General features: G+C 39.0%; 2 protein-coding genes across 4 annotated transcripts in view; one reads left to right on the forward strand and one right to left on the reverse strand.

Moving 5' to 3' along the window:
- Window positions 1-14,791: 14,791 nt before the first annotated feature.
- On the forward strand, window positions 14,792-36,843 carry LOC131237710 (histone chaperone ASF1B-like). The gene is made up of 3 exons (XM_058235631.1): window positions 14,792-15,197; window positions 34,973-35,088; window positions 36,238-36,843. The coding sequence occupies exons 1-3, from the start codon at window positions 15,089-15,091 to the stop codon at window positions 36,580-36,582; spliced, it is 570 nt and encodes a 189-aa protein (XP_058091614.1). The 5' UTR covers window positions 14,792-15,088; the 3' UTR covers window positions 36,583-36,843.
- Window positions 36,844-64,906: 28,063 nt separating this feature from the next.
- The window catches only part of LOC131237714 (protein DETOXIFICATION 16-like), an 8,477-nt gene continuing 1,294 nt past the window's right edge, over window positions 64,907-72,089 (reverse strand). Inside the window, exons 2-9 of one of the 3 annotated variants that reach the window (XM_058235645.1) lie at window positions 69,915-70,022; window positions 69,478-69,752; window positions 68,538-68,624; window positions 68,351-68,407; window positions 67,994-68,232; window positions 67,304-67,422; window positions 66,154-66,240; window positions 64,907-65,186 (exon numbers count right to left, since the gene is read on the reverse strand). In XM_058235645.1, the coding sequence (XP_058091628.1) occupies window positions 65,133-65,186; window positions 66,154-66,240; window positions 67,304-67,422; window positions 67,994-68,232; window positions 68,351-68,407; window positions 68,538-68,624; window positions 69,478-69,752; window positions 69,915-70,022 (1,026 nt within the window). In that variant the 3' untranslated portion in view covers window positions 64,907-65,132. Of the gene's footprint in view, window positions 65,187-66,153; window positions 66,241-67,303; window positions 67,423-67,993; window positions 68,233-68,350; window positions 68,408-68,537; window positions 68,625-69,477; window positions 70,023-72,089 lie in introns of all 3 variants that reach the window. The other 2 variants (XM_058235643.1, XM_058235644.1) reach the window with 2 other exon arrangements.

Below are 72,089 nucleotides of genomic sequence, written 5' to 3' on the forward strand. Positions count from 1 at the left end.
CTAACAAGATGAAACAAGATAACACTCTTCTCCATCACTGTCATCTGACTTCTATAAGTTTCATCAGGAGTTTCAATTTATTGTTGAGTTTTCTCTACAGGATCACTACTATAAGTTTGATCTCAATATTCTTAATCTCTAGGGAGAGCATATTCTTAAAGAATTATACATTTATATATTCCTTGATCACATTAGATTTTAATTATAAGAGTTTGTAGGCTTTATTGTTTTTGTGCATAACCCATAAAGTTGCACTCAACAACTTTAAGACCTAACTTGGTTCTTTTAGGATAAATTATTTTGCAATATGCGAGACACCCCTACATTTTAAGATATTATGAATTTGATTTTCTTCATTTTTATATCTCATATGGAGAGGTCTTGGTCTTCTTAGACGAAATCCTATTTAGGATATGACACGTTACTAATAGTACTTATCTCCATAAATAAAATGACAACTTTACTTGTAATAGCATTAAGTTGACTATTTTTACTGAGGCTTTATTTTTTCTCTTGGCCACACCATTTTGTTGTAGTGTGTAAGGTATTGTGCACTGACGAATTATGTTATAATCTTTATAATAGATATAAAATTTATTAGAGAAGTATTTTCCTCCTCGGTCACTATAGATAATCTTTATTTTTCCATCCAGTTGATTTTCTATATCGGATTTGTAGATATTAAACACATTAAATGCCATATCTTTTGATCTCAGTAGGTACACACACATATTTAGAGTAATTGTCTGTGAATATTATGAAGTACGTTTTATCTCATTGGGTAATAATGTCATTTAACTTGCATATGTTAATATACACTATGTCCAACATTTTAGATGATCTCTCAATACAAAGGAACAAATTCTTAGTCATATTTCATGATATGCATACTTCACATTTATCATTTTCACTCTCATTTTATGTGATTAAACCATTCTTAGTCATGTGTCTTGTGGTACTATAGTGTTAATCTACTATGCTACAAGGATACATACTCAATCATATATGTAGAATAATTATTTTTATTGAACAAAATCTTAATAATTCCATTGCAAATATACTATTTTCTAATAAAATATTCATTATTAGACAAGATCAACTTGTCAAATTCATTACAACCATGATCTCGGGTTTGCCCATAAGATCCCCTAAAGCTAAGTTTCTTCTCATGTCTAGGACATGCAGGACAATGATTATGATTACCTTTTTTTCAGATGTAAACACAAGTTCCATGGTTCATTTGCCGACGACCTTCGACTAACCTTCATTCCCCATGTAGACCTCTTGACCATTGATCACATCTTCATATGTCCTGAAGGCAAATATGTAATGTTATATATGGACTATGGCAGTTGTATTGTATTACCAACTGCGGGCTTTTCCCTAAATCACGTTCACTTCATTGATCATTGCGACTATGTCATCTTCCACTACACTAGCCTCTTTCGTTGGCCTCTTGTGTTCCCCACAAACTCAAGCGAAATACCCTGTCTTTCCGTAGACAGTGTAAGGCTCGTATCCTAGACTGTACCATTTTGTAGGCTTCCGCGATCCTCCCGGTTAAATTTCGACGATCCGCGACGCGTATATAGCATTTACTCGTGACCCTAAGTCGCATCCTGTATATCAAAGTCGGCTCGACCCGAGACTTGTACCTTAACAACCACACCGTCGCCGCGGTTCCAATGCCGCATCTCGTGCGCCAATGCGATCCCTGGCCAGGAGATATGGACCCGTGTTTATTTCGAAAAAAATGCCCGCGTTGTAAATTTTGAAAGAATCTCTACCACTCATCACATCAATCAATCAAATCAAGCAAGTACACAACTCATCTCTCTCTTACATAAGCCCTACCTAGAGCTAGGCATAAATGACTGATCCGGTAGATCCGACCGATCGGATCCGATCCGCCCATTCCGAAATGATATCCACTGCTAGGCCCTACAATGATGTTTATTTGTCATCCAACCTGTTCATGAGATCATACAAACATGGATGAACGTAAAACACAAATGTAAGCTTAGATCTAAAACTTCTGTGGCCCCAAGAAATTTTTGACGGTAGACGTTCAATTCAACTGTTTCCTGTAGTGTAGTCCATTTGAACATTGTATATACTTCATTTTTTGGCTCAATCCCTAAAATTATATGGGAAAATGGATTGACGGAGTGGATAAAATACATAAATTATGGTGGACCTCATAGAGTCTACTCAATAAGGTAAGCATAGTGAGTTACTACGCAATCCGCGTCCTAGCTGCTGTTGGGAGCACTGACGCTCCTCGAGCTCTGAGTTGTACGAACAGTTCAAAGTAGATCAAAGTTACATGGCCCTACAGTGATGTATTTATTATATCTACATCATTCATCTATTTTTAGAGATCATTTTAGAACATTATCCAAAAAATGAATCATATCCAAAGATCATCTGGACCACACCACAAATAGCAGTAGAGATAATGATTTTCACCATTAAACAATTCGCAGGCCCACCATAACGTTTATTTTCCATCTAATCTATTCATATGGTCACAAAGACTTGAATTAAGAGGCGAAACAAATTTCAAATTGATCCAAAACTACTATGAAGTTGTGACCCCAAAAAGGCTTTCAATGGTAGACGTCCAATCCCTTCAGTGTGGTCCACTTGATAGTTAGATCTACCTTATTTTTCATCTCAAGCCTTAAAACAAGCTCGCCAAGTGGATGGATGGTTTGGATGTAACACATCCCTCATGATCAGATGCACAAAACTTGTTAACGTGACCTGTCAATGCAGCAATAGCCTTTCGTGCACGGCACGTTACAGCTGCACGCCGTGTATAGCACGTCAATGCAGCTGTAACACCTCAAACTCCAAGTTGTACGAACAGCTCAAATGGGGAACGGAGTGGTCGGTGGTCTGTGGGCCCCAACATGATGTATGTGTTTCATCCATGCCATCCATCTATTTTTCCAGGTCATTTTATGGTGTGAGATAAAAAATGAGGTATATCCAAATCTCAAGTGGAACACATTCCAGGAAACAGTGTTGAATGAGCGTTGACCATTAAAAAACTTTTGGGGGCCATAAAAGTTTTGGATCAATCTGATCTTTATTTTTTCCATTCATCTGGACCTTTATGACCTCATCAACAGATTGGATTTCAAATAAATAGTACATTGGGCCTTAGCAGGATTTTAATTGTGGATATCCAATCACTATTGTTTTCCTGTGGTGTGGTCCACCTGAGATTATATCCCTCTCATATTTTGGGTCAAGCGCTAAAATGATCTTTAAAAATGGATGAACGGAATGGATTAAAAACACACATCATGGTGGGTCCCACAGAGCACCGACCACCAGCCACAAGGCTGGTGGTAGGGGAGTAGCCAATCCATTTTCGCTCAAATGAGATTAACATTACATGGACCCCACAATGAAATATTTATTATATCCATACCGTTTATCCATTTTTCATGATCATTTTAGAGCATTTAGAAAAAAAAAACAAATCATATCTAAAGCTCAAATGGACCACACCGAAAATAGCAGCGAGGATAATGATTTTCACCATTAAAAAAGTCGATTCGAATCGTACCCAACCCGATCTGACTCGGTTTCCCTGACTGAGTCAGACTCGGTTCGAGTCAGGCCAACCGTGTGTTGGATCGGTTCAAGTTCTATGTCCCAGACCCGGAACCGGATTGGATCGGATTCGGATCAACCTAGCTACATTTCGGACCGAATCGAGTTGGACCCAATCCGATCCGACTCAGTTCGATGCCCAGCTCTAGCCCTACCCAAAGTCAACTCTCTCTCTCTCTCTCTCTCTCTCTCTCTCTCCACCCATCCCTCTCTTATCCAAAATTCAACCAAGCCCATACCCTCCATGTCATTTTCTTACAACATCCATTCCTCCCATCCCATCTCTCTTACATCTCTACCCATTCCCCAAGCAACCCCAAAAGTGTGGATGTGCAAGCTTCCAAGAGAGAAAAGAGAGAACCCCAAGTGTGCCCACTCCCTACCACCCAATCTCCCATCCTAGCCATTCATACTTCATCATCCTCCATCAAAGTCAAAGCCAATGAGCTAAGGAAGTTAATGGAACAAGAAGAAGTGCAATCGGTGGGTGTTCATAGCATTAGATTTTGATTTTTATGTAGGGCCCACATGGTTTGGGACCCATCATGATGTATGCATGTACATGGAGGAGCTCTTAGTGGCAGAGCTCCTCCCTTCTTAGCCATTTCTCTCTCTCTCTTTATCTCTCTTTCCCATCTAGTGGTTCACCTTGATGCATGATATTATCCACACCGTCCATCATCCGAATGGTGGAAATCCCACCTTAATGTATGTTTTGTATATCAGCACCATCCATCTGGATGGGTTGTGTGGGGCCTACCATGATGGAGATGTTATATCCTCACTGTCCAATCTCTGGACGGTGGGAAGCAGACTGGCGGGAGTCCCTCACACCAGATATGTAGCTACTGTATTACGTCAGCAGCATGATGTATGTGTTACATCTAAACCGTCCACTTGTGGACCTCATTCGTTGCACGTGTGTAGCATTCACACCGTCCATCTGCACATCCCGCGCAGCAGCACCTGCTGTTGGATCCACTTCGGCAAGTGTGGGTCGGATCATGAGGTATGGGTTTGATCCCAACCATCCACGTGGCACATGTGACCCACCTGTTATAGGAAGCAGGTTGGTCATTTTACCTGCAGCAGCTATATAGCTGTTCGTGACGTCAACAAGCCCTGGTGGGCCATGCGTATGTGGGATCCACCTCTCTGGTGTGTGAGATCCACACGTCCAATGCTGTGTGGCACCCACCATGATGTATGGGTCTTACCTGCACCGCCCAGTAGGACTGGATGGTGGGTACCCACCATGAAATATGTGTTTTATCCCAGCCGTCCATTATCTGAACGATGAGCAATCAGGCCAGAGTAGCAGCAGTAGTTGCTGCATCGACGTCAGCAAGTTCTGTGGGTCCCATCTGGACCGTGGACACCACCATGATGTATTTATTTCATCCACACCGTCCAGCGGGTGGACCACATTGCAAAAATCGGTGGACGATGAACAGCTACCATTGAAGCCGTTTTGGGGGTTAGAAGCTTTGGATCAACATGAAATTTGTTTTTCCTCCTAATTCAGTCCTTGTGACCTTATGGACAAATTGGATGGAAAATAAACGTATGATGGGCCCCGTGGATTGTTATTAGTGAAAATCATTATCTCCACTGCTATTTGTGGTATGGTCCAGATGATCTTTTGATATGATTCATTTTTTGGGAAATACTCTAAAATGATCTCTAGAATAGACGAATGGTGTAGATGGACCAACTAGGTCGGTGGGCCCATTGGTGCGACCCATGTGATGCAGCCCACTTGATGTGTATGAAGCCCATTGGTGCGACCCATGTGAAGTGGCCCACTTGATGTATATGAAGCCCATTGGTGCGACCCATGTGATGCGGCCCACTTGATGTATATCAAGCCCATTGGTGTGGCCCATGTGAAGTGCCCCACTTGATGTATATGAGAGGCCCATTGTGAGGTATTTATGGCCTTTGAACGAGGCCCATTATGATGCATATGTGCGCCCCACTTGATACATATAAAGCCCATTGCCGCAGCCCATTGATGCAGCCCACTTTGATGTATTTGTGGCCCTTAAATGAGGCCCATTATGATGTATTTGTGTCCCATTTGGCGAGGCCCATTGTGATGTATTTGTGGCCTATTTTGTGAGGCCATTGTGATGTATTTGTGGCCCATAAATGAGGCCCATTATGATGCATATGTGGCCCATTTGGCGAGGCCCATTGTGACTCCTTGGGAGCAATGTTGGTTAAATGTCCACATCGATGGGCAATGATGGTTAAATGTCTACATTGTGACCTTCCCTTAGGTTTTGTTAGGCCCATTCTCATCCTTCTCTAAGTGGGTTGACCCTAATCATTGGACCCCATTGATAATTGCATGATCCATCTATTCTTATTGGGCTAACCCAAAATGTTGGGCCCCCATTGGTTGCTAACAGGGTTGTTTATCTTATAGTCCATTTAGGACTTCTTTGGGGCCTCTAGGGCATCTAGCCGGCCATATGATAGTATGGTGAAGGAAGTCCGTTCCGGATCCTTAGGATTATAGGTAGGCCACCTAGGCCCAACCTTTATATGAGGAGAGTTCATCATCATCGTAGATGGAAGGATCTGTGCTATTAGATTTGGTATATCCACAGTTGAGGATTGATCCTCATGTTATAGACTGATGTCCATCTATGGACCCCGCCTTGTGTATCGGCCTATTATCGATGCCGATTATGAGAACGTGCTAGTATAACATCATGATACAAGCCATTGAGATGGTATGAGGCCCATTACGATTGTTTTAGGCTCATTCTCATTTCCCCTTAGTGGCTTAACCCAAAATAATGGGCCCCTATTATTATTAGTATGATCCATCTCGCCTTATTGGGCTATCCCAATTCTTTGGGTCTTCATTGATGCTAGTAGAAGTACCCAAACCTGGAAGCCCACTCTTAGGCCCATGAGTAGGCCATCTAAACCCATCCTTTTTATGAGGAAGATGAATCATCACCTCTGGCCATAGGTAGAAGAATCTGTAGTATTAGATTTGGTATATCCAATTATTGATTATGACTATATTAGTATACGCACTAAGTATGTGTTAGCATAACATTGTGATTGTATGAGGCCCATTGTGACTATGTGAGGCCCATCGTGATCGTATGGGGTCCATTGTGTGATTATATGAGGCTCATTGCAATTATATGAGGCTCATTATGATTACATGAGGCCCATTGTGATTGTATGAGGCCCACTGTGATTATGTGAGCCCCACTGTATGTGCGAGTCCCAATTGTGATGTGTGAGGCCCACCATGTGTATGTAATTGTGTGCACACCACTCGTTCATTATTACGGGCCATTGGCTGCCTTATACAGGCCCACTATGATATATGTGATTATAATCATGCTTAATATACTTTATGATACATGTGCATACGCATCATTCGCATGCTTGTTATGAGGAGTGATTGAGCATATCATATGTCATTAGGTTGATTGTTTATGGGACTCCCTGAGAGACGGAGTTACCCCACATGAGCGCACAGTACGCACAGGTTTAATGCATGACTAGATGGTATGGCTCATGTGTCTCGCATTTTGTGACATGATCAGTTGGCGTCCTAGCGACATCAGGGCTACGGCCTCCATAGGCACATCGTGGATGGCCAGATGAGACACAGGAAATATTTGGTTTGAGCATATGGGTACTTTGGATGTCCATGGGTGAAAGTCCTTAAACTCTCATGGCCAGGGGATACTCCAACGTCTAGACCGAGTAGAAGACATGAGCACCGGGTGTCAAATACCAGGAGGCCGCGCTTCCCACTGTGTCGTGGTCGGTTGGGAGGTGGTGTGACCTTACCCGCCTGAGGGTAGGGGAGGCAAAGCTAGGCTGAGTTTGACCAGCTCATAAATGGGTCTGTTATCGACGAGCAGGGACGATATTGGTAGGTAGGTAGTGAGGTCTTTTCCACCTGCTGGGCGTGCAGCTAGGGAGGCGGTAGCCAATGTGGAGTGTACTAGACCCGGTGATGATCCCATGTGGACTATTGAGCAAGAATTGTATACTCATTCATTCATTCATTCATTGTTTAAAGTGGTGGTGCGCAACTAAATCATTACGTGTATCTTCGCAATGGCCAGGATTTCGGTTGGGCGTGCGACCAATCTGAGATCAAAAGTTTACCACATTGAGTCTAGTTATCTAAATTTAGGTATGGGACTGGCTTGGATAGAAGTCCTTTGTGATGGACCCCACAACTTGCGATACTACGTACTATCATCCCGACTTCACACTCTAGTTTGGTCATTTCTTTCACACCGCATATTGCATTGCATCCTCAATATATGATATTTGGCTTACTATGTCTCCGCATTGCATAACCAATCTACATTGCTTCCTCGATATGATATTGACTTATTATGTTTTTACATCATATGGCCTAGATATGGTTGACGGTATTCGTGGACTTGTCAAGATTTGCATATTGCATTGCATACTCGACATCTGATATACTTATCCACATATTTTCGCATTACTCGATATTGTATACTTGGCACTTACCTTACGCACACACTTACACTACCCTCTAAGCTTCCTATAAGCTTGTGCATGATAGATGCGTGCAAGTGGCATTAGGTTGCAGCAGCATTAAGCTTGGAGCGTGCATTGTCTTTTGGAGCTTTGATTTTCGATATATGTATTTTCCTTTTAGACTGTATTCAAATTTTGATATTAGTGGATATGTGATGATGATGTTGCCTTTGTAACTTGGGTAAATTTGTGGTTATACTTCTTACGAGGTAAATGTACGTTGGAAAATTCTCCTCGTAGGATCCTAGGATCGGAATCTGGCATATGGGCGCTGGAAGCCGAGAATGGGGTACTACGGAGGCTGCCGGCCTCTTGTGTTCCCCACAAACTCAAGCGAAATACCCTGTCTTTCCGTAGACATAGCAGGACCCTTTGGGTTTTTCGTTCTTTTTTTTTTAAAGACTTTTTAAAATTTCCTTGATTCTTATTGAGTTACGGGGATTCGTTCTTCTCAGGGTTATTGTTATGAGATGGCCTTTTTGTTGCATTCACCTTGAACAAAGATGCACCATTAGTATCATCTTTCTTGTCTCGGTTATGAGATTTTTTCTCAATCCAGAGATACCTTTGATTTTGTTTTAAGATGAACTATTTGAATTTGTGCAGTAGTTTCTTCTTGTGATCTTTTCAGCTTGTTTGTGGCTTGACTATTACGGCCCAAACTTGGAAGGATTTAGGGAGATCAAATTTTAAGGACTTTATTTTATTTACAATCTATTGCAATTCTTGAATATGTGCTAATAAAGGGTTGTTGTCTCTCATTGTGAAATCAAAGTACTTGAAATTTAGGAATTTCTTTGTTCATTCTTCAACCTTGTACTTGAATTCCATCTCATTTCACATTTATTTGACTAAAGATGTTCAAATATATAGGTCATATAGGCAGTTGATCATGGTGTTCAAAATGTGATCACGGCATAACAATTCGTCTTCTTGGCGCTTGGTTTTAGCATGATCTGTTTCATAGTATTATTGTCAGTCGCTTCTATAAGTGGTTGCAAGTTCAGGTCCAAGATCTATAAGATCTTCAGGGCAGTAAGAAGGAACTTCAACTTGTCTTACCACTCGGTGAAGTTAGTACTATCGAACCGGTTGAGTCTAATCAGGTCCTTGTTTATCTGCTTGATTTTCGTAACACTTTTTTGGTATCCATGTTGGATTCATGCTTTAAGACTGTTGGAAATAATCTTCGAAAATAAAAATATTGGAAACTGAAAAATAAACTATCAACAGATTGATCAGAACCAGGCTTAAGCACGTATTAGATATATTGTCCTTAAAGCGTGATTCACTCACCTTTCTCTAAGATTAGAGATTGTTGGCAGGTTGTTGGTGAATTATTTATAAGATATGACAAGCCTATTTGGTCTTGCCTGCACTAAATGGTTGTCCATTTTCGGACCACTAGCATTGACCAACATCGATAGATGCTTCGCGTTAGGTCGCGAGGGAGCAACTAATGCGCATGCAAAGTGCAAAGTGCGCCACTACAACTACACTGCCCATGCCCTCACCTTTGCCCTCGCCGAATACGTAACCCCATATTTCTCTCTCTCTCTCTCTCTCTCTCTCTTCTAAGTAAATTAAGTAAACATATGAGAGTTTATAATCCTAAAAAATGTCCCATCTCTAAGTGATGTGGGACTAAATGAAAAAGGCAACTTTTCATGAATTTCAAATTATTTTTGGAGGAAAATTGAAAATTTGAATGTTTTCATTTAATTTTCAAAATTCAAAACATTCTTTGATTTAACTAAAATAAGAAATTCTCAACAAACCATCTATTGTGTGTGGCCCACCTTCATTATGGGTTGTTCATCGGGTGGGCCCATCTGTGATGTAATGAGAGATATCATAAAGAAAATAAAACAAGGTCATGTGAGAATTTTTTTAAAAAACATGTTGAGGGACAAACTTATCCCAATTAAAGTCTTAAAACATCTGCTCCAAAAAGTAAGGTTTTAAAACAAAAAGTAAAACTCTTCATGCCTAAAGACTTAGAGAGATAAAGCCTCTTTGGTCTAAATTAATGAATATAAAATTAAATTATTATTAAATAACAAATTTATTTTAAAAAAACTTATTAAAAAAATAGTAAAATGAACTCTTTATATAGAAATGCCAAAATGGTTGAATACCTTATCCTTGGCACGGTGCACGCATGAAATTTTATGCAATGTAATACTTGTGCCAAATATTTCATGTGTACATTTATTTATATTCAGGCGGCCACATGTGTGGTCGTGAATTTTTAAGTAGCTTGCGTGTATCACATGTTTCATCATATATACTTGTGACATAAATACTAGACGTGTTTTCAACCATTTCATATTCTTCATGTGTTCTCCCTCAATGTTGATATAGTACTTGTTCAAGATATAACTTACTTAGGAAAGCACATACAAAACATGCAGCACATAAGTTTTTGGGCATGTAAATGATCCCTTAAAAGATGAGTGCATGTTGGATATCATATAGCCTATGACTCTCACCAATCAAATTATAAAGGTTTGTTTGGTTTTCAAATTTCCTACATAATGCAAAGGTAAATAAGTTATCTTTAAAGTAAATAAGTCACCCTTAATTTTAAAGTATTTGTTTGGACAAGAATTGCAACTCATAAATAAAGAGTCAAATACACTTGTAATGAAATAAATAAATAAAATCTTAATCATTATAATTTTACATTATAAAATTATAAACTGTTTTAAATCGATACATGGGTAAAACCAACAATGGTAACAAATTCATTGTCACGTTAAAATGAAAATGCTTTTACCACGCAATTTCAAAAATAAATAATCACTATCCATTTCCAACCACAAACCATTCTAATTAGTAAACCCAACATGCCCCAAAGAAAAATTTACAACAAACTACCTAATTAATATATAATTTACATTTTGGTTTTTTTTTTTTTTTTTTCCTCCAAAAAAATTACTTCATTTATCAACATCATTATGATTCTACTACCACCCCTCATGGTCATTGTGTAAAACAAATGGGTTCATTGCTTGAGTGGGCCCTATCATGATGTTTATAAAAACTACACTATAATCACCAGCTGAGTCACCCCATTTTAGGCTAAGGCCAAAAAATCAATCTCATTTGTAATTCAAGTGAACCATATTATTGGAAGAAGTGTACATGGTGACGCTCACCTTTCAAATTGTTTCCATTAGTGTAGCCCACTTAAATCATAGATGGGTGTGATTTTTGAACGACAGGCTAAAATTTTTGTGTGGAGTCTAATGGCTGGAGTGAATATCATATAATTATTATGGTGGCCCATGTTAAAATAAAGGTGGTTGTCTCTCTTCCAACTGGCTCCTCTGGTGTTATCTATAAAACTCGTAATCTGATTTTATTTTATTTTTTGTTGTCTTGGGCCTAGTAGTGGACTAAATATCTAATGCATGGGATGAATCTTACATAACATTACAACAGGCCTCTGGTCAAAATAGAGAGCCACTCCCTACAATTCCTTTTTTCCTAATGACTTTCTATACATCTATAGAGGGATGTCAACACTTAAATTTTGACAGAGCCCACCGTGATATGCACGTTGAATCCACTCTGACCACTAGATGAAATTTCCAATTTAGCCCAAAGCCAAAACAATTAGATTGATTTGTGATTTAGGTGGGCCAAGCCAAAGAAAAAAGTTAGGAGAGAGGTCCACTCATGATTTTTACATGGCCCATCATTGCCTTATATACCTTTTGCAACCACGTAGTCAACCTAAATCATGTATGGTAATGAATTTTGGGCCCTTGGCTTAACATGAAGTGACACATTTAGTGGTTTGATTGGATTTTACATAAACATTACCATAGAGCCCACCCAAGGACCGACCCTTTGCTCATAAGGCAGCCTAAATTTTTTATTTTATTTTTATATCTTTAGGCCTAATGGTAGACTAAATATCTAATGGTAACAATGGATCTTACATAAACATAAAGGTAGACCTTGATCAAAATAAAGAGCCGAATCCCCTGCAATTGCCTTTTTTCATAATATTCTTAAAAAAAAAAAAAACTGTCGTTAAGGATGGAGACACTTACTTTTTGGCAAGGCCCACTGTGATCTGCATATGAAATTCACTCCAACTCCTAGATGAAAAATCCTAGTTTGAGCCCAAAGCTAGAATAATGCAGAAAGTTAGGAGAGAGAGGTCTACTCATAAAAATTAGGTTGACTTGTAATTTAAGTGGGCCACATCAAACCAGAAAGTTAGGAGACAGAGGTCCACTCATAATTTTTATAGTGCCCATCCTTGTCATATACACTTTTTATAATCATGTAGTCTACTTGAATGTGATGATTTTTGAGCTCTTGGCCTAGCACGAGATAATGCATGCTCAGTTGCTCACTTGCTAATCACTATAAAGGAAATGTAAGGGGTGGTGAAATAATTAATATAAAAATCAATGAGGTAGCTTTTAAAAAATATTTTCTCATCAGTACTTGAATGTTAATTTCATATAATTGGTTAGTTTTTTTTTTTTTTTTGTAAAATTCCCATATATAAAATGCGACCCCACATCATGAAACAACGTGTACCACCCAACAATTGAATTGACGTGTACCTGCTTGATGATTCGGTTTGATTTTGGGTCATGACTGAGCCACGCTATTACATAAACATTACCATAGAGCCCACCCAAGGACCGACCCTTTGCTCATAAGGCAGCCTAAATTTTTTATTTTATTTTTATATCTTTAGGCCTAATGGTAGACTAAATATCTAATGGTAACAATGGATCTTACATAAACATAAAGGTAGACCTTGATCAAAATAAAGAGCCGAATCCCCTGCAATTGCCTTTTTTCATAATATTCTTAAAAAAAAAAAACTGTCGTTAAGGATGGAGACACTTACTTTTTGGCAAGGCCCACTGTGATCTGCATATGAAATTCACTCCAACTCCTAGATGAAAAATCCTAGTTTGAGCCCAAAGCTAGAATAATGCAGAAAGTTAGGAGAGAGAGGTCTACTCATAAAAATTAGGTTGACTTGTAATTTAAGTGGGCCACATCAAACCAGAAAGTTAGGAGACAGAGGTCCACTCATAATTTTTATAGTGCCCATCCTTGTCATATACACTTTTTATAATCATGTAGTCTACTTGAATGTGATGATTTTTGAGCTCTTGGCCTAGCACGAGATAATGCATGCTCAGTTGCTCACTTGCTAATCACTATAAAGGAAATGTAAGGGGTGGTGAAATAATTAATATAAAAATCAATGAGGTAGCTTTTAAAAAATATTTTCTCATCAGTACTTGAATGTTAATTTCATATAATTGGTTAGTTTTTTTTTTTTTTTTGTAAAATTCCCATTTATAAAATGCGACCCCACATCATGAAACAACGTGTACCACCCAACAATTGAATTGACGTGTACCTGCTTGATGATTCGGTTTGATTTTGGGTCATGACTGAGCCACGCTATTTTGAATGGTCTGGATTTTACATAAACATTACCATAGAGCCCACCCAAGGACCGACCCTTTGCTCATAAGGCAGCCTAAATTTTTTATTTTATTTTTATATCTTTAGGCCTAATGGTAGACTAAATATCTAATGGTAACAATGGATCTTACATAAACATAAAGGTAGACCTTGATCAAAATAAAGAGCCGAATCCCCTGCAATTGCCTTTTTTCATAATATTCTTAAAAAAAAAAAACTGTCGTTAAGGATGGAGACACTTACTTTTTGGCAAGGCCCACTGTGATCTGCATATGAAATTCACTCCAACTCCTAGATGAAAAATCCTAGTTTGAGCCCAAAGCTAGAATAATGCAAAAAGTTAGGAGAGAGAGGTCTACTCATAAAAATTAGGTTGACTTGTAATTTAAGTGGGCCACATCAAACCAGAAAGTTAGGAGAGAGAGGTCCACTCATAATTTTTATAGTGCCCATCCTTGTCATATACACTTTTTATAATCATGTAGTCTACTTGAATGTGATGATTTTTGAGCTCTTGGGCTAGCACGAGATAATGCATGCTCAGTTGCTCACTTGCCTAATCACTATAAAGGAAATGTAAGGGGTGGTGAAATAATAAATATAAAAATCAATGAGGTAGCTTTTTAAAAATATTTTCTCATCAGTACTTGAATGTTAATTTCATATAATTGGTTAGTTTTTTTTTTTTTTTTTGTAAAATTCCCATATATAAAATGCGACCCCACATCATGAAACAACGTGTACCACCCAACAATTGAATTGACGTGTACCTGCTTGATGATTCGGTTTGATTTTGGGTCATGAATGAGCCACGCTATTTTGAATGGTCTGGATTTCATACAACCAAAGTGCAGTAAAATCCTTTATTATTATTATTTTTTATATTAGCGGCCAACATTCCATGTTCAGTATACACGTGCAGCCCACCCGATGGTGGCAGCACACGCTTGGTGGGGCCATCTGATGAACAGATATGACGAACAGACGTGCCACGTGGCATTACTTCCGCAAGTAGTGGGACACTCCGCAATACAATCCCTTCCTTCCGAATTCACAGCCCAAAAACAGCTCCAAAACGAGCAATCCCGCACCCTACTTTGAAAGGCCGTCTTTCCGCTCTCCTAACAAAAACTCAAAACTCCCGCCAATCTTCACCACCCGGCCTCAACCGGCTACCGCCGGTAACTACTTGCATCCCTCCGGTCGTCCGTACTGCGAAAACCTTCCAAGCCGATATATAGAAAATTCATTTTTTTTTCTCTCTCCAAAAGTTAGTTTCGTTTCTCTTCATTTATCTTTTTAACTGTTCTTCGTTACTTCCGTCGCCGTTAGGGTTAGGGTTTTTGATGAGGGTTCTGCGATCTAGGGTTTCTGCTGATCTCGATATCTCGGCAGCGGCGGCATCGACGGCATACGATCAGAGATCATGAGCGCTGTGAATATCACGAACGTCACGGTGCTGGACAACCCCGCGGCATTCCTCAAGCCTTTCCAGTTCGAGATCTCTTACGAATGCTTGATTCCTCTAAAAGACGGTACGGATTCTTCTGATCCTCCTCCGTTTGATCGGATTTCGATTCTTTCTTTTCTTCCTTTCCTGCAATGGTTCGAACATGGTGGGTTGATAGGAATTTGATTTTTTAAGTGGGACCCATGGTGTGTTCTGGATAGTTGGATGCCTTTATCTGCATTTGTTTCCTGAAGATCTTTGCTGGATTTGGAGCCAATCCCGTGTTTGAATGTCTGATTGAGTCAGATAGTGATAGTCAATGGAATTGCAATTTTACTGGAATAGGTCTCTGTTCCTAACTCTAAAGTCTTAACAGATTGCATCTTTAGCTGTTTCACATGAAATATGTGTTGTGGAAAAATGCCCGCATGTGATTAGTGTAAACACAAAAGAAAAGGGCCAAACAAAAAATAAGAGACAAGAGTCACAAAGATTTACGCGGTTTGACAATATGCTTACTTCACAGAGCGGCAACATAGAGCTTTCTTCTTCATTAGAAACAAGAGAAACAGAAATACAAGGCTTATCTCTCTCCTACCCATACAAGGAATACCCCAAAAGATGAACCAATGGAATGAAATGGAATACCTCTCTGCTTATTTCTCTCCCACCCATACAAGGAATAACTTAGAAGATGAATTAATGGAATGGAATGGAATAGAATACCTCTCTCTATACATGTTTCTCTTATTTAGAAAACACAAGAGGAGAGAGAGCAGTGGGCAAAATCCTAGAGGAACTAGGATTCACCAACACAAAACATAAGATGACAGAGAGAGACTGTTTCCTAGTAGATGTCTCCACGTCTCCACTCTAGCACCATAACAATATGCTCAACATGGCTCAAGTTAAAACAAAATGTAGATGGATTATGTTACCTCAGCCCAATGGGATGGGGTCTGTCCTCATGGTTCCATGATCAAGACTAATGATATGGTGGGCCCCACCATGGATGTGGGATGCTAAAAAAGTATCATGTGTGAGATTGTCCTAACCATTCAATTCATCATCATCTAAGCCTTATCCCAATTATTTGCGGTGTCCTAACCGTTCAATTGATGGTGTGAAAATAGGTAGCTAAAGGAAGTAACACAGTGACAATCCCCAATCAATAGGAAAGAGACCAAATATTGGATGACTAAGATCTCCAGTCTAGGAGATCTATGGGCCATGGCTGTTGACAGTGCAGCCCACAGGTCTATATTAGTTGGAGCCCAAGGATAAATACCATTTGTGTATGCTGATGATCATGTTCCTTTGCAGTGCAAGTGAATGATGAAAATGCTTTCTAAGTAGAAATCATAAGTGTTGTTTGATATTATTGCCAGGTGTCGCAACAGATTGTGTTACATGCCCAATTCAAACTAACATGAACCCATTTGGTGCTGATTATTTTCTATGAATGAGGTGGGACTGACAACAAGCTTTTCAATTTGTGAAAACGGCAGAATGGCGTAGAGAAAATATTGCCATAGATTGTGTTACATACCCAACTTAAACGAACATGAAGCCATTTTGGGGCTGATTATTCTTTATAAATGAGATGGGACTGACACAACTTTTCAAATTTCACTTTTCAATTTGTAAAGATGGTGGAAAGATTGGCTTAGAGAATTATGTGTTATATTATATAGCCTGTTGGACAGTTGGACCCACCATGCTTGTAGGTGTGGGAAGCTTTCCAAAATTTTGATTACAAAGATCAAGGTTTTCAAAATCGGTTATGAAATAGTAACGGTTGTAACAATTATGCATTACGGGGCCGAAACGACCGTGACAGCTGTTATAAAAAAAAGAACTATAATGGCCCTGTAACGGTCTGTAACGGCCCCGTAATGGTCCAAAAACATTTTTAAAAAAGGGTTGTAACAACTGTTATGGCCTGTATCGTAATGGTAACAACAGTGGCCATTATGGCCATCGTTATCATTATGGAACACCTTGTCTATTAAAGTGGTGCCATACTGGTAGTGGCTTTTCATGATGATATTATCAGTTAGCTTTGCTTTGGGGTGCTCCATTAGGAGGTCATTTGATGGCATGCCATCTTTGAGGTTTAACATTTCATTTTCCACATCGCTTTGTATGTATTTTTTACCTTTACCATCTTCTTCGGAGTTTGGATGTGGTATACTATTGTCATGTTGGATGTCTCTATTCCTTCTTTTCTTTGTCTAATTTTTAATAAAATTTTCACTATTCTTAAGAGTTTATTGTAACATTCAACCTTACATATAAAACAAAGTCTATATGCTTTGATTTTTATTTTTTGCAAAATAAGTTGCACTTAATTTTTCTTCAATAAACATTCATTCTTTTCTCTGTAGATTTAAGTGAACCACAAAGAGTATTTGTTGTATGATATTATGAACTTAGGCATGATAAATAGGAAGAAAATCTGTGATCTTGTCATGTATTTTAAGAAAGATTTCAATGCCATTACCCTTGTGCTCTTCTTCTTCTTCTTCTTCGTCTTCTTTTTATTATATATATTTAAATGAATACTATTGTGCTCAATTGATTACTTTAATATAGTTCACATTTATCTCGGTGTTAAGAACTTAATATGTATGGGTTTCATTCATTTTGAAGAAGATTGAGTGTTGTTCTTTTGACCAAAATATTCCCACAATTATTTGAGTTGGACACTAGCGATTAAAAGCCTCTACCATGCACGTTCTTGTATTCTAAAAAAGGTATTTAATAACGGTAACAACCAATGTAATGGCTAGCCGTTGATAATTATGTTACGAGCTGTAACATTCGTTACGACCCTATAACATTTTTTTTTTAATTTTAAATTTTAAATTTTAATTTTTATAATAAAGAAAAGGGGGTGAAAAATATTATAAATTTTTTAAAAAGAGAGGTTTCCAAATATGCATTCTTTTATGGTTTTAAACATGTTTATGATAGTGTAAGAGGCCATTCTTTAGTAAGAATGTTGTAGTGGGTTGTCCGATCATATTATTAAGTTGAGAGGCTTAGATCGACTTTAAAATCCTTTATTTAATTTTCTAAATGTTTAATATCAATGATACACTATAAATAAGATTTCATGAGCATGAATATAATGATGTGATGATTATATTTTTATTTTTATATAACCATTTTACCATAAATAACTGTATTGTAGTTGTATAGGTCCATAAAATGTTAACACATGAACTATGAAGTGAACTCATAAGTGATAAAGTGATGTCAAATGATGAATATAAATATAAAACCATTACTCACCATGCCATTACTCACCACTAGAAAGAAAATAGTGTTGCTTGTGGATACTCAACTTCAAATTTATAATCATCGGGCTGTGGAACGGGTGTTGCTTATTCATAATAACCAGAGTGGAAAACCATGTCAATGATAGCTAAGGACGACTGATCACGATCATCATTGTCATTAGGCATCTGTTGTGTTGAACTTGAACAAGAATAGCTAGTATCAAAGGTAGACCCATAATCATAGCCATAGTTGTATTGATATTGCTCATATTGTTGAGCTTGGGACTACGATGAAGGACTCAGATTTAGATATGGATTTATATATCTCTCATATTGTGCTCAATGTGGAACATATTTTGGAAGAGTCCAACAAGGTAGTGCCTTAGGAGCCTCCCTAAACTATTTGTAGTCATATTCATATCCATAAGTTGTTTGATGTTCTGTTGGTGCCCTGTCTCCTTCAGTGCCACTAGTTGATGGGGACATCACATTACAGATGCCATTACGCACATATTAGAGGAGGGTCTAAGCCCCAGCGTCCTTGTGGCTAGGAAAGTACCCGTTTAAGTCTTGAGGAGTCGAAGACCCCACATAACATGTAGGTTCCGTGGAGGATGTTTTTGGACCGTTGGATCGCGAGGACTTCACGATCGGACCGTTGGATGCAACTTGATCGTAGCCCGCCGTGATCGCGAAAGTCTTCAGAGTTCGCCGGATAGTCTTAGTTTCTTAGGATTATAGTGATTTTTGTTTTGAGTACTTAGTTTACTTTTTGAGATTTTATTGGTTTTATGCTTTTATAAGGGGTATTTGTAATTTATAAAGTATGGCTTTAAAAACAAACATGTTTTTCATTAATTGTCTTTTTGTAAAATACTAACTTTTAGACTATAAAGGCTTGGATGTCCAACCCTAGCCCTTTTTTTTTAAAAAATGTGAAGTTAATGAAAAAGCTTGAAGTTCTCCTCTCTCTTGTGTTTATGGAGAATATGGTGTGAAACCTCATTCGATGTGAATCCGAATGAAAACTACCTTGGTGTGAAGCCTTGTTTATCCATCTCTTCTCTCTTCTCAAGCTCCAAAGGTATTTTCTTTCATCTCTTCTCTCTTTTCCTCTCAAATCTTCTTCTCCTCTATATTTTTTCGTTTTCTTCTTAAACCCCAACCATCCCAACCTACACTCGAACAAAAAGTCCAGTCATTTGTGCGAATCCGTACGTTCGTACAACTATACGGACAATCCATACATACTATTTTGTGGACCTCACTTCAGCCATTTTCTTAGATCATTATTATTCGTTCTTTGACCAAATCCTAACTAAAACTCTAGATTCCCCTTTCAAATAAACCCAAATTTCAGATTTTCCCATTGTCCAAACCCTAACCTTAGCCCTAATTTCCACAAACCTAGAATCCTTTAGAATTCCCTTAGGACTTAGGTGATTCCCTTTAAAATAGTTTTACCCTCATGTTTTGGATGGAATTTCTTCATTCCACCGGGCTTATTTCGAATTAACATATTACTAGTACCTTTGTATGAGCATATGGTAGCCTAGGATTACATGTAATTGCTTATTTGATTAATTGTTTGGTTTATGATGAGGTTGCTAGAATTTCATACTTTTGTTGCTCATGTTTTAAACTAAAAATCTGATTTCATCTATCATCCTATATTAGAAAACCATCCTGCATCACTAATGCTCTCCTCCTCATGATGCTCCTTTGGCTGGAGGTATCATGAATTGGTACACTCATAAGTTTGGTCTTTTATGCTTTGTCGATGATCATCGGTTTTGAATTGTGTGGACGACTGTACCCCATGTGCTAAGCGGCATTAGCAGTAGGACTGTAGGACCAAGTGTGTCATCATTATCCATCTTGGCTTCGCTGCTATTCTTTTCTTCGGTTAAATCTTTACTAACCCTTTCCAAAATAGCTACACGATTTCTCGCTTGCCTGCGCGAAATGCCATGTCGTCTACGTCGACTTCCTCAATCTCCTCTTTTACTCGGTTTTCTCTTTTCTCAGATGAAGATGGAAGTGGATCATTTTATCGCAGATGTAGTCCAAATTTATTGGTCAAAAGTTTTCTTGAATCTGGTTCGCCTTCCATAATTTCAATTTCATGTTGTAATGCCTGTAGACGAGTTGATCTATTGTCTTAGCTTGCAACATTTTCCTTTGCTTTGAATGGACTAGTGCAAAACAACTCCGGTTCTTCTCGCGGTGAAAAGAAGTTGTCTGGCTCAAAACTTTTACTACTATTGTCTTGAGAGGCTTTGTATTTTCTCCAAAATGAAGCCACCATTTAGCTATATAGAAATTAAAGAAAGACATTATGTTGTGTATGCAATAATAATATTTTTAAATGCATTATTCTTCATCACTAATCAACTCATGACCAACTTCTATTGCTGTGTTTTCTCGTTTCTAGGGTATCAAACAGGGGCAATAACTAGAGAGTAGAGAGTTTCTCTGTCTAAATTGGAAATGAGAATGAAATTCATCTTTGTAGAAATAGAACATTTCCTCAAACCCACAAACACAATAATTATAGTGTTCCCATTGGAATGCATCTCCTTAGTTTCATTTCAGCGCATCCAAACATGCCCAGAAGGTCATTCCCTTTTAAGATATTTAAAGATCAAAGCTTACATGAATCTTTTCTCTATGCTAGTCCTTTGGAGCTATGTGATACTATCAAAGGTTCTTTTCATTTGAAGTATGATGATAAATTGTTTGTACATATGTATATATTGGAAATGCTAGTGTGAAAATGTTTTAAGCACAAACGTGGAGAAGATGGTTGAAAATTGGCCCAACATGGTGTGTGCACGACATCAACCTCTGTGCCCTACCATAAATATGGGACACTAAAAAAATTAGACTGATCCAATGGTTAGGTGGGTTGCACCATGGGAAACAACAAAAAGCTCAACAACATACAAATTCAAGTGGTGGGCCCCACTTAATTGTGGTATTGGGCTGATTTCGGGTGTCCTATCAACATGGTGGGGCACACTAGATGTACAACTTGGATGAAAAATGACCATATATGTACAAAGTCAAGTGGTGGGGTGCACCCAATGTTGTCAAATCGCATATGCAATCGCATGCGAACAACATATGTCGCATATGCGATCGCATATATATATATATATATGAATTTTTTTTTGAAAAAATTGTTAAAAAATAGGAAAAAGTTCCCTAATTAGTACACATGATTGGATTGGGTTATTTTACTTATTTCATTATACTTTGGGTATTTCAATAAGTTATATATTTAATTACTTATATTATATTTATATAAAATTTAACAAAACAATCAACAAGCTACATTAAGAGAGAATTAATTATTAAAAACTTCAAATATAGAAATTTTATTGATAAATGGATAACTTGAAACTACTCATAAGTTACAACTTACAACTTAATTTATAAAAAAAAAGCAAAACTTACAAAATATAAAAAATAAACATACTTGAAATAGTTGTAGAGAGATTAGAGTAAGAAAGAAAGAGGTGTAAGAGAGAACAAGTGCGAGATTTAGAGCTTTGGAGTAAAAATAGTGAAAATGAAGGGGATATGAATGCCTACTTATAGACAAAAGTGCACCAAACTAAAAATAAATAAAAAATAAAAATAAATTGACTGTTGGGAAATATGCAATTGCATTTGTAGTATGTGATTGCATATTGGTTGCATATTAAAGTATGCCATGACATACTTGCCAGATTGCATATGCCATAATGACATATGCGATTTGATCCAAAATATGCGCATATGCGATCCCATTTGACAACAATGGGTGCCACTAATATTGGAATTGGACATTTTTTAACATCAATTCATCTTAGTGGGGTGCAATCGATGTTGATTGATGCAGGACATGAAATTCAAGTATGATGTGTAAGATTTTCAGGCTTTAGATCACACTAGTTCAGAAACAATCACACAAAATTCCACGTCCCACATAACGTCAAGCACTCAATAAGGGGAATCTATGCGGGTCCAGGCCTACGCATGCTAGGGCTGGATCAAGTAAAATTATAGACCAAATAATGCTCAAAGGAGAGTAAATTCATCCACACATGCATAAAAATATTTTCCTAATCTCAGGGATTCATAGGTTCAATTCAGGGAACCTTAGAGTTAAAGAAAAGGGATAGAAATTGGGGATTTAGGACAATCTAGGGTTAGGGTTAGGAAAAGCAGGTGAGAGAGGAGTGAAAGAGAGGAGAGAGAGAACTTGTAACCAACCCGCGCATGTAGACAGTGGGTTGGGCTTGACGCACGTGTGCTAATGGCTGGCCGTACGTGTGTGGGGCCCATGAACCCAAAAAAAGCCCTCTTGGGTCTGGTCGGCTAGGGCTGAGGTTTATAATCTCCAAGTTTCAAGTTGATCCGATGTACGGTCTGGGTGTGGTGCTCCGTCGAAGTTTCAGCCCTCTTGCAGGGCCAGATTCTGAAATTCTGCTGAAGAGAGGAAAGTTGTTGTAATAAATGACAGATTTGTAGCGCAGATGATTGTGGGAGATGAGAATGAGAGCGAATCGGGATAGATGTGGCTTCACACCACGGTAATTAGCCTTTCAAAGAAGGGAGGGCTTCGCACCTAATTAGGTTTTCATAACTCGGAAAGGAGTAGGAAAACACACCAATTTTTATTAGTCTTCATTAAGAAAAAAGCCTACAAGGGTTGCTATTTATAAGAAAACCCTATACCCCTAAAACTCGCGCCATGTGCACAACCCATTACTTGGCGATGAAGTAAACATAAATAATAACTAATCAAAGTAATCTAAACCATCCATGATATTCTAAATAACATTAATAAGCAAAATCTAAAATATGATACTAATCAGACTAGTGGGCCACGATCATGAGAATCCATGATGGGCTTTATTTGACTATCGGACCCATTCCAACGAACCAAAACTTAGTCTTCTAATTAGGGGCCCCTCCCTGGACGTCGTCATCGATCCAGATTGACGGTGGGGCCCTCCTCCTCTTTGCGTACATGCGTGGGGGGGAGGGGAATGTGCATGTGCGCAAGATGTCCCCATCATTGATGACATGCACACTTTCTATGGTTGTTGTCACCCCCATCGTTCCCTATGGTATGGTCCACCGGATGGTTGGATTGTCGTATTTTTGTTACCCCAACTGCACATAAAGTGATTGAGTGTACTTGATGTACGAGACTGATTTTGTACTCATTTTCAACTGTTTGCACCACAACTTTGTTAAAAAAGTTTTCACACTAATATTTCAAAAAGAAAAGTTTTCACACTTGCATTTTTCTATATTTATGGGATTTTTATGGAAAAATGCCTCTCAACTCTCAATTAATGATTTACCAAGAGCCTTTAAGTTTCATATTTACAAAACCGTGCTTCTCCCCTTACAAATGGGGGTGAGAAGACTCTTTTGCCCCTCATCCATTTCTTAAAAGGGGAGAGCGGTTACAACAGGTTGCTCGGCCAACGAAAAATCCAAAAATGATTGTGTAAATTTTGGAAATCCTTCTCACTATACACGTGAAAGGGTTGTATTGATTGGGAGCTTCCGTCTAATTATGGTGTGTCGTAAAGGCCATTACGTAAAGGTAATGGTGGCAACTGTTACACGTTACGGGGTCATAATGGTCGTAACAGCCGTTATGTAAAAAATGACCTGTAATTGTCGTTAATAGCACGTTACATCCCCTATAAAGGCCATAATAGCCTCGTAATGGTTTATTATGGGACATAAATATTTTTCATACTTTTTAATCAACATTACGGGGCAGATATAGGTTTTTTGGTGGTTTTTTCAATAAATAAAAAAAAATAAAAGAGAGACTGTAATGGCCGTTACGGGGCCGTAATAGCCGTTATGTCCCGTATCCTAAAGGAAATGGTGGTGGCCGTTACGGAACACCTTGCATCTAATAGACTCTACAATGGATTGAAAGATTGGTATTAATAGGCATTCGACCATCCATCTAGTGGACCCTTCCATGCAGGCATGGTGTGCTGTAAATATGTATAGGTAACGGTGGCAATTGTTACACGTTACAGGGTCGTAACGGTCATAACAGCTATTATAAAAAAAAATACCTGTAACCGCTGTTAACGGCCTGTTACGCTCCTTGTAAAGGCTGTAACAGCCCCGTAATGGTTTGTTATGGTGCAAATACAGGCTTTTTAGATTTTTTTAAACGTTATGGGGCATATATAGTTTTTTTTTTCAATAAAAAAAGAGACCATAATGGGTGTTATGACCCGTATCATAAAGGTAATAGTGGTGGCTGTTATGGCCACCATTACCATTATGGAATACCTTGCATGCAAGCTTATCATAATTGTGAACGTCTCACTCATTTAAAACATCTGCCCAACAGTAGACCCTTGTATGTTAACATATACCCATGGATCGGCAATCAGGATAAAGTTCTGCTGTGTATTCTCCATGGATGGTTAAGAAGTGAATGTGGCAATCAGAAGCATTGCTTTGGCAGGCCATCACATGGAGAAGTGGACTTCAATGGTCACAGCTATAGCTGATATACGAAAGGCACGGTTCTAGTAGTTATCCCCATTGAACCATTAAAATGGCTGTGGTTCAATCATCACTCCCTCTTTTCTTGTCTGCTTTGACCTGATGGGCCCCATTGTGAATGGACCATGGATAGAAAAATAATGGGTAGGATCTTTAGTCTGCAAGATATTTCAATCTGGTCCAAGCATATAGAGGTCTACCAGATCAATGGTATGAACCAACAAACCTTAGGCCCCATTATTATCAACTTATGACTTGAGATCTTACAATGTGACTTCTTGTATGATTCTTGATCCTAAATTATGTAGCATCAAACGGCTTGTGTTGGTACAAGTGGGGCTCATGGTTCAATTATCCAAGAGCATAGATTCTTCTAAATTGGAGAATCCTAGCCTCATTTGGGTCACTTGCAATCAGATGGTTGAGAGGCATTCAATGGAAAGAGCTAAATCTTGGACGGCAAGAATTGCTCATCTTGATGATCAAATGATCCACTGATTAGATGGGTCACCTGTATGTTGAGTAAGCCTGATGGTTTTCCATTGATTACAGTGATGCAACCCACCTAATCAAGGATACAACCCTCGTTTGGGTCCTGATAATTAATATGCTTGAGTGTTTTGCTCTTGCCTTTTGTTTGGGTGTTTCTTTATTTTATTTTTAGCACTTAACCAACTCTGAACCAACTGTTTTTCACATGCACGACCAGGTTAACTCTTCCTTCTCGGGTCCACATGAAATACCCTTCTTGTTAATTTTATCCTCGTGTTCCCATACATCCATCTCAACAAGCTCATCTCTGTAAGGTTTATTCTTTCATGTTGTGATTAGGACCATCCGGTCTTTAAACAGTGTCCATGAGTGGACCCAATTGTTGCCTGAGTGATGACTGGGCTAAGATGATGGTCTGATTGTATTGGGACCCATGGACCCAATCAGACGGCCTAATGATGCGAGGTTTGGGTTGGAGAATTGGTACTAACAAACTTTGATTTGGCAACACCTAGATTATCCATTGATTGGATATTGGTGCCCATCGATCCAATCACATGCCCACATTATCTTTTACAACACAAACCGTGGAGCGTACTTTGGGGTACTGTACAATGGTACAATCCAATAAACCCATATGGTCATGTATACAGACTATAGAGAAGTGTTATTGGAACTCCTTATTTAGTATATTTGTTTATTTGGTTCCCCTATTTTATTGGAAGTTACAATAGATTGTGTTTGAGTTATTTCAGGAAAGGCTATAAGGACCTAGGTTCAAGCATCTTTCAAAAAAATAAAATAAAATACACCTAGGTTCAAGCCTTGGCATTTTGCAATTAGGAATTTGTGCATACAAGTCTATAAATAGGCACATGTATGGAATCATAGAGGCCTGCTTTTAAGTATATTGATTGGATTAATTCCTTCCACTTTGTTTCTTGTGCTATAAACTCTTTTCTAGAGGCGACTCTTCTAGAAGACCTAGGGAGATATTTCCTAGGGTTTTATGGCGAGACTCCACATATTTATTGTCTTTCATTCTATTTCTTTTGTTTCTACTACAATTGGAGTGATTGAGAAGTTTGAAGCATATACAGAATTTGATCATCTACTTGGTATGTTTTTAAATCATTATCAAGTAGGCTCATTTCCACACTAGTTGTTTCACCATGTTGTCTCTTAATTGCCCAAAATGTGGCCATGGGAAATTCCTATGGAATCCTTAGGACTTGACATTAATTCTGTTGGTCTTTAAAAAAAAACATTCTGTTGTTTGGTTTGGAGTGTAGTTTTTCATGGAAATGTTAAAAGGTCAATGGTTAAATGGCATCAAGTTTCTCTCATAACGTTGGAAATCTACATGTAACAACTACGATATGTATGTTTTTTTTTTTTTTTTTTTGAATAAAACCTTGGAAATTAAAATCGATTTTTGGACCCTCCTCTCAAACTGTGGAGATGTTAGATATCCATGGGTATTGATTCTTTTCCAAAGTTTTTCATCGTTTCTGAATAGGCCTTTTCATTAGTGTGTGGTGGCCAGACAACTTTCAGAAGGCACTTCTCCACTTCATACACCTAGTTGAGATTATATCCTAGCTTGAAAAGATTTAAACAGTGTAGCTGAATTGGTAGGGTCACTATTAGGTTCTCAAGTGAAGGCTGAAAAACGGCAGATCTGGGTAGCTTGTTGAGCAGGATTGAGAAACTCGGCAACAATCACTGTGGTTACTGGTTTTGGTAATAATAGCAATATTATTCATAAATAATGAATGCCACTATCAATCATAGAGGGTCTAGACATCATCACATCTAAAGCCTCATCCCAACTGATTGCAGTCGGATACACTAATACTGTCTTGCCATTCCACTCTATCCTGGACCATATCCTCAGTTAAACTATAGGTTGGTGCAGTTCTTAGTCCTTGTTGCACCTGGCCCAACTGTCTAGTTTCCCTCTTCTTGTTATTTATTGGTACTACTCCAAAGTTCACTCGGATGCATCCATTTCTAATGCTTCCTTCCTCATCTTGCCACTCATCCATCTCACGTTCTCATTTCAGCTCTCGTCCTATGAATGTTTGGTTGCCCAACATTCTGTCTCATAAGGCATGGCTGGTCTTATAGCTATTATATAAAATCTCCCCTTCAGGTTGATTGGGATGTGATGATCACACAAAAACTCCAGAGGCACAACTCTACTCATCCACGTAGCTCTATTTTATGAGCAACAATCTTCTCATTGTCTCCTCTCTCATGAATTACTTATCCAAGATGTTGAAAATGGTCATTTTGGGCACTTATTGGTCATCAATCTTAAGTAATTCCTCATTTCTACTCCCGTTGTTACTAAAATTGCATTCTATACTCCCTTTTCTTTGACTGATTTTAATACCTTAAGATACTAAAGTGGGTGATTGTGTGCATCCGCAGGGAATAGTCTCGCCTTCAAAAGGGGCGGGGACACCTTGTCGTCATTAAAAAAAAAATTTTAGGTACTAAAGCATCCCTCTCTAGTTGTAGCTTTAATTTTACTCTCTCCCCTGCTTCGTCAATCGAAACTATGTCATCTGCAAACAACACACACCACAAAACCTCTTCCTATAAATGTAACCACTGTAAAAAAAGAGTTAATTGCTCAATGCCGACCCCTGGTGTTGGCCTATAATAATTGGAAACTCACTTGTCCCTCCACTATTGTTCCTCACACATCTGTTATCGTTCCCTCATAAACATGTTAACTTAACGACCCCTTTCTTTCTCGTTACCTGCCAGGTTATCTTTTTAGGGACACCCCTATTGTATACTTTCTATAAGTCAATAAAGATCACGTGGAGATCTTCCCCTCCCCACGTTTCTCCATCTGCTGTCTAAGCGGGAAAATAACCTCAATGGTTGACCTTCCTGCAATAAGTCGAAACTAATTCTCAAATGCATGTCTTGTGCTTTAATATTTACTAGGATTGTCATTTGTCAATGGGCACCCAGACCTATGGGTACCCAATGGACCCTACCTGATTTAGATGCTTCTGGGTCATATTTCCTGGACCTAGTTAGGATTTGAGTCAGGTTTAGATGGAGCGTCATAGGTGCATTAATCAGCGTCCAACCATGTTGCTTCCAACAAAAATCAAATGGGTCTCGGTGGGTCAGCTCTAACATCCAGGTGGTATATTATTGTACATTAATATTGGTGATGCATGTATCGATGATATCACGATTAACTGAGTTTTTTAAGGTATGGTAGAGTATGATTTTTGGGTTATACTTCATAATTGTATGAGCAATTTGGATGGTATAGATTGTCATACAACTATCATGTGCATGTCATGGTCCATCAGGTGGACACACTGTTGATTCCCTAACCTAAAATCAGGCATGTTTATTTAACAGGTGGGCCACAGTTCATAAAACATATGGACAATTAGAAAAGGTCTGTTTTATCTATCCATTTATTCCACACACCATGGTCCACCTAATGAGTTTACTCAGTACTGGGCTGAGTTATGGGTGATAATATCTACATGTTGTGGCCCATGTTATGGACCACTCAAATTTTGCAATAGCGTCTAATGCTGGCACATGCAATGGTGTGTAGATGTCCAGGCTATACGGGTAGGGGACTTGCAAACTTGGTGCAAAGTTCCAAAAGCCCAAAATGCAGAGCCGTAGACAATTCAGTTACAAAATAAAAGAGTTGCTGACAATTCAAATTCCCAGGCTAGGCTCATAGGATGGTTCACTACCATTTTTGAAAATGATGGTGACTCATCCTCCCCACATGCAGCACTCGTGCACAGCTATCCAGGCCATCTAAATTGTGGGGCACATTTTTGGATGGGATCATGTATATAAAGTGACACTGCTGAAGAAATTCTAGCCATCCAATTGATGGCTACCAAATGGATGATTAAAAGTAAAATAGTTATGGCCTAAATTCCAAGGGAAAAATTAGATGGCTAGTATAATTTTCTCATTGTATTTTTATGCTTTATCCATTGTTGGGGTAGAGTTTTGGATGGTCTAGACCACCTAAGGTATTCCATAACGGTAACGATGGCCGTAACAGCCACCATTGTTACCTTTATGATACGGGTTGTAACAGCTGTTATGGCCCCCGTAACAGCTGTTACAGGGTCTCTCTCTCTCTCTCTCTCTCTCTCTCTCTCTCTATTGGAAAAAACCTGTATCGGCCCGGTAACGGGCCGTTACGGGGCCATTACAGCCTTTACGGGGGACGTAACGGGCCGTTACGGGGGCTGTAACGGCCTTTACGGGTCATTTTATCCATAACGGCCGTTACGACCTTTACGACCCCATAACGTGTAATGGTTGTCACCGTTACCTTTACGTAACGGCCTTTACGGCACACCATGAGACCACCGTACAGCTATGTAGTGTCCACGGTTGAAGAGTCACCACCATTTTTCGAATAGTGCATAACTATGATACGAGTCCAATGGTGCAGGGTCTCGAACTATTTCCCTCGAGTTTATTTGATACTTTGGCAGTGTGTGAAGATTGATACACATACACTTAAAATTGTTCACATCGAATATCTGGAAGCAGTCCAAACCGTGAGACCAAGCATAGATAAGCCATCTACTCAAAATCAGTTTGATCGTATGGGCTTAAAGTGTGGTGAATGGGCATTTGTTTGTTAAGACTGTTGTGTTGACTGTATTTCGTTATGGCTGCCAATTACAAGTGCACCGATCATGCAGTTATAAAACCAAACAAGTGTATATTTTAGTATATTATCGATCTAAATTAGGGCACTATATGAACAATTTAGATTTACTTATTTGTATGACGCACCCAGTTTATTATCACCTATGCATCAACCATCACAATTTGCCTAAGTATCATCACAATCTGCCAAAGTATCAAAGTTTTTCTCCTTCCAACTCAACCTTCCTCCTCCTACCTGTAGACACTCGTATTCTTGAGGCTGCTCCGGTTCTTTTTCGCCAATGCCTCACTTATATGCCCAATTGTCCTTATGTGCACTAGCTTATGGTCATATTCACTTGAAGTGAACCCGACCCAACACGAATGTGAATCTAACTCAACCTGGCCCAAACCCAACTTGAAGGGTTGCGAGATTCGTTGGGTACAATCCCAAACGGTGCTGGGTCTGGGTCTTCAAATACGGGATATGACCTGAGAGTAGTTGGGTCAATCAGTTTGGCAATGGGAACACTAGAACCTAACCTGAACCCTACCCGTTCAACCCAAATATTTTCTCGATCACTCTTATCCCAAAGTGATAAGTATAATCCATGATAGTTAGTGCAACTCTATATTATATTTATAAATAGGTACTGCATACTTTCACTCCGTTTGTTTGGCTTCTTCTTCAACTTTATTTTCAATCTTACATTCTTATTAAACAGATTTGTCAAGCAAAACAACCAGTATCTTCTATGCACTAACAAACCTCTATTAGTATATCATATGGTCCCGGGGCCTTTCAAGTCTTCCATCTTTCTCAATACTTCTTTCACTTTGACATCCTAATCCTGCGAAGGTATCTATGTCTCTGGCCTCATTTGAGTGTAAGAATCCTTTTTTTAAAAAAGAGAGGCAACAGAAAATTTATTAAAAAATTGCAAACAAGGTGGAAAAGAATACAACAAAAACAACAAAAGGAAAGAAAAACTAAAGGCCGAAAAGGGCTACAATGGCGCAAGGGACCAAATCCTTCAAGCATGAAGTCTACTCAATTATCAAGTCAACGCTTTTTGAAAGATTTGATTTGCCGGTTCTGACTTGTTTTCAAAATACCTCTTGTTTCTCTTTCCCTAGATAACCCACAAGGTAACCATGACAACCAAGTGCCAAACTGCCTTGCCTTCTTTACCAACGCCACCTTTGTCCCACGAAGCCAAAAAGGAGGAGATGGAGGCAGGCAAAAGCCAACAGATGTTAAGAGTCAATAGGAAAGTCTCCCAAATCTTCTTAGCAAAGGAGCAACAGATAAATAGATGATCCACTAACTCAGTGTCCATCATGCACGAGACATATTTGGAAGCACCATGCCTCTCTTTCAAAGGCTGTCCATGATGACATCCTATTCCTATCCACCAACCACACAAAAGCCTCCACTTTTGGGGGAGCTCCATAGTTCCAAAACTGAAAGTTATAGTTAGGGGGCGAAGGGGATGCGGATAGCTTCCTGTAAAAACAACGAACCGAGAAACAACCCGATTTGTGATCTCTCCATATCAGGGAATCTGCCTCCGAATCTCTCAAATTGAATCCTTCTATCTCTAATCTCTCGAATTGGCTGTCATTTAACTAGTTATAGAAATAGTTTCCTCACCTTTTGTTGATCTTATTGTTCTTAACTAGTAACACTGATGTAGGACAATTAACCACTTGCTCTAAAAGCTTGAACTGTTAGAGTATGACGAATTAATCTCTTTATCTCATAACCCAAGCCCCACATCTCATGGGTTTAGGACGTCGGCCGAACCCCTTCGTGGGTCTCAAATTACATGGGCTGCCCATCCCGAGTGTGTCCCCGCATCCCAAGGGCTATCCCATTCGAGCCCAGTGTGAAATGCGCATTAATCACCCCTGGTGAGGAGTCTCGAATATGAAACTTTCTCCGTGGGCCCCAAATCACATGGGTCACCCACCCTGAGTGTGCCCCTGCATCCCACAAACGATCCTACTCGAGCCCAGTGTGAAAATGCCCTTGTATTAATCACTCTCGGTGAGGAGTCTCGAACATGAGACCTCCCGCTCTGATACCAATTTGATGCAGGACAATTAATCACTTGTTCTAAAAGCTCAAACTGTTAAAGTATGGCAAATTAATCCCTTTAGCTCATAGCCCAGGCCCCATATTTCATGGGTTTAGGAACTCGGCCGAATCCCCTTTGTGGGCCCCAAATCACATGGGCCGCTTACCCCGAATGTGTCCCCGCATCCCACGGGCTACCCCACTCGAGCTCGATGTGAAATGCGCATTAATCACCCCTGGTGAGGAGTCTCGAACACGAGACCTTCCCCGTAGGCCCCAAATCACATGGGTCACCTACCCCGAGTGTACCCCTGCATCCCACAGGCAACCCCGCTCGAGCCCAGTGTGAAAATGCCCCTGCATTAAACACCCTTTGGTCATCACTCTAAACGCATCTAAGATGATCCATGTCCCTACCCTTCCTGTCTCTCATTTTTGCAAGTCTGAAGACATCTTTTTCACCTACTCTTGTCCTAATTTATTATACAAGCTATCATATTATATTCCTTAACTTGAGTCTTACGTATTACTTTCTAAGTGTTCTTTTTGGCATATCTATTTTCTTCAAAATTTTCCTTGTTTTAGTCCCTTGTTAGGCCTTGAAACATGATCTTTTCTTGCTAATAGCTTTTTGGATCTCATCATTCCACCACCAAGTTTCCTTGTATGAGTTGCTTTACTTTCTATGTAGTCCTAAGCTTCTTTTGCCACTTTCTTAATATACTTAGCTATTTCATTAAAAATATCATTAACCTCTTCCTCAACATTCTTCTTTCCTTCTTCCATCAATTTCTTACGAAATAACATTGTTTTCTCCCTTTTTAAATTCTATGACCTTGTTTTTGGATACCCATTAATTTCAATTCCTCTCCTTCATCTCTTGATGTAAACATCCATAACCAATAATCCATGTTGTGCGGTCAAACACTCTTTTGGTGTAACATTGTGTTCTTTATGTATTTAGCATTATGTCTTTGGAAGTAGAAAGTCCATCTAGCTTGTAGATGATGCACTTTTCAAAATTATTAAATGTTCATTTTTTAAGTATGTGTTTGTTAGAGTTAGATCATATGCCATGGAAAAATCAAGGATAACATCTCTTATCTGCTTTCTTTAAACAAAACCATATCCTCCATGTGCCCTATACTATCTTTTCCCACATAGCCATATGAGTCTCTTACTACAAATATTCTCTCCCCATTTTAAATTCCTTGCGTAATATGTCCATGTTCTCCCAGAATTTTCTCGTGATTTTATCCTCTAACCCTACTTGTGGCATGTGTATTAATGACATTGATTATCTCCTTTCCCAAAATTTATCACTTGTACCTACATTTTTTGGCTCCTACAATAAAATATTAGAAAGCCTCACAAACTAGTTGTATATGAGAATTTCATGCAACTAGCTGCATGTGGGGTCCACCATGGTGTGTTTTTGGCGTCCACCCATCCAATAGGGTCACCCCACCATGAAAATGAGAAACCCATCCAACAGGGTCACTCCACCATGAAAATGAGGCAGGTAGGCCACACCATTGAAAACAATATACCTCGCTCTAGACCTCCAAATTCACATTGTTCTCACCTGCTGGTCAGATTGGACTGATTTCTGTGACGTCCCATGATCATGATGAGGAGACACTACTGCATGGGATGTATGCTAGACAACACCTTGTTGGATTCCACATATAGCTGTTTTTTGCATCTGCAACTAGTTGCATATGAGACCTTACTCCAAAGGTATATGTAACACTTTGTTTCTTGTTTAGACGGACAGGTATCTTCTGCTGTTCTACTGAGTGTTGTATAGGGAAAGAGGGACGTGGATTGTGTGTGGCAGGCAGTTGGCCGCAGCTTGTTCAGCCATGATGTGGTGCCATGTGCATGTGTTAGAGGTGGGATTACATTGAAAAGGAAAAAAAAATGTCATTTTGTGTGGTTGAATCTTTACTTTTCATTGTGGATCCCACCTTTGACACGCACAGATGATGCTTTTTCATCAGCTCCACGTCATGGCTGGATGAGGTGCATCCAGTTCCCATTACATGCAAACCAAGTCCATGAAAGCGCTTTTGCCTAGTGAACTATGCATGATTTTGCCTCCACGTATGAGCTTCATTTTGCCTTGAGTTGAGGCATGCCCAAAAAGCATTGTCCCTTATAGGTGTGTACAATACTGCATTTTGGGGATAAAGGGGCATTTGGTGAAAGGGGGAATACTGATTATTCCCATCCTTCAAAATATTTCCAGAAATAAATATTCAGTGAGGTGTGTAGCCTTTCCTGGCACTTTCGAATGTTGCCTGTCAGCTATGCAGTAATATTGGACCCTCGGTTTGCTAAACTGTGGTAAATGCGATGCCGGGAGGGAAAGAAAAACTGGGGAATACCATTATACTCCCTCTGCATTCCCCAAGGCATCTCCCAGGGCCTCAAAGTTCACCTTTCGCTGGAAGTCTCTGTGGCATGAAACTTGTGCAGATTTTAGTAACTAATAAGGGTACATTTGGTAGCAACTTCTCTTTCAAAATAGAACTCATGTACACTTTAGAATAGCTTCTATTTTGTAAAAGAAGCTGCCAGAAGTAGCTTCTGGTAATGTTACTAAACACACTAAATGTGACTATTCAGCAGTACCTTATACTTCAATAAACTATTGTTGTTCATGCTTGGTGAAAATTCTGTGGGGATTAATCTTATGAAATCTATTGCCATCACTTTATCTGCTTCTGCTTCTGCTTCTGCTTCCAGATGATAACATGTCCATTTCCTGCTTGTTCTTCACAGATTTAGAATGGAAGCTCACGTACGTAGGATCTGCTGAGGATGAGACCTATGACCAACTCTTAGAGAGTGTGCTTGTTGGGCCAGTCAATGTCGGCAACTATCGTTTTGTTTTCCAGGCAATTCTTACTGACTTGTTTAGCCAATCCTTACCTTCTGTTTTATTTTTCTTGATGTCTCCCATATTGATCTGCTGAATTACAGTGTATGATGTCCTTTTTGCACTGAATTGTGGGTGCCACCTTTGAACAAGTGCTTTTGTATGCATAGTTCTAAAACTAGGTGACTCAACTCGAACCTTGTCCAAGTCAACTCAACTTGATTTTGGAGTCAGGTTACTAAGAAACTCACTGAGAAGTGAGTCTTGGTTTCAACTTGGCTAGAACTGTCGAGTTGGCTTGCTGACCCAATTAGCTCGATGGGACTTAGCGTAACTCAAACTGAGTTATTTGCTGGGTGAGTGGTTTTTTAGTAAAAAATTGAAAGTGGGAGATGGGGTTTGAAGTCATGACCTTGATGAGTGTGCAACATCTGTCAATACTCCAACTACTAATTGTTGTCCATTTTAGCCTTTTTTAAACTTATTCGTTTTGAAATATTTACATTACTGAAAAATAATTTTAAATACTAAATTGTTGTCCATTTTAGCCATTTTAAAAACTTATTCGTTTTGAAATATTTACATTACTGAAAAATCATTTTAATTTGGTAATTAAATATTGAGTCCGAGTCTTCGAGTCAACCTGACCCTCCCCCAGCTGGATATTTAGTCAAGTCGGGTTTTCAAGTTCTTGAACTATGTTTGGATGATGTGGTGGCACCATGGAGTGTGCTAGGCACCCATCTGGCTGTTATACTGTCTTGCCGACGGATCTAGATCCCCATGTTGGTGATGCACCATTTAATAAATGGTGTTGACTCATCCTCTGAAGACGTAGCACTTATGTACAACATCCAAGTTATGGATGGGAGCATTTTCCTAAAACCACATTGATCAAGTAATACTAACCATCCAATTAGTTGCTATCATGTGGGTGGTTAAATGTAAAGTAGTGAATGGTTCAAATACAATTGGAGAAATCATATGGTTATCACATATTCATAGTGCAAATTTTCTCATTATGATGCTCCATCCACAGCTGTGCAATTGAAGAGCTGCCACCATTTTTTGAATGGTGCAATGACATTGGAGTCTAGCCCTGAAACTCATGGAAGAACTTCTTTGCTCTTATAGAAACTAATTGGGTTCCTTGTTGCAATCATGCCAGGCTGACCCACCTGACCCATCAAAGATCAGGGATGAGGATATTATTGGTGTGACTGTGTTGCTGCTGACCTGCTCTTACCTGGGGCAGGAGTTTATTCGAGTGGGCTACTATGTGAACAATGACTATGATGATGAGCAGCTAAGAGAGGAACCACCCCCAAAGGTGCTGATTGACAGGGTCCACAGAAACATTCTGGCTGATAAGCCCCGGGTCACAAAGTTCCCCATCAATTTCCATCCCGAAACCAGTGAAAATGGAGGACAACCCCCTGCCCCATCACCAGATCATCCAACCGAAGCAGCAGCACCACCGCCGACAGAACCTGAGCTTCCCAGTGAAAGCTAAGGAGCTGGAAATGGAACTGCTTGGATGGCAGGCTCCAGATCTGTCCCCATTTCAATACTCAGAAGCATCTTCGGGACTGACATAGATGAGTTGGTTGATTTTTGTGATGCAACTCGGTGGAAGTGTATAATATAGTTTCTTTTACTAATGTGTGTTGTCAGATACAGCGAATTGCTCAATGCTGGCTGGTTGCCGTGTAGCAGTTTCCCTCGCTTCTGCTCCGAGGTTTTGAAATATGCAATCCAGAAGTTATTATTGACAGTCGGTAAGCTCATGAAGATTGCTTTCAGCTTTTTCTGTTGTGTTCGGCTTTTGGAGGTATGTAATTCTGGGATTCTATTTTGTACGACTGGTGTCCATGGTTCGGCAATCCAAACTGCTGATATGATGTGCCCCACTGTGGATGATAATCAAACCAAAATACTGCAGATTGGGAGATCCTAGCCCTTCAACTTGTAGCCAGTTAGTAGTCAATTAAGAAAGAAAACACAGTAAATCTCCACATTCAGTAATTAAAATTGCCAAAGATTGATGGACTATGATATTCCAAAATGGGAGGTTGATCGCACACGTGGCGTACATTATGTGGCCATTGTATCAGCAGTTGGATCCTTGCAACATGAACTGAATACCCATATGTACGGTAGATATTCTCGTGGACTGTCATTGTATTGCCTATAGTAGTTGGCGATGTATGACATTTCTGTTTGCTCCTACTGCGTCAATGGAGACTACCAGTCAAAATACAATCTTGATGTTTGAAATCATTCACTCCAATGGGATTGATGGTGGATGGTTGATATGGTGTGCCAGATTGTCTGATTTGGATCTGTGGATGTGTTGGGTGCTGTGGGTCCCAACGTGATGTATGTGTTTTATATCCACGCCATCCATCCATTTTGCACTCTCATTTTGGGTTATGATTCCAAAAATAAAGATCCAAAGCTGATGTGTTGGGCGCTGTGGGTCCCAACGTGATGTATGTGTTTTATATCCACACCATCCATCCATTTTGCACTCTCATTTTAGGTCATGATTCCAAAAATGAAAATCTGAAGCTGAAGTTGACCACACCACAGCAAACAGTGGTGATTGAATCACCACCATTAAGAATTTCTTAGGGGCCACAAAAGTTTGGATCAGTCTGATGTTTGTGTTTTCCATTCATCCAGGTCTGAGTGACCTTATCAAGAGGTTGGAAGACAAACAATTACGGTGGGCCATAGGAAGGTTTCAACGGTGGGTGTCATTATCTCAACTGTTTACTGTGGTGTGGTCCACTTGAGCTTTGAATCTACTTCATTTTTGGGTTCATGCTCTAAAATGAGCTGGAAATATGGATAGACAACATGGATATAGAACACATTCAACATGTTGGGCCCCACAATGCCCAACACATCAACAGCACCCTAATCCGACATCCCTTGGTAATATTTGTGTGAGTCCATACTAAACAGGTCTCACATGATAAATCCGATCACGAGGATTCTGTCTGCTTGGCTGGTGATTATCATCGTTGGGTCAGGAAGGCTGCATATGATAGTGGTATTGCTAGGAAGTTGAATCTAGAGTTATTAGGCGCACATGCATGGACAATAAGGCTATTGTACACACCACACATGCGTCAGCATAGTGTTAGTGCATACGTGTGAGATCTAATTCTTCAAACATGTGAATGGGTTGTAGAAAAACGTCATCGAGGCCTTTGTGACCGTTGAAAACTCTTTCGGGACCACAAATGTTTTTGATCAAGCATATATTTTTGTTTTCCCTCCATCAAGGTCTGTGTGATGATCTCATGGATATGTTGGATGGCAAATAAAACATCATAGTGGGCCTTAAGAAGTTTTCATCGGTGGGCATTCATTCCCCACCTTTTCCATGATGTTGGTCTACATGAGCTTTGGATATGCATCATTTTTGAGCTCATGATCTAAAATGATCTAGAAAAATGGATGGATGGTGTGCATGAAACACACACATGACCTGGCCTCATAGAGCTTGGGCCACATCGTGAGCTCGGGCCACATGGTATCATTGGATATTGCTACGGCCATATGTTCCTCGGAAAATAGGTGGGGCCCACTGATATTTTTGAGAAATTCACTCCATTCAATCATTTTTTAATCTCATTTTAGTACATATGCAACCAAAATTAAGGTGGATCCAAAACTCACTGGGGCCATGCAAAAGTAAAAACTGCATGAGGAAAGAGTCACCTTGATGTTTATATGCCATCCAAACCGTTTATGAGGTCATTCTCATTAGGATGAACTGGAAACACAAAAAGCTTAGCCTAATACAAAACTTTTGTGGCCATACGAATATTTCAACGGTGGTTGTTCAATCCTCACCGTTTCTTCTATTGTGGCCCACTTGAGTTTTTGATCTGTTTGATTTTTATTGCATGTCCTAAAATGAGCTAGCAGAATGAATGGAACGGGTGGATTTCTTAAAAACATCACGGTGGGCCCCACCTAGCTTCCCAGGTAGACACTTTCTGGAAAAGGCTTTTCAGGAAATCCGCGTTCGCCACTGGCTGGTTGAGATTCCGTAGTGACCCCTCCAGTAATGTTTGTCGGTGCTGGTCGGTGCTATATGGTTCCCACAATAATGCACGTGTTTTATTTAAGCCGTACATTCATTTTGCCAACTTATTTTAGAGGAAGATAGAATATACGAGTCAGATTCAAATTTAAAGTGGACCACACCGTAAGAAATAGTGGAGACTGTATGCTCACCATTAACAACTTCTTGGGGGTACACAAAAGTTTTGAATCAAGCTAATATTTGTGTTTTCTGTTCATTCAGGTCTACATCATCTAATCAACAGGCTGGATGGCAAATAAATATTAAGTGGGCCCTATAAACTTTTCAATATTAGGTGTTCAATTACCACTATTTATGTGGTGTGGTCCGCCTAAGATTTGGATCTACCTCTTCTTTGGTCTCATTCCCTAAAATAAGCAGGAAAAATGGATGGACGGCTTGGATAAAACGCATGCATAAGGATGGTCCATAGAAAACCAACTATCACCTCCAAGTAGTTGAATTAAGCCGTTTAAATCATGGTACCAAGTGTAAATTGATCATGAATCCAAAATTAATGTTATTCCATTGCCTAAATAACAGATTTGTGAACATTTATTCAACAGTTAAATGAAAAATATCCAAAGGTTCTTTTTCCATAGACAAGCATCCATGAATGAGAGGGTACAATTGTCCAATTAATCTGTCATATTGAGATTGTGACTTAACTATGGAACTCAATCTAGCCAAAAGGTCCCTTTAAAATTTTTAATTTGGGAGCATTGCTAAACTCACATGCATGTGTAATAAGCTTATGTACATGTCATATATGTGCCAACATGGCATCATAGGTCCTAGGTCCAATTCATCAATTGAAATGGTACCATCATATCACATATGTGAGCTTTAGCGCACTTGCATGTGTGTCCAGCTAAGCTTGTAGTCTCTCTTTAAGACAGTCCTATTTTCATCTATTACTTTAAAATAAGGGCACATTGGTCATTTCACATTCATCAATAGGTTCAAAAGCACAATTCTGTACATTTGAAAGTTAAAAGCATCTTTTAGAAAAATCAACAATTCTAAGAAAATTTTCAATAAAAATCCCTAAAAGTTACTCGTTTTGAAATATTTACATTATTAAAAAATCAATTTAATTTGCTAATTAAATATTGAGTATGAATCTTGGGATTGACATGACCCTCCCCCAAATGGATATTTAGTCAAGTCGGGTTTTCAAGTTTTTGAACTATGGTTGGATGGTACGGTGGCACCATTGAGTGTGTTTCTTTTCTTATACTTTACTTGATGATGCATGCCGTTTGCTGGTGATTGTGCATTCGCAGGGAATAGTCTTGTCTTGAAAAGAGTTGGGCACACCCTGTCTTCATAAAAAAAAAAATAAAAAATCTACACTTTTTCATTGAATTTGCTTATAGTAGGACACACTTTCTTTTTCTATTCTCACACCATTAATTTTTAAGTTGCTTGTATTAAACCCAAACTTTTGGTATACCATATTCTTTTTTCATGTACTGAAGAGTTTATCATCTTTTCATGACTTAAAACGGTGTTAAACAGAAATATTTCATGTATGTTTTTATTGTTTCTTTTCTTTTCCCATGTACGGAAATTGGGCTCCACATGTGGGAATGGTTTCACAATCCTTTACCATTTCCTCTTTTTAAGCTAAAATTCTGTAGAAAACAAGTGATGAACAACAAAGACAGAAGCTGGTTTGTAGAATGAAGTTATATTCCTTAACAATTACTTGAAATTCTACTACTACAACATTTGTTTCTATAAAATGGTCTACAGTATTTGACAGAATCAGAGAGAGCACTTTCTGCGTTCTTTTGAGCTTAGGGAAACGCTAACCCTGATTACACAAGGAAAGACTGCCAAGGTAATTCATGGCACACATGCCAACATAACATCCATGAGTAAGATCCTAGCTTTGTCAAGAAGGATCTGCTTTACCTCGTGTAAGATGGATGCGTACAACACATCACATTTTATTGTAGATATAGATTGAGCAATACGATTACACGATCGATTAAAAAAGCCAAAACATCAAACTTAATGACTTGCTTAAGTCATCCATATGTAGGAAGACAAGCCAATTCACCTCATCAATCCAACAGGAAAGGTAGTATGCCGTCGACAGTCTCAGTCAAATGCTACTGAACAGCCTCATATTACATTCGTTCCTCTCCCTATAGTGGAATAGGGGCAAGCAGGTAATCCACTAAATAGAGACACAAGTATACAGTTCAATTGACAGAGGCACGAGTGAGCAGTCCATTACAGAGGTATGATTTCACAGTCCACTAAATGGGGCCACGGATTGGATACTGACAAGGTCAGTAGCGAAATGGCTATTGAACCCCACCACGATGCATGTGTTGTATCCATGCTATACAACCATTTGTAGAGATTGTTTTATGGCATTACAAAGAGAATAAGATTGATCTAATTTTCAAGGGGACCCCATAGAAAACCATGGGAGCAGTTACACCCACAGTTAAAACATTTATAGGGCCTACCGTGATATATTTTTGAGATCCAACCTATTCATAAGTTAACATAGAGATAGATGAAGTGAAAACAAAAATATCAACTTGATTGGAAACTACTGTGGCTCATAAGAAGTTTTGAACGGTGGATGCCACTGTCCCCACTATTTTCTATGGTGGGGTCGGCTTGAACTTTAGATCTATGTCATTCTCTTTGTAATGCCATAAAACGTTCTCTAAAAATGGTTGGACGGTGGATACAACACACGGATCATGGGGTCCACAGAGCTCAGAGACGTCACTTCAGTAGCGATTTGGCTACTGACATTGTCAGCATCCAATCCGCGCCCTTAAATGGAGGCATGCGTACGGCGCATGATCGACAGAGACACGAGCGAGCGATCTGTTACGGAGGGCATGAGCGAGCGAGCCTGGCCCAAATATTCAGAATTTTAAAACAGCTCGGCCCAAAACAGTTCAAAACCCAGACGAGATATACCTAGGCCCGGCCCGTTAACAGCCCTGACGAGCGACCAATCATACCTGTAGAGACTACAGGGGGTGTACGACCAACTTCTTCCTTTCTTTAAGATGAATGTAAAGACGGGCCCACCTCCTCAGGTCTCGATTAGAGGTAGGTGGGCCCATCAGGGTTTGCCACCTGTCCCAACACCCAATGAGTGGCCTGGATATTGTGAGTTTTGTCTATCACCTTTCTTTCCTGAAAAATTAAAGAAAAAAAAAGGTAAGTTATGGTGGGATTCACATGGAGACGTAATGAAATTAAAGATTCAGTTATTATACATTGGGCCCACTTTGTGGTTCGCAAATCCAAAAGTTCTAGGATCTGAACCATTCATCAGATGGAACCCACTGTGGAGGGTCCACGTATAGAAATCACAGCTGTTCAGAAAATCCTAACTGTTGGAAGACTTGGAAATGGGTGCAAAAGGGTAAGATATGCTCATCATTTCCGAACATTAGGATTGTCACTGCAGGGCCCACCTGATGAATGGTCCGTGTTTCATCCCAATCAGATAGGATACCCTTATCTATTTCATTTCATGCTGGAGGGTAAAAAAAAAATAAAAATACATGCCCTTGTTGAAAAAATCACAGCCATTGGATCATTCTAATATAAGATCTGTAGCCTGTAAAATGGATGGTCGAGATTATTTATCCAAAAAAATGTCCAATCAATAGTCTAATACTTCAAATCGGTAGGCCCCACCACGGATTGGATGGCTAGATCTTCTATCCCGGACATTTATGGGTGTCTGACCATGGAGGGTCTGGATTACTGCATTGAGGGCCCACTCATCTAAATCAACTGATCTTAAAGCCTTGTCAAGATCAAAGGGGATCATAAAGAATCTTGGGATTGTGGTGAGGCAAGGAGAGATGCAAATGACCATTAGTGATATATAACAAAGGTTTGCTGACAGGTGCAGCATCTAAGCCGTCTATCAGTTGGGTCTGACCGTGTGGGCTTTCTCTTCTCTGGTCCAACCTTCAGGTGGGACACCATGCAAAAAATGGGTGGACGGCTAGAAAACTTTAGCTAAATTCTTTTTTCTTCTCACCTAATGAGTTAATCTTAACCGTTGACGTATCATTAAATGACAGGACATGATCCATAGACTTGTAATGTAGTATTAAGGACTACATGTGGGTGGATATATATAGAGAAATGTTCAGCTGCACACCAGTAAGCATATGTTTTCTTGATAACTTTTTTAAAACTCATTTTCAATGATATAAGTTGAAGATCTGAACTGTCCATGTGATGCAGCATCCCCATAAAATTTATAGGCTCCAACTTTTATCCTGATCCAAAACTCTGGTGGGCCATAGAAAAAGAGGCAAATCAAAGGAGGAAACTATTTCCTTTAGCAATGTTTCACCAGAGTTTTGGGTCAGAGTAAAAGTTCGGCCCCAAGTGTTTCATGAGGTGATGCATCACGTGAACGGTTTAGATTTTAGGCTTATATCAATGAAAATGAGTTCTACAAAATTTTGTAGGGAAAAGGTTCTTTGCGCTCATGATGATAACTAGTATGTAGCTCACCAATCCTTTGGCATATATATATATATATATATATATATATATATATATATATGTGTGTGTGTGTGTGTGTGTGGGAAAAGGTACTATGTGCTCGACCTCACGATAAGTTCCCGTGAGGTCGAGCTGTGTGGGCCCCACCGTGATGCGTGTCGACCATCAACACCGTGCATTTGATGGGTCCCCTCTAAATTATTGGATATCCCAAAAATATATATATATATATATATATATATACACACACACAGGGAAAAGGTACTGTGCTCGGCCTCACGAGTCCGTCCCATGAGGTCGAGTTGTGTGGGCCCCACCGTGATGTGTTTCGAACATCTACCCCATCAGTCAGATGCACCATTCCATCGTGGGCCTAGGTCTCAAAAATAAAGTCAATCCGTGACTTGATTGGGCCACACCATATACAGAAGTGGGGAGGGGCCGTGCACCATTAAAACATTCATAATCATTTCTCAGGCCCCTTGATGTGGTTCACAAATCCAGCCCATCCAAGTGGGTCAGACCAAGTTTCAGATGCCTCCAAATTTCAGGTGGGCCCCACTAAGTGATTTTATATGTGTTAGGCATGTCTTCACATGATTTTAGATGGTATGGCCCACCTTAGTTCCGTATGCGGCTGATTTTTGGGATATCCCATAATTTAAAGGGGAACCATCAAATGCACGGTGTTGATGGTTGACACGCATCATGGTGGGCCCCACACAACTCAACCTCATGGGAAGCTCCCATGAGCTTCGACAGCATAGAACCTTGAACCAAGTCTTGGTGGGCCCAACAAATGATTATGAATGTTTTAATGGAGGGTAACCCCTCTCAACTTTTGTATGTGGTGTGGCCTACACAAGTCACGGATTGACTTGATTTTTAAGCCCAGGAATGCATCTTACTGATGGGGTTGATGGTCGGCATGCATCACAGTGGGGCCCACACAACTCCACTTCATGGGAACTTCCCGTGGTGGAGCTCATGGGAAGTTCCCATGAGGTCGAGTTGTGTGGGCCCCACCGCGATGCGTGGCAACCATTAACACTGTGTATTTGATGGGTCTCCTTTAAATTATGGGATATCCCAAAAATCAGCGGTATACAGAACTCAGGTGGGCCATACCATCTAAAATCATGTTAAGACATCCTAAAACATATAAAAGCACTTGGTGGGGCCCACCTAAAATTTGGATGCATCTAAAACTTGGTCTAACCCCTCATCCAAGTGGGACACACATAATGGATGGGCTGGATTTATGAACCAAATCTCGGTGGCCCAACAAATGATTGTGAATGTTTTAATGGAGGGTAACCCCTCTCAACTTTTGTATGTGGTGTGGCCCATGCAAGTCACGGATTTACTTGATTTTTAAGCCACAGGCCCACCAGGAAATGATGCATCTTACTGATGGGTTTGATGGTTGAGATGAATCACGGTGGGGCGCACACAACTTGACCACATAGAACCTTTTCCTATATATATATATATATGAATGCTCACATACGCACTAGTTCTCATGACAACTGGTGATAACTTTGTGATATGAGTTCAAGATTGGAACATTATTCCACCTGATGTAGCACCTCATGAAACGTTATGGCTTAACTTTTATCCTAATTCAAAGCTTTAGTCGGCGATGGCAAAAGAAAGAGGCAAATCGAGGGAGTAAATTGTTTTGTTTTTCTATGGCACACCAAAGTTTTAAATCAAGCCAAAAGTTGGGCCCGAGGAGTTTTATAGGGTGCGTGTCGCATCACATGCTTGTGGTTCGGATATTCCACTCATATATATCACAGTAGATAAGTTCTCAAAAGGTTTTCACAAGTTCTACGGAGAATGGGTGTGCAGGTGAGCAACCCCCCTCTCCATATATAAATATATGTCTCTCTTCCTTGTGCCTACGTGTGCACAACCTTATCCCTTTTTTGAAAAAGGATTTTGCATATAAACTTTCATCTTCTCCTCGTCTGAAATAGTTCTGGGCTTAGAGAGAACTTTCTATTTTAAAATGATGACATTAGCAATTGAATATATTCAATGATTAATTGGTATGATTAGATCTAATACCTATATTTCAGTCAAATGTAGAACTTGATGATATTTAAACTGTGATTTATAGGGCTCAATCAATTAATCTCAACCTTTGATTTTTTTTTTTTTCCATTGCGTTTCTTAAGCACTTAATGCTGAGTCTCCCAAGCCAGGTTGCTTAGATCATTGCCACCCCTAAGTGGGACCCTCGTGATAGATGGATTAGATCTCATATTCATTTGCCATGCTGGCTCACATATACACTATCTACATTATACAGATGTACGGTGAGCAAAATATTAGAAAATCGAAGATTAACATGTCTAATATAAATATTAATTAACTGGTATTCAAACCATGAAATTTGGTATATATGTACTGATTCAAATACTGACCGTTAATCAGAGGTTAGGATTGTCGGACCAACCGTTGTGGGGGCCAGCCGATTAGAGCGATTTGGACGAAAGTAGATGAATGCGATGCATGTGCAATGACGACAATGTCACAGTAGCAATACGAACCTGATTGATTGAACTGATATTTGTGGCACCAGATCAGGAGCAAGACCAGAAAAGAGAACCTGCACAACTCAAATGACCATATCTCCAAGCCATTTTATAGCCATTACAAATACATGTATAAAACAAAAATATTAAAAATTTCACATGTTACACCTCTTGTAGAATATTTTATTCTTGAAAGAGACATATATTCTCATCTACTTATTATACACACATAGTCCCGATCTCCTAGGCATAGTAACGTATGAGATATTTTGCATACCAACGAACACAAGTAAAAAGGATGGGCCGGGATTAGGCCCCGCCATGATACATTCGTGAAATCCACCCGATCATCAGGTCTGTGATAGAAATTTAGAAGTATGCCTTAACAATTAGGTAGATACGTGATTTATATCGGTCACACCAAGTGACACCGTTTGGATAGTTGGCATCCCCTACATTGTATTTGCTCATCTAATCCACCGCCTAGGACAACATGCCAACTAATACTGGGTAAACTGGAGGTGGGCCCACCTTAACATGTATGTGAAATCCACTTCAACCATAATGGGTCAATATGATAATTTAGGGGTATTGATTCAACATCAGCCACATCTATAATTCTAGTGGGCCACGTAAGTGGAAACCATGTAGGGAACACCCACTATCAAAATCACTTCACTTGGCGTGATCCGCATACATCAGGTATGGATCTAATGTTTGGTCTCCATGAATTAACCTCCACGAGGCAAATAATGGATGGAATGGATTTCACATAAACATCATGGCGGGCCCTATAAAAAATTCAAAGGTAAGCTTTTCTTCTCCCATAGTTTTCTATTTTGTGGCCTAGTAAATTACAAATCAATCATATTTTTTACACCCTACGGTTCAATTTATATCATCATGGACTGAATTGTCAAAATGGATCACAGGAAAACATTATGGTGAGGCTCACTTACAACACACTTGTTTAAGTTGGCATGACCGGTGGTAATTTGGTGCGCAAAAATTCTCCCATAGAGACTATTACTACACACACACGGTAACATGTAACATGTACGCATATGTGCCATGTATGGCATAAAACTCTACCCAATGAAAATTTAAGCCTTTTGGATGCATAAGTGGGCCACAACCTCAAGTTCATCACAACCATTGGTATGCTTCCAATTTTTAGTGTCGGTTGAGAGGAAAATGCAAAACATGTTTTAGTGATACTCAGATACTGTTGGGAAGCCGTAGAAGCAAACCTTGATATGAATCACATAATGATAAAGTAAAGCTCAATAAAGCATGTATAAGTACATGTAAATTTTATGCGGAAAACCATTATGAGAAAAAACTATGACAGAAAGTGAAAACGATTTACTATAAAAACGAAAATACAAGAGATGGATACACTCACAGTTATGAGAATCTCTCCAAAACCTTAGCTTTTCCTCTTTATAACCTTTAATGATGCCTTAGAATGCCTTAATCCCAATTACACATGATATATATAGTATTAGAATCGAAATATGAAACAAATCACGTACTTACTCAGAACCGTATACGCCGTTGATTTATGCATCGATCAATCGACATTGAATGAGCTGTCCTCGATCAATCGAGCTCCCATGTTCGATCAATTGAACATGCTCAAAACTATCTAGAGAGTTTACAAGTATATTCCAGATTTTGTTGATCGATTGACTTAATAGTTCAATTGATTAATACTGTCAAAAGGCCAATATGTATAATTCGAGGTTCAGTCGATTAATTGACCAGGCTGGTCGATTTATCAAATCACTATTCCATGTACAGATTAAAGACTTCTCATAACAATCTCCACAATGGATTCAATTTTCACGAGCTATAAGTCAATGCTGCCATCACAATCTCTAATCATCTCCATCATAACTTCACCATTGCCGTCGCTTTTCATACACACTTCATCTTCATCAACCTTTTGTTAGACCAAGAAAAATTTTCATACACACTTCATCTTCATCAACCTTTTGTTAAATCAAGAAAAATTGAATAGAATCGTAACTTCTATGTAGGAACCATTTTTGTAAGATCTTTTTTTTTTTTGGAAAGTAACATTGCTTTCCTCAAACACCTGTCAAATAAAATGATGATAAACATCAATATATTTAGTTTTACAATAATGAACTGAATTTCTCGCCAAATTGATTCAGTTTTCTTTGTCATAATTAACCAGTCGATTAGGTCACACGGGCATGGATGAAGGGAAGAGACAAATATAAGCTCGGTCCAGTACTTTGGTAGCCCGCAGGAAGTTTTTAATAGTGGGCATTCATTACTGCTGTTTGTTGCTGTGTGGTCCACCTGAGATATTAATCTTCCTCATTTTTGTGCTTGTGACCTAAAATGATCTGAAAAATTGGATAGATGGCATTGATTAAACACATACATCATGGTGGGGCCCAAAAATCACCGTGTGCAACCAAGGTTAATTAAAGGCATCCGCTTTGGTGTTTGCCCAGCACAGATTGCCTATGCCGCAGGCACCATATGTTATGTAGTCAGAAATGAGTGAGGATACGGCGCGGATTAGCTACTGACAGGTTGAGCACCAGACTCGCTAAAGAAAGTGACGTCACCCAGTTGTGTGGGCCCCACAATGATGTATATTTTCTATCCACACCGTTCATCCATTTGGAAAGATCATTTTATGCGAAGATATAAAGAATGAGTCATATCCAAAGCTCCAGTAAACCTCACCATAGAAAAAAGTGGACAGAGTGATGCTCACCATTAAAAACTTCTGAGGGTTACTGAAGTTTTTGATCAAGCTAATATTTGTTTTTTCCCTTCTTTCATGCCTTTTTTTTTTTAAAATTTTTTTATTTACAACTTATGAACGGTGTGGATCTCAATTAAACATCATGTTGGACCTTAGGAAGGTTTCAACGGTAGGCATCACTCTTCCCACTGTTTTCTGGGGTGGGATCCACTACTGCTTTGGATCTACCTCGTTCTTTTGTTCATACCTTAAAATTATCTCTCTAAATTGATGGACGGTGTGGATACAACACACACATCATGGTAGCCCCACAACAGAACTTAGTGACGTCACTTCATTGGTGAGTCTCCTTACTCAACCTGTGAGTAGCTAATCCGCGTCCGAGGATACCCCGTAACAAATTCACTTTTTTCAGAAATTTTATAATACTAGAATATGATTTTAAATACGAGGAAGATCCAAAACTAATGTGAACCCTACCAGTGGAAATGCAGACGTACACCGTTGGAACCTTTCTGAAGTAGACCATGATCTTTATAGGCTATCCAAACAGTTGATATGGTTATTAACACTTAGATAAACTGTAGGCACAAATATCAACCTGATACAAAACTTCTGTGACCCCACAAAGTTTCCAATGATGGGTGTCCAATCCCTGACTTTTCTTGTCGTGTGGCCCACACGAGTTTCTGATCTGCCCTATTTTTAGATTCCCATCGTGGTGTTGTCTTGCAAAACTGATGAACGGAGTGGATTTATTACAGAAATATCTGTTCACTCCACGCAGCTTCTGACTACAGGAAGTCCCTTGAGGACCGGCAATCCGTGTCCGTATTTATTGCTGCGGCATGGGTCCTACCTTTGATGTATGTAATGTATATCCATGCCATCCATCAGTTTTGTAGGCTACTTTTAGGCCATAAATCAAAAAATTAAGCAGATCCAAGTCTAAGTGGACCATACCACAGGAAACAGTGCTGATTGAACACACACCGTTAAAAAAATTCTGGGGCCGCCCAGAATGTTTATTTGCCATCTAAACCTGTTGATAAGGACAAACAGACCTGGATGAAGGAAAGAAGCAAATATCATCTTGATCCAAAACTTTTGTAGCCTGCATAAAGTTTTTAATGGTAGGCGTTCATCACCACTGTTTCGTGCAGTGTGGTCCACTTGAGATTTCAAAATCTTAATTTTCTTATAGTGCCCTGAAATGATCTAAAAAAGTGGATAGATGGCGTGGATTAAACATACAGTGCACATATGGGGTGTCTAGTTAGTGGGCATTTTCATCATTTTAGGAAAAAATCTACTTTCAACTGACAGACCGTAGAGAAAAGTAACAGAAGGTACCTGGTTGAAAACATCTTAATTAATTAATGAGGCAGTTTAGTAAAAACTTAATTAAGAAAGCTATGCGGATGTAAATAACATATTAGTAAGGTTCTAGTTTGTAACATTCCTTTAAAATAATGTAAAAATATTATCATTTGGACATCGTGATATACCAAACAAGGTACCTAATCTATTAAAAAACCAGGTAAAAGAATTTATAACCATCTTACTTTTATAATAAATTATTGATAGAATTCATAATCCAAATGGTTGCCTTGAAACATTTCTTTAAGTGGCCCCACCATGAATTCTGATAAGTTAAGGACATGTGCAGTTACAAGCGGACTCCTCAAGCGCGTCAATATGGTGCACGTGTGGCTCTTCTCAAACAAGCCAATGTGGTGAATGTTCAGGTGCTTTACATTTATGAATGAAATCAAACAGTTAAAAAGGTCAACCGTCCCATTCAATATACACGTGGCCCACCTGATGAGAGGGTTACCCTGATTTTTGGGCCATGGCACATAAGCTGTGTGGACCACCTGGCCTAATTGGTTGAACTGATATTTCTAGCTCATGATTAGAAAGAAGATCAGATGGGCTGTTTTCATGTTTTTTTTTTCTTTGGTGGTGGCGTGAGACATGCTTATTAGCTTCTAGAGAAATGCTAAGGTCCCCAAATTGATGGAACATCAACAGTGGTCCTTGAGAAGAAAAATAGGAGAAAAAAAAGATTTGAGAAGAAAATGAGAAAAGTAAGAGAAAAAGACATTTCCAAAGAATAACAAAGAGTATAGATTATGCTTCACACGTTGTTGTTGTTGTTTTTTTTTTTTTTCCTTCCACTTATGTATGGGTTTTATTATGCTTCACACGTTGGCAACATGCCATCAATCTCCATTCACAAGAGATTTTCTATATCAAAACAAAAGAGCAGTTTTTTTTCTTCAAAGCATTCATTAACGGGCTAGGGCTATATGTACAAACCTTTTCATAGTCTCAGGAGGAACTTCTTTACAAAAAAAAGGCACTCTTAGATGAAAATCATTACATTAAGACACTCAGTAACTTTTTACGATTTTTTCACCTAATTAATTAATTATTTTTTGATAAGGAAAATAATAGTATGTTACCCAAGTATTTTTTGATCAAAATTTTAAATTACATGGGCTGCCCCAGTCAATTGTTTTTTATTGTGACCACACCTTCACAGGCAAATTTTGGAGGGAACTAATCAAGCTGCAAGGCACCGATTTCAATTTCAATTCTTCTTACCATCCCCAAACGGATGGACAAACTGAAGTTGCAAATCAAACGGTGGAGATGTAGCTTAGGTGTTTTACTAGCTCACAGCCCACAAATTGGGTCCGTTGGTTGCCATGGTTGAATTTCGTTACAAGCCCATATTCAGCAACAAAGACAACCCCATTCGAGATTGTCTATGGTAGAACACCCCCAACATTATGGTTGCTGTTTTGCAGGGATTTTACCGTTTTCAACAGTTTTCTATTTAAGTAGCAGGTTGATTGTACGTAATAAAATGCATCTTTTATTGAAAATAAATGAAATTCTCTTGGAGGCTGGTTTACCTCGAATCAAACCATTCTAGGCATCTGAGACAATCAGAATTTTCCTTTTATTGCTTTTCATCCAACTAGCTTGGCCATTTATCCAAGATAGGGCCCAAAGCTAGGCCAATAAGGAACACAATTACAACTCCCAAGGAGGCACGTAACAGCTTGTTATCAGAGACAGGCATGGAAGATCAACACATTGGAAGATTAGAAGATGAGGTGGGCTCTTTGCAATCAGGCCAAGAGCGCCTATTCAAGGAGCTTCATGAGTTATATTTGCAGCCATGAACACCTGATTCGACCAACTGTCTGCACCACAGGTGGAACAAGGTGAAACTTATCACAACTACATCGGCATAGTCCGTGGCTTTAACGCCCATAATGGGGCAAGTCAGCTGGGGTCCACCGGGTCCTACTTCCAAAACTCAAGTTTAATGGCAGTGACGACCCAACTAGTTGACTTTGCCGGGCTAGTCATTTTTTTTCGAGTTTCATCAGACACCAGAAGGAGTTCCCTTGGCTTCCTTTCACTGATAAGTGCTGAAAATAAATTTTACCAAACATGCCCTGCGCCCACAAAATGATTGATAGACAATCCATGTTTAGAGGAGTCAAATGAAGAAAGGGTTGAAATATTCCAATCTGAAATTTTTTTTAATGAAAAGATTCATTTTACATAACATTGTGGAGGAAAAGTAGTAGGCAGCTATTGAATTAGGGGGAGAGAGAGAGAGAGAGAGAGAGAGAGAGAGAGCGAGCGAGAGAGAGAGAGAGGGACATCATGCCCACGCGCACACGTACGTACCCCACAGAACTTAGTGACGTCACTTCAGTAGTGAGTCTCCTTGCCCAACCTGTGAGTAGCTAATCCGCGTCCGAGGATACCCCGTAACAAATTCACTTTTTTAATAAATTTTGTAATGCTTGAATATGATTTTAAATACGAGGAAGATCCAAAACTCATGTGAACCCTACCAGTGGAAATGCAGACGCACACCGTTGGAACCTTTCTGAAGTAGACCATGATGTTTATAGGCTATCCAAACGGTTGATATGGTTATTAACACTTAGATAAACTGTAGGCACAAATATCAACCTGATACAAAACTTCTGTGACCCCACAAAGTTTCCAATGATGGGTGTCCAATCCCTGACTTTTCTTGTCGAGTGGCCCACACGAGTTTTTGATCTGCCCTATTTTTAGATTCCCATCCTGGTGTTGTCTTGCAAAACTGATGAACGGAGTGGATTTATTACAGAAATATCTGTTCGCTCCACGCAGCTTCTGACTACAGGAAGTCCCCTGAGCACCGGCAATCCGCATCCGTATTTATTGGTGCGGCATGGGTCCTACCTTTGATGTATGTAATGTATATCCTACCATCCATCCATTTTGCAGGCTACTTTTAGGCCATAAATCCAAAAATTAAGCAGACCCAAGTCTCAGCTGGACTATACCACAGGAAACAGTGCTGATTGAACACACACCGTTAAAAAATTCTGGGGCCGTCTGGAATGTTTATTTGCAATCCAAACCTGTTGATAAGGACAACAGACCTGGATGAAGGAAAGAAGCAAATATCAGCTTGATCCAAAACTTTTGTAGCCTGCATAAAGATTTGAATGTCTTATTTTTGTTACGGTGTCCTGAAATGATCTAAAAAGGTGGATAGATGGCGTGGATTAAACACATACATCATAGTGGGGCCTACAGTGCAGATACGGGGTGTCTAATTAGTGGGCATTTTCATCATTTTAGGAAAAAATCTACTTTCAACTGACAGACCGTAGAGAAAAGTAACAGAAGGTACCTCGTTGAAAACATCTCAATTAATTAATGAGGCAGTTTAGTAAAAACTTAATTAAGAAAGCTATGCAGATGTAAATAACATATTAGTAAGGTTCTAGTTTGTAACATTCCTTTAAAATAATGTAAAAATATTATCATTTGGACATCGTGATAAACCAAACAAGGTACTTAATCTATTAAAAAACCAGGTAAAGGAATTTATAATCGTTGTACTTTTATAATAAATTATTGATATAATTCATAATCCGAATAGAGTAAGCTTTTAATTGACGTGTAGAATGACTAATCCGGCATATATAGGGCGGGCCATGATGCAAAAATCACCTTGGTTGGATCAATCTAACCAACCAAAGAATAGCAAATAGCAACAAAAGTGGACAACCTAACCAACCAAACAATAGCAAATAGCGACAAAAATGGACAACCAAGATTGATGGTTGCCTTGAAATATTTCTTTTAGTGGCCCCACCATGAATTCTGATAAGTTAAGGACATATGCAGTTACAAGCGGACTCCTCAAACGTGTCAATATGGTGCACGTGTGGCTCTTCTCAAACAAGCCAATGTGGTGCATGTTCAGGTGCTTTACATGTATGAATGAAATCAAACGGTTAAAAAGGTCAACCGTCCCATTCAATATACACGTGGCCCACCTGATGAGAGGGTTACCCTGATTTTTGGACCATGGCGCATAAGCAGTGTGGGCCACCTGGCATAATTGGTTGAACTGCTGTTTCTAGCTTATGATTAGGAAGAAGACCAGATGGGCTGTTTTCATGTTTTTTATTTTTTAATTTTTTTTCATTGGTGGTGGCGTGAGACATGCTTATTAGCTTCTAGAGAAATTCTAAGGTCCCCACCCTGATGGAACATCAAAAGTGGACCCTAAGCTTTTTATTGGAAAGAAAAATAGAAGAAAAGAAAGATTTAAGAAGAAAATGAGAAAGATAAGAGAAAAATAAAATTTCAAAGAATAACAGAGAGAATAGATTAGGCTTCAAACGTTGTTTTTTTTTTTTTCACCAATGTATGGGTTTTATTAGGTTTTACACGTTGGCAACATACCATCAATCTCCATTCACAAGAGAATTTTTATATCAAAACAAGAGAGCTTTGTTTTTTTTTTTTTTTTTTCCCTTCTTCAAGACATTCAATAATGGGCTAGGGCTAGATGTACAAGCCTTTCATAGTATCAAGATGAACTTTTTACAAAAAAAGGCTCTCTTTAATGAAAATCCTTACATTAAGACACTCATTAACTTTTTACGAAAAGACATGCTCAGATGAAAATCCCCAAATTAAGACGCTCAATGAAAGAAAACTTATTCATAATTGCCTAATCTCAACTAAATATCAAAATAAACCCATCATGAATAATCAATTAAATAAAAGAAATAAATCTAAACATCTTAAAGTCTACGATCAATGTGATTTAAGATCACGATGATCCAATCATCCGATCGACGTGTCATCGTAAACCAACGGTCCAAACTCCTCAAAAAGCAACCCACATGCATCTTCCTAATGTTGGGTTTTCGAAGATACACACTCATGCATGTGCGGTCTTCAATGTGGCCCACTTGGGCCTATGTAGTGGTCACCAAGCCAAAGTGAAAATGGAGCTGATCTCCTCATCCTCTGGTATACTCTGTAAAGTGTTTTGATGTCGTCATCAACTCCCCTGACTGAGAAGAATTCGCCTACGGTGAAATGAAGTTGCGATAATGCTCCAAGGCCTGGATTGAGCCGCTGAAGTTCTGTCTCTATAATCCACACACAATATGATATTGGCATGTTTTTCCACTTGATAAGATATTTTTGAAATCCTGAATGTTTGGCGAAAACCACTTGCTCGTTCAAAATATTCTGTCTTCTCTTTTTGTAGGTATAGATGATAAATGTGGCAAAGGCTGAGAAGAGGGATATGGTGATAGCCAAGGGTCATAGGACATGTCGTGTGGTTCATCATCTGGGTCCATGTGACGATCAGTGGAAGGGCCTTAGAATATATACAATATACGCATTGGGACCTAATCGTTTCAATATCTTATATGGTTTAGGGTTTTTAATTTCTTTACGATTCCTCGTGAAAACCGTTCTGGCCTTATCCTTATCATCACTTCATCGTCTATTTGAAGTTCTTTGAACATGTGGTGAGAGTCGGCAATTATTACTTTTCGTTGCTCACATTAATCCGTTTTCTAATTTCATTATGCAAATCATGGATATATTGCACATATGTATCTGTAGACTTTAATGGTTTATGGGAGACTGACATGGTAATGAGATCCATGGTCTTCATAGGCTTGTAACCATGCACTACCTTAAAAGGGCTATGCCTATTTGAAATTATGTGGAATGTCTATCACAGCACGTGCAGGAACTTTACGGAGCTTAGAATTATGACTCAATCCTAGAGAGAGAGAGAGAGAGAGAGAGAGAGAGAGAGAGAGAGAGAGAGAATAAGACCACTTAAAAATTCTTTGCTTAATTAATTAATTTACCAATTCAAATCGATAAGGAAAATAACAGTCTGTTACCCAAGTATTTTTTGATCAAAATTTTAAATTACATGGGCTGCCCCAGTCAATTGTTTCAGATCGTGAACCCACCTTTACAAGCAAAATTTGGAGGGAACTATTCAAGCTGCAAGGCACTGATTTCAGTTCTTCTTACCATCCCCAAACGGATGGACAATCTGAAGTTACAAATCGAATGGTGGAGATGTACCTTGGGTGTTTTACTAGCTCACAGCCCACGAATTGGGTCCGTTGGTTGCCATGGTTGAATTTTGTTACAATACAAGCCCATATTCAACAACAAAGACAAACCCATTCGAGATTGTCTATGGTAGGACACCCCCAACATTATGGTTGGTGATTTTACCGTTTTCAACAGTTTTCTATTTGAGTAGCAGGTTGATTATAATAAAATGCATCTTTTACTGAAAATTAATGAAATTCTCTTGGAGGCTGGTTTACCTTGAATCAAACCATTCTAGTAATCTTTCCTTTGTCTCGATCCCAATCAGAATTTTCTTTTTTATTGCTCTTCATCCAACTAGCTTTGCCGTTTCATCCGAGAAGGAACACAATTACTGCTCTTAAGGAGGCACGTAACAGCTTGTTATCAGAGACAGGCATGGAGGATCAACGCATTTTGTTGGGAAGCGCAGAAGGTGAGCCCTCAAGATATGACGGTCTACACGACTTTTGGAACCCTCACAAAGCAGAAGATTGACGCTCCAACAACCCGCTTATCTACTACTGGAGCAGATAGATCTATTCACATCTCTGATCTTACGGTGTAAGTGGCCCCGGATTGCGATATATGGATTAGATCGTCCCAAGGACAAGCCAAAATGGACAGACTACTGTGCACACTATATCTCTCTCCGTATACTCTCGGTATTTCTTACGATGCATTTAACGAGAGAGTCTCATCCTTTTTATAGGAAGGCATAAGAGTTTGGATGAGACCATATCATCCGGTCTTATCCCTATCTCCTATCATAAATCAAATTCAAAGTTGAATTTGAAATACAACAGAAAAGGAAAAAGCCAGAAGAAACATGGGACGTACCCACTAGTGATTGCTCACCAGTGGGCCCCACTAGCCTAGGTCCAACATCTCCCACTCAATTACATTGTGGGATAGGAACAAAAGATTTGTCCATCTGACTTGTCTAATAACAATCAAAGACCAAACATCGTGATCAAAAGAATTAGAGGCATGGGACCAGCTGGATCACCATAATCTTCTCACAGGTGCTTAAGTACTAAGTGACCACCTAACTAGTACTCAATAACCCAAGCTTTACAATGCCTATCCTAGTCCGCATGACCACATCAGATGGAGTTCACTCTCGGTCTGGAGTACTCGGCCAATATACGCACTTATTTAACTTATCGAGTTATTTTGAAAACTTGATTTTTCACAAACTTCGACTGAAACCAATTTAAAGCAATACTTATATATATATATATATATATATGCTTTTTAAGAAAAATATTGTTTGCAAAAGTCTAATAAAAATAACTCGATACTGCCGACGGATAAATCTTCAAGTGCGTATTTATAGTTCTAGAAACTTGGTATAGCTGTCACAGGATCTTCCTCACGCAAATGTGTAATTTTGAATTAATTAAGTCACTTTCCTAGTGTAACTAAGTCTAGCTAATCAAGGACCTTTCGTCATAGTACACTAAAGTAGCGACACTCATTCTCATTCTCATATACACAAGAAGAGGGTAGATAAGGACACAAAGAGTCACCTATGGGACTAGCTACTCACACGTTGCAATGATTAGATCGAATCAAAGCAATCTGTAGGTAAAAGGTCCCAGCACGTGGCTACAATCCACGTCGTAAAGTAGACAATATTAGGTGAATGTCGGGTCTACAATACGTAGGTCATTCTACATGAGGTACGACTCATCTCATAACCTCATAACCTGACTTTAAATTCAGGCCATAACATTGATCGCATATAACAGAATGATGCGATTATGCTATTCGACTTTATCAGTTTCATCTTCAATCTTTATAAGATTGTAGACGGATACGACTCACTCATATCCTCATCCTTTATTATTCAAAATAAAGAGAAGTTCATACCTCAATGTATAAACATGGCCCCGAATGTACCTCTCTTGTACATTCAAGGTTGGTCAACCCGTGCGAGTGGGTGACTAGCCTGCCGACAAAGATAGAAATCCTACATAATCTCAAGGTAAATGCTGATGATCTACTTACCTAGTTCATATTAGTGTTCAATACTGAATAAATGGAATATATTATTCATTAATGAAAGATCGAATGTATTACAAAACAAGTACATCAGTCAAACTTTCCTCAATCCCATCTGCCTGACGTGAACCTGAAATAGATCTCTAGCTATAGGTTTCGTCATGGGATCAGCCATCATCTCCTTAGTAGGAAGGTAGCTGAGGGCGACCTTCTTATCTCTCACTTGATCATGGACGTAGTGATACTTAATCTCAATATGCTTAGACTTCTGGTGCTGTTTAGGGTCCTTTGCCAAGTCAATGACAAAAGTATTATCTATCTTTAGCAATATAAGCTGACGAACACTAGGTACAACACCCAAATTTAATAGAAATTTGCGAACCCATACACACTCCTAAACTGTAGCACAACATACAATGTACGCGGCCTCCACAGATGCAAGAGCTGTGGATGTTTGTTTCTTACTCAACCATGAGATAGCTCCTCCTCCGAGTAAGAATACATACCCTGAAATAGACTTTCTCTCATTAGTGTCATTACCCCAAGCAACATCAAAATATCCTTTGAGCTCGAGGCTTGTGCTTTCATAACACAACATTAGGTCTTTTGTTCCTCTGAGATAGTGGAATATACGTTTGACAGCTTGCCAATGAGACTGTCCCGGGTTATTCTAATAACGGTAGACTATGCCAACTGCATAGCTAATATCCCGTCTAGTGCAAAGCATAGCATACATTAAGCTCCCAACTACACTGCGTAAGGTACCGAGGACATAGGCAATTTCTCAGCTTTAGTCTGGGGACACGATTTCCTGTCTAGCTTGTAGCTTTATCCATAGGGGTTTCAACAGCTTTCGAATTTTTCATCCTAAACCGCTCAAAAATCTTTTGTATATAGGTTACTTGAGACAAGCCTAAAAATTTCTTAGGACAATCCCTGATGATTTTTACCCCAAGAATAAAGTTAGCTTTACCGAGGTCTTTCATCTCAAAGTTCGAAAATAGCCAATCTTTAGTCAATATCAACAATTGTATGCCATTACCAGCTAACAGGATATCGTCTACATATAGAGATAGTATCAGAAAAGATCTTCCAGACCGTTTCATGTATACACAATGATCTTCTTCACTCATCGTGAATCCAAAAGTAGTGATGGCCAAGTGGAACCTCATGTACCACTGTCTTGAAGATTGCTTTAGCCCATAGATAGATTTCAACAACTTGCAGACTTTCTTTAGATACTTTTTGTCCACATAACCCATGGACTGTTGCATATATATTTCTTCATCCAAGTTACCATTTAAGAATGTGGTCTTTACATCCATCTGATATAATTCTAAGTTTAAACTTGTGACAATGGACAAGATCATGCGGATTGAGGAGAACATTGCAACAGGTGAAAAGGTCTCCTCATAATCAATGCCTTCTTGTTGTGTAAAACCTTTAGCAACTAAATCGTGCTTTATACTTGTCCACTATACCATTTGCCTTTCTTTTGATCTTTAGTACCTATTTCTTACCTATCGCTTTGCTATTGGAAGGTAGATCAACAAGTTCCTAGACTTTATTTTTCTCTATGGAAGCGATCTATTCGTCCATAGCATTCACCCAATCGGCCGAGTCAGAAGATAATAATGCATTCTTATATGAATCAAGTTCATCATCATCAACTGAGACGCATGAGAATGTTTGCCCCTTAATATCGAAGTATCTTCGGGGAATCAATCCTCTTTCGCTTCGACGTAACTTATAAGCCTGCTAAGATGTCCTCCTACTGTCCTGACGAATTATAGGAGCATCATCATCTTGAGAAGCATAACTCCTACTCTCCTGATATACATCGGGTATTTCAAAAAGTTGTATTTGAATCTTTTGCTTCATTCAGCTTGGGTATCTATCTTCAACAAAGGTCACGTCTCGAGATTCTATCTCAATCCATCGTCTATGGTCCTCATAAACTAGAACATATCCCTTTAAATGCATAGGGTACCTAATGAACACGCATTCAATGGTTTTACTATCAAATTTACCTCTATGCAGAATAGGTAGCAAAACATATCCTAAAGATCCCCAAGAGCATAGGTTGGCTAGAGAAGGAGTCCTCCCAGACCACATCTCATATGGAGTCTTATGAATGGATTTGGATGAGATTTTATTATGGACGTAAACGGTTGTTAACAGTGCGTCTCCCTAGAATGTGGTAGAGAGATTGGATTATGCCATCATCGATCTAACCATGTCTAATAATGTCCCATTCCTTTTCTCTGCAACACCATTTTGTTGTGGAGTGTAAACCATTGTGTACTGCCGAACAATATCAACGTTTTCACAATATAATTTAAACATTTCAGATGTATACTCGCCACCTCTATCAGATCGAAGGATTTTAATCTTTTTCTCAAGCTGATTTTTCACCTCAGTTTTATATTTAAGAAAACAATCAAAAGCTTTAGATTTGTGTGAGATGAGATACACATATTCATAGCGCGAGTAATCGTCAATGAAAGTGACAAAGTATTGACATCCGTTTCTGGCATGTACATTAAAAGGGTCCATAAATATCTGAACGGATTATCTCTAGTGTGCCCTTGGACCTAGCCACTTTGGAAAATGATTTTTTCGAAGTCTTCCTGGACACAATGTTCACAAAATGACAAATCAACTTTGGATAAAGAGTCTAACAGACTAAAACGTACTAGTCTTGTCATGCGATCCTTTCCTATGTGACCTAACCTCGCATGCCATTTTTGAAATTCAGATACTACAGTTTCATTCGACATAACAGATAAAGCAAGAGAGACATTATTATAATCTATGCCCAGAATAAATAAATTTGAAATTAAATTTTTCCATGCAGAGATGAGGTTATTTTGTCTCAAAGAAATTTTTTTCCCAGAAAATCGAATATCAAAACCATTATATAATAACCTAGAAATAGAAATTAAATTCCGACACATCCCCGGTGCATAAAGAGTATCACGGAGGATTATTATTCGCCCTATGTGCGTACGGAGATGGAAAACGACAATCCCTTGTATGTCTTCGACAGCATTATTTCCCATATATACCTTATAACTTCCCTTAGCTATAGTCCGAAATTCCTCGAGTCCTCGACGACTCCATATCACTTGCTTTGTTGCGCCTGAGTCCAAAATCCACTCATTAGATATAGTATCAATGGAAAGAATTTCAGAACAAACGCCTACATACAAAGTATCTAGTGACTGAGAAATTACCGTCTTTTTATGGGCACATTGCCGAGCATAATGACCAAAATTTTCGCAGACAAAGCAGACTATTTTTATCTTTTTCTGTTTCTTCTTTTCATTTCCCTTCTTGAGATTTGGAGGAGGTACTGTGGTTTTCCGTTCTTAGTTATTCTTTTTTGCATTCTTATGAACTTTGAACCGTTTCTTGTTAGCTTGCCTCTTATGGGTCTCTGCTACAAAGGCTTTGGCCGAACTTGGCTAAATTGCATTCATTTCAATCTCACGTACCAAGTCGCCACAAAAGTTTCTGAACGTAGTGATGGAATCAGTATGATTCAGAATTCTTTTAATTTGGGCTCAAGATTCAGGCAAGGAACGGTGCATTGTTATAATCTTTTGATTTTCAGTCAATTTACACCCAACATTCCTAAGGGCACCTATCATTTGCTCTATTTTACGGATATAATCTTTGATGGGGCAGTCGACAGGCATCCTATACTCCTGGAATTCTAATTCCATTGCCCGAACTCTCGCATCTGATTTCTGCGCATAGGCATTTGTCAGTGCTTCCTAGATTTCCTTAGTAGTTTCATGCACTTCATACGCACGTATGAGTTCTTTGTGCACAGTGCTAAGAAGGACATTACGAGCTGAACGATTCTGTTTTTGCCACTTATTGTAAGAAGTCATCGCAACATTATATTCTTGTAAATTCTCGTTTTCAGCCAATATGGGTTCCTCTTGAACTTCATCGAGTGTGTGTGATATGTCGTCCTCGTCCAGAAGGCATCGCACCGTGCGGACCAGTCTTTGCAGTTGTTGCCACCGAAATGTTGTCCTTTTAGCTGTTCAGCAATTAACGCTTTAGTAGCCATCTCTACATTGCATAAGTATCACTACTTAGTTATGATCTAAGGTATTGACACTAATCATCAGCATTTCTACGTGTTATATAAAATTTTAGAGTATAAAAATTGTCAACACATCTTAACGAGATCTGAAAGTCCACATACCCGAATGAGCGGTGTAAAACAATCAAGTTCTCTTTTTAAGATGAAATTGATGCTTTTATAAAATTATAATTGTATAACTTGCAACCTTCCATTACTTGATTGCACGCATCATTTGGTGGATGAGAATAAACTCCCACTCAGGTTATGCACAACCTTTATCTATAGGGAGCATCTAAGCACTAAGTTTTATATTTTCCAATGAAAAATTAAGAGGGGCTTAGATCTAAACATATCAAGCCTAATTATATCAGATATATAAACATCATCATCAGAAAAATATAGAAAGTGCTTAAATATGAAAAGAGTTCAGTTTTCACTAGTGATCACGTCCATTAGAGATAGATTCGATCATCACCATTAATGATCATTATTGATAATGAATCCTTTCATCAATATTGATCATCATGGTCGATGATCATTTCGATCACTAATGATCTCTTGATCAACAGTGAAGAAAATGTTATAAAGAAAACAACAACATTCATATGCATATACATGTGCATGTAAAAAAAAAAGAGAGAAATATACATATTACTTGCAAGAAAGCTGTAGGGTTTTGGGTTACCACAACAGTGCAACTGGACCATAGTTTATTGATCCAACAGTTGATATTATGGGCCCTACATTGTATATTCCATATGTCCATAATCCAGTTGATGTAATAATCTAATCCCTTCATTTTATTAGATGATAGGATTATTCAATTTAGGATATATTTATTTCAGGGAAGATCGATAGTGAGACCAGCAATCTTAGCGGTGTAGATCAATGAAAAATGGACCCAATTGTACAAAATTGAAAACCTGAGCAGTATGCCAATCCCAGGGTCCATATATAACATAAGCATACAGCCAACACGTGTGGCTGATGAGCCCACATGCACATCAGCCAACACGTGTGTACATTAGCCAATACGTGTATATAGCTGAGTGTGTGTACAACAGCCAACACGTGTGTACATCAGCCAATTCAAGTGCACATCAATAAAGAGTGGTATCGTATGGGTGGAATATATTTCATGTACATGTGCCACATTGCCACAGGTGACATGTAACTGGTAGTTTTTTGTACCGAGTAAACTGTTTTGGGCCAACTTCAAATGTATGTGGTTTATCCATGCCGTACATCCATGTGGCCCACTTGATAATTATATCTTTTGCCAGATGGATGGATGGTTTGGATACAACACATACCTCGTGTTAAGACTCACATGTCTTGTTGAGTTTTGGAACCCTCACAAAGCAGAATATTGACGCTCCAACGACCTGCCTATCTACTACTGGAGTAGATGGATCTATTCACACCTCTGATCCTACGGTATAAGTGGCCCCGGATTGTGATCTATGGATTAGATCGTTCCAAGGACAAGCCAAAATGGACAGACTATTGTGCACACTATATCTCTCTTCGTATACTCTCAGTATTTCTTATGATGCATTTAACGAGAGAGAGTCTCATCCATTTTATAGGAAGGCATAAGAGTTTTGGATGAGACTATATCATCTGGTCTTATCCCTATCTCCTATTATAAATCAATTCAAAGTTGAATTTGAAATATAACAGAAAAGGAAAAAGCCAGAAGAAACATGGGACGTACTCACTAGTGATTGCTCACTAGTTGGCCCCATTGGCCTAGGTCCAACACATTTGAAGATTAGAAGATGAGGTGGGTTCTTTGTAATCAGGCCAAGAGCGCCAATTCAAGGAGCTTGATGAGTTATTTGCAGCCATGAACACCCGATTCGACCAACTGTTCGCACCACGTGTGGAACAAGGTGAAACTTCTCACAACTACATCGGCATAGTCGGTGGCTTTAACGCCCATAATGGGGCAAGTCAGCTGGGGTCCACCGGGTCCTACCTTCCAAAACTCTAGTTGAATGGCAGTGACGACCCAACTAGTTGGCTTTGCCGGACTAATCATTTTTTTGAGTTTCATCAGACACTAGGAGTTCCCTTGGCTTCCTTTCACTGATAAGTGCTGAAAATAAGTTTTACCAAACATGCCCTAAGCCCACAAAATGACTGATGGACAATCCATGTTTAGAGGAGTGAAATGAAGGGTTGAAATATTCCAATATGAAAATTTCTTTATGAAAAGATTCATTTTACATAACATTAGCAGCTATTGAATTAGGGGAAGAGAGAGAGAGAGAGAGAGAGAGAGAGAGAGAGAGAGAGAGAGAGAGAGAGAGAGAGAGAGAGAGAGGACAAAAAGAAAAAAGAAAAAAGGAGAGGACTATCAAACGGAGAAAGGGTTGAAATTAGTCCAATTTAAGATTTATTTATTTTAGGAGCCTATCAAACAACTGAAAAGACGCATTTAACATACATTGTTGAGGGAGAGAAGTAGGTAGTTGATGAATTAGAACAAAGAACATAAAAGACAAGAAAAGAAAAAGAAGAGAGCAAAAGAGAGGACTACCACATCATCAACTCTGTTGGAAGGATCTTAGCTTTCATATCATGTGTTTATTGGGATGCTAGAGTTGTTAACTCTATCCTTAGCCTTCCTTGCCTGTTGAGAAAGAAGAAAAAAGCAAGAAAGAAAAACAAAATGTGCATTGTTTAAGGTTATTTCATGTATATGAAGGAATCATAATTACATTCTTTTTAAATCCAACTTGGAAGTAACAAGGGTCCTTACTCATGCCTCGGTGGTAGACTCACAAGAGTTTCAACACGAGGTTATGGGTTCAAGTACCCATTGTGTTGAAATCCCACTGTGGCATACCCATTGTGGTGAAATCCCACTGTGGCGTGATGTGAGTGTGTGGGTGTGAATGCGTGTGTAAAATAAATAAATAAATAAAATCAAAAAAAAAAAAACTTGGAAACAACAAAATTGCAATTTGGATCTAGTCCCTACATGTGAACACTGAAAAGAGGCAATTGCAATTTTTTCATTTCCACTTAATTGAACAAGAGGCCTAGTTCCCTCTTTGTTTCGAACAGGAACTTCCTGTTTCAGAACTTAGTTTGTAGATGTTGGGCATATGGTTGATCTCTATTGATCTGATCGTTCCCATGGATGGACCATTCCCCGAATATCCTCTCAATTGGTCAACTCTAACCTTCCCATTGTTGGCATGCAAATATATGGTAAAAAAGAAATGCATGAACAAACAACATTCAATGGTGGAAAAGGCCAAATATTTCATGGCTAGGATGTTCCAATTTGGGAGATTTGGGGGGAATGGTCTATCCATGATGGGGCCTGTAACTTGTAAGATCAATGGCTCGGATAAAGCCACCATGGGCCCCACATCTACAAAGTAGGTTCCGAACTTCCTAGTTCAGACCAAATAGAGAACTCAACCTCATTGAACAATTATAGTTGTTCGGTTCAATATTGTAGTTTGAACATGTCAAAGTAACAAAGATGGTCCCAATATCATGTACTCATGTGAGAGCTCTTGTGAGGAAACCTAATTATAGTAAAATTCATTTTCCTTTCGGTTCTTATTTAGAAAGAAATCACTTACCTCTTGATCCCAATTAGTGCGGAGTGTTATTGCTGTAAGTAACACTATCTGCACGAAAAGTGCACATATGATCCCCATCCAAAGGCCCTGATTACAGCAATTTCAACAAAGGTAACATTAAGAATAGATATTGCTTCGCACACCCACTAAAAATACTAATTCTACATGTTGCGGCGCATGCCAATGGGCCCCACTATGTGGATGCATTGGCTCAAAGATCACATAGATCCAATCATTGAGTGATATTCAGCACATGTGCTTGCCACTTTTTGAATCAACCTATTTTTTTTATACGACCAGTGAGATCGTATTGGGGTGGTCTACCTGATGCACAACCTAGATGTAGCACGTGTGCCACATTCTCATGTGTTGGGATGTCTGTTTGTCTATTGAATTAGCAAATCTTTTTGGTTTCTCTCAAAAATTTGAAATTTGATTTGCTTTTGTGTTGTGGGTTTTGTCCCACATCGGATTTGCCTAAGGAATTTCTCACGTATATAAGATGTGCTTTTCACCCTGTGGCTTGAGCCCTATTTAGGGGGCATGTGAATTTGGTACTATGGAGGGCTATGCCATTAGCTCTATTCTATGCTGTAGGCAACACATGTGCATGCTGTGCCGAGCCGAGCAGAGCCAAGCCTTTGTTTTGAAAGAAAGAGATGTGTCTGCAAATCCTTTCGAAAGGGTGCTTAATGCACCACTTCAAAATCTATATAAGGACTTCCATTCCACTTTGCAAATCACGAAAATAATTTTATGCTCTCCTATGAAAAACTCTCTTTGTTGCTTTTGCTTTTTTTTTTTTTTTTTTGTTCTAAATGGTTGCTAAGTTTGCCGCTAAGTCAACTCACCACTTTTGGGTTAAATTGCAAGTTGTTCGAGCCTGAGGTATAGTGAGTGCATTGCTGGGACTGGGTCATAGTCGTTGTATCCTGGAGGTTGATTACTTCGGAAACCTGTGGCACTTGGGACACTGTCCAAGGGGAGCAAATTTTATTTTAAGCTGAGTGACTCACGTAACGCCTCAACTCTAACTCTATAAGTCTTCTATCTGATTTCTTTTATTTTCTTTTTTGTTTTCAGTTTTAATAACCTACTTGATTCAACCAAATATTCCAACACAATATAGCCATGAAAGATGGAAGCTCACCTTTCCTCCAACATGGAAGACGAGAGCCAAGAGAACAGCAGTTGGAATGCCCACGATGTAGTAAGCTCCAAAGTTAATGAGAGCGCCGATCTTTTGCCACCCGCATCCTCTAGCAGTTCCTAAATGATTAAATATTTTATAAGTCCATGACTGATACAAATTGAAAAATCTTCATAAATATGAAAATGGAAATGACTAAAAGCTACTATAAATACGATTGTCATGTGCATAAATCTAGAACACACTGAATCGACTCAGTTGAATTGCAAGTGCAGTCACTTCTTACAACTTCAGCTAATTAAATTGCGAAAAAGAAAAAGGGTTTATTCAGATTCATTTTCTGAACAATATGGTAAATCTTGGGTTTATTTGTTTCTAATGCAATATCCAAATACATTCCTATGATGATTCATGAAACCATGTTTAAATATTGAGTCAGGACTCCAGGTCAACTCAACTGGGTGACATTGAGTTGATTTGGGTTTTGGGTTTTTGAACTATGGTTATGTGGATAAAAATCAAAGCAAATCCATAGCTAATTGCGAAGAAATAAAAAATAACAATGATTAGTTTAAGAAAAATGAAATTTGCAAAATGACACAGTTATCTAAGTGCTGTAGGGTGATTACAGAAATTGCGGACTAAGATGTTTATGTCAATCAATAACAACCATCCGGAAAGTAATCAGACCTGAAAGCACGCATTGGATTCCATCCATGAAGACCGAGAGCGCAACTGTTGGCATCAAGGTCGCTAAATATTTCACCACTTCTACCTCATTGCTATATACATAACCCCAAATGTTGCCCACCAAGATTGTGGCTAGCCCTACAACTGCACCTAGTGAAATGGCCATGAATACCACAACACATACCGCTAAGCATGCAGCTTGTGGACGCCCGGCGCCCAATTCATTTGAAACTCTTGTACTGAAAGCAGAACACATGAACTCACCACTTTGGATGTTTCCTTCATAATGGATTGAATAAATTGCAATTCAGTTAAGTTGGGCATCCAAACACCAATCTGGCATTCTAATCTACTTACCTGACTGCACTGCTGAGACCAAATGGGATCATGTAGGCCATCGAAGATGTGTTAAGGCTGGGGTTGGAGTTGACAGTTAGTGTGACGGACTAGAAATTGAAAGTCATATTTACAAAGTTGCAATTGATGGAGTGGACAACTGCAAATAATCGAATGGCAAATTCTACAATCAAATGGCTATTTTTACCTTATTGATAGGACTGATGTTTCGAGCTTTGGATTAGGAAGAAGACCAGATAAGAGAACAATCATCTCAAACGACCAGACCTCCAAGCTGCATCCAGTTGCGGAGAAATGTTCATTGCATATACGTCGGCATCAAAATAGTGTATATTCTTAATGCTGAGTATGGATGATCAATTGAACTTGGAATTCATTCAGGGGAATAATCACATTGTTTGTTCATATGGTAATTACCATGTGTTAGAGCTGTGTGGGGCCCACCATGATTTTGAGTGCAATCCAACTCATCCATTAGATGTGCACCCCCCCTCCCCCAATGTTATGCCTAGATACCAAAATCCAGCCTCATCTGTAATTCATGTGGGTCACACCAAAGGGAAAAATGGGGGACATCAGGTATGGGGATGCCCACTGTAGAAGCTTCCCGCTGGGACGTGGGGCCACTGTATTATGCGTTGTGTCAATCAGGTGCATGCCACTAGGATGAAGAGGCCCACTGAAACTCAAGCCAATCTAGATTTTAGGTGGACAACAAGAAGTGAATACATGTAGGTTTTAGGCATGACTGTACATTGCTCCCTGTGGTGTGTCCCCCCTAAGTTTTTGATAGGGATAATTTGCTGGATGGGCCCCAGACAGTTCGAACGCATGTGATCATTCCCCATTCATTCAATTCATTATATAGGAAATGACCAAGGTGACTTAGTAAGGATTGTGCAGATTTTAACTGAAGATGATAACCAAACCCCAAATTGCAATTTTGTGTATTTTAAGTGAAGTTAAAACGACAACTACTGCAATTTGGGTGCTAGTCCCTTATTACTAATTGAGTGGCGCTAGCACCATTTTGGTCATCTACTCTTTATTGAATCGGAAACTAATGTGGATTCAATACAATTGAACATCCAAACACAGCCTGATTGCAACAGTGGTATTTCCCTTACCAAACCATAAGAGCTGAAGGAACAGCGAGTCTTAGGAAGTTGAGAGTATCATTCAAGGCCTCCTTTGATAAACCAGTCCAAGTCTTCTTGCAAGCAGAGGAGAAGTTCACATAAATCGCCAACAAGGCCACATTGACCCAATAAGAGATGCCAATCGCCAAGGCGGCCCCTCTGTTTCCAAGGCCGGATTTGAATACCAAAACCCAACACACGACAATGTGTAGTAGAACTGTGATTCCAGTGCTTATCATCATTGGAGTGACATTGTTTTGGGTCTGTAGGAAACGAACATGGCATTGAAGGAGACCATAAGCGAAAATGCTCGGTACCATCCAACGAGCATACAGACCGGCTTCCATCGATATCATAGGATCCTGTCCAAGGGCCACGAGAATTCGGCCCGTGTAGGCCCAAATGAAAGAAATGGGAATGCTTACAATTGTTAGGACAACCATCGCCCTCTGCATGTGAATGCCAAGCATATGATACTGTTCAGCTCCGTATGCCTGCCCACACAACGTATCCAATGCACTTCCCATTCCCATCTGATGAGAAGAAAAAAAAGAATGAGACAGATTAAGCATTCATAAATGCTGATGGATTGAGAAACTAAGGGCCCGTTTGGATACCACCAAATAAGTTACTTTTTCTACTTACAGTAGTAAATTAGTAACTTATTTGAGATAAGTAGGTTTGGTTTATTATCAATTATAAATAGTTTTTTTTTATTTATTTAAAGTTACTTAATCACTTCAGTTTAATAAGTAAAAATCAAGATAAGCTACTTAAGGCATAAATAGCTTATCTTAAGTAACTTATGATCTAAATGTCCCCCAGATGACAAGATACATGTGTTTCGACTACTGCCCATCCATACGGTGGCCCATGAAATGGATGCCATTAGTGACATGTTTATAAACTATATGATCTAATTTAGAATAAAAATAGCTGAAATTTGGTAAAAATGAGAATTGTAGAGTGAATCCAAGGTTTTGTGACATTGAACATAGGGCAGAGTTATAGAAATCTGATTTTCTCATTTTAAAAATAAAAAGGAAAAAGAAAAAAGAAAAAAAGAAGTGAGGGTGCATTAGGATTTTCAATAAAATTGAATTGCAAATCAAAGCGTGTCTACCACCACTTCATCCATGAAGGGAACTAGTCAGTAAATTGAAATTATTCGAAGCACATGGAACCATAATTAGGTGTTTGGTTGTGATGGATTAAAATGGTGTCAGCACTTTGGTTCTGCCCTCTATAATGATTTGAACGGATTGCAATTCAATTCACAATTACCGGAATGAATTGCGATTCAGTTCAATCACACACCCTGGATCTTATTAAACAATAAGTGAGGATTCGTTTTTAATATCAATGATTTTGTGTGGCATTTGAAAGAATAATTCTCCTTTGTCCACCACAAACTCATACCTGAAAATGTTGCTAGCAATGCCATCACAAGATGAGAGCTTTGATCTTCCTCTCTGCACTCTCCCTTGAGTTGCAAGTTGGTGAGGGGAATGTCTTGCAAAAGGTGAGAGGAGAGTGGAGACAGAGACTTGCATATATGGTGGTCTGTGAGAATCCCAAACCCATCAAGAGTCCTTAATCCCCAAGTCTCCATAGTAACGGATACCTCCAATACAACTACACTTCTTGACATGTGAAGGTGCAACTAGCTGAAATTGTGTATACATGATCATTAACAAAGTGAGCCACACTGGCATGCCCATATTCAGCATCTAACGGCTAGATCCAATCTGGTTTTGTGGAAGCCTGTGTGGCCTGGTAGGCTCCCCAAAAATTAGAAAACAATGACATTGAGATTTAAAGAGTTTCGAAATGATGAAGTCACTTCGAAAACCTTGAGGGAGCATTTGGATTCGCTATCAAATTGAATTGCAATAATTAGTCTAATAAAGTCACAATAACCAAATTGTAGTTACCTTCACTAGCATTCACATCGAGGGAGTAAGCTCCAAAATCAGAGTTGCTCTACTTTCAAGTCGAACTTAGAACACCGAAAACGATGAAGGGGAGAAGAGTGTTTTTGAAGAAAAAAGAGATACATATAGATAGATTCCTAAACTCATGAAAACAACACAACCGGAGATTGTGGATACAAACAATGGGCAATATCATTAAAATTTCAGCATTTCCTCTCGACTGAATTGAATGTTCGAGATTTGCCGCACTTGTGCATCCAAACACAACCTTGGCCGTGGATTAATACCAAGTTGAATTGAAATAATTAGTTCAAATGAAAGAGAGGATAGGAGAAAATAGAATTTACCTAGTATTCCCTTTCAAGTTCAACATGAAAGCAAAGACAATTAAATTCCTTTGATATCGATCTAAGCAAATTCAATTTCGCCATTTCCACTCTCTCAAACCGCTTAATTGGAATTCAATTCAATAATGCATCCAAACGCAGCCTAATTATCTTTTGTTCACCAAAAAACCATTCTGATTTAATCAATCTATAACATTGAATTTGATTGCTGAAAACCAGTTTCTGTTACAAGAGTTTTATGAAGCCAAAGTTCCCCTCAGGCAGCCATATTGCATACATCAACTAGGGCCTGCCATCTATATGACCTGGCCCAAAAATC

This window comes from Magnolia sinica, chromosome 2, assembly GCF_029962835.1.
Source record: "Magnolia sinica isolate HGM2019 chromosome 2, MsV1, whole genome shotgun sequence".
In the NCBI taxonomy this organism is placed as follows: Eukaryota; Viridiplantae; Streptophyta; class Magnoliopsida; order Magnoliales; family Magnoliaceae; genus Magnolia; species Magnolia sinica.

Coding starts and splice junctions, on each gene's coding strand:
- LOC131237710 (XM_058235631.1), top strand. CDS start 15,089: ATGAGCGCTGTGAATATCACGAACGTCACGGTGCTGGACAACCCCGCG. Junction 15,198..34,972: donor CTTGATTCCTCTAAAAGACG/GTACGGATTCTT, acceptor TGTTCTTCACAG/ATTTAGAATGGAAGCTCACG. Junction 35,089..36,237: donor ACTATCGTTTTGTTTTCCAG/GCAATTCTTACT, acceptor CAATCATGCCAG/GCTGACCCACCTGACCCATC.